Source organism: Thamnophis elegans, unplaced genomic scaffold (genome assembly GCF_009769535.1).
Source record: "Thamnophis elegans isolate rThaEle1 unplaced genomic scaffold, rThaEle1.pri scaffold_195_arrow_ctg1, whole genome shotgun sequence".
NCBI classification, from domain to species: domain Eukaryota; kingdom Metazoa; phylum Chordata; class Lepidosauria; order Squamata; family Colubridae; genus Thamnophis; species Thamnophis elegans.
Genome location: NW_022473664.1, coordinates 1 through 56151, shown reverse-complemented (window position 1 = coordinate 56151; position 56151 = coordinate 1). Strand labels below are relative to the sequence as shown.

The 56151-nt window shown below is 44.8% G+C and overlaps 1 protein-coding gene across 1 annotated transcript; it reads right to left on the bottom strand.

Moving 5' to 3' along the window:
* Nucleotides 1-8156: 8156 nt before the first annotated feature.
* LOC116523354 (pappalysin-1-like) lies at nt 8157-37384 on the bottom strand. Its single transcript, XM_032238452.1, has 7 exons — nt 37339-37384; nt 35976-37047; nt 21996-22141; nt 15524-15817; nt 13500-13692; nt 10262-10383; nt 8157-8668 (listed from the first exon to the last, which is right to left on the bottom strand). Exons 1-7 carry the CDS (start codon nt 37382-37384, stop codon nt 8157-8159), a joined length of 2385 nt encoding a protein of 794 aa, XP_032094343.1.
* Nucleotides 37385-56151: the final 18767 nt, after the last annotated feature.

The window sequence follows — 56151 nt, the reverse complement described above, 5'->3', positions numbered from 1 at the left end:
CGATACCATGATTATTCTTCATTGGCATCAGCGGACAGTTGATTTCCCACCCACCCAATTTTTGGTTAGGAAGGGAAGGCGGAAGGGAAGGGAAGGAGGAAGGGAAGGGTAGGAAAAGGGAAGGGAAGGAGGAAGAGAAGGGAAGGGAAGAGAAGGAAAAGGGAAGGAAAGGAGGAAGGGGAGGAGTAAGGGAAGGGAAGGAAGAAAAGAAGGGAAGGGAAAAGAAGGAAAAGGGAAGGAAAGAAAGGAGGAAGGGAAGGAGGAAGGAAAGGGAAGAGAAGGAAAAAAGAAGGAAGGAAAGGAGGAAGTAGAGGAAGTGAAGGGAAGGAGGAAGGGAGTGGAAGGGGAAAGAGAAGGAGGAAGGGAAGGAGGAAGGGAAGGAAGAGAAGGAAAAGGGAAGGGAAGGAGGAAGGGAAGGAGGAAAGGAAGGGAAGTGAAAGGGAAGGAAAGGAGGAAAGAAAGGAGGAAGGGAAGGAGGAAGCAAAGGGAAGGAGGAAGGGAAGGGAAGAGAAGGAAAAGGGAAGGGAAGAGAAGGAAAAGGGAAGGGAAGGAGGAAGGGAAGGAAAAAGGGAAGGAGGAAAGGAGGAAAGGCAGGGAAGAGAAGGAAAAGGGAAGAAAAGGAGGAAAGAAAGGAGGAAGGGAAGGAGGAAGCAAAGGGAAGGAGGAAGGGAAGGGAAGGAAAAGGGAAGGAAGAAGGGAAGGAGGAAAGGAAAGGAGGAAGGGAAGGAAAAAGGGAAGGAGGAAAGGCAGGAAAGGCAGGGAAGGAGGAAAGGAATGGGACAGGAAAACATCTAACAATTATATACATTATCAACTACCCTTTTTTAAAAGATAAGGACGGCTGAAGTTAGTAGCTATTCCGTTGTGGTGCTGGTGCTGCTACAGCCTTGTTTTTAAAGATGGACTCCTGAAGATGATCCTTCCACAGGAGAAAGGGAGGAAAGTGGCAGGGCAGAGGGAAGAAGCCCTGAGAACATTTTCAGTGATGCGCCACAAAATGGATAAAGAGCTCCATTCAACCAGATGGCGATTTCCAGCCAAAAGAAGGTCTCTGTGAATCATCAGGCTGGTGTCCTTTTTTTCCCTACAGATAAAGGAACAGAACGTCCTTCTACTTCCCCAAAAGGGACCAGACGCTAACAAATAATTCAAATAGAGTCGCTCAAGAGGCTGACCTCATCTGTCCTCTCCAATGAACCTTCCTATCAACTCTCCTTCTTCTTTCATTGCTCATGATGTCCCCAAGTTGTCCTCCTCTTAGGCGATTCATCTCCTCTCTTTCTCCCCACATCCCCAAATCCACTTATGGGTATTTTCCCAGACGGAATATCCAAGCGCTGGAGAAAATGCCTCCGGCTTGACCTCAAAGGCCGAAGACGCTGTGTGCACTCCAAAGCAAAGTTCTTGAAGACGCGCCTGGTCTACCGAAGAGAAGGACTAGGGGACTAGGACCGGAAGAGTTCGATCCTAAGTAGAGGCAGATGTAGGGGGTCTCCGGCTTGAGCAGGGGGTTGGACTAGATGACCTGCAAGGTTCCTTCCAACTCTGTTAAAGGAAGGAAGGGGAAGGGGAAAGAGGGAGGGAGAGAGGGAAGGAAGGAGGAAGGGACAAAGGAAGGAAGAAGGGGAGGAAGGGAGGGAAGGAAGGAGGAGGGGACAAAGGAAGGAAGAAGGGGAGGAAGGGAGGGAAGGAAGGAGGAGGGGACAAAGGAAGGAAGAAGGGGAGGAAGGGAGGGAAGGAAGGAGGAGGGGACAAAGGAAGGAAGAAGGGGAGGAAGGAAGGGAAAGAGGAAAGAGGGAGGGAGGGAGGGAAGGAAGGAAGGAGGAGGGGACAAAGGAAGGAAGAAGGGGAGGAAGGGAGGGAAGGAAGGAGGAGGGGACAAAGGAAGGAAGAAGGGGAGGAAGGAAGGGAAAGAGGAAAGAGGGAGGGAGGGAGGGAAGGAAGGAAGGAGGAGGGGACAAAGGAAGGAAGAAGGGGAGGAAGGAAGGGAAAGAGGGAGGGAAGGAAGGAAGGAAATTTTAAATATGCTTTGGACTAGATAGGTCCTTTCCAACTCTCTTGTCCCAAAAGTGACCTTTTTTTCAAAAAAAGTAACTGGACTCTCTTGGTTTCTCCCTTGAAAACATAACAGAATGACAAGAGTTGGAAGGGACCTTGGAGGTCTTCTAGTCCTCAATCAGGAGACCTTATACCATTTCAGATAAATGATTGTCCAATCTTTTCTTTAAAACGTCCAATGATGGAGCAGCCACAGCTCCTGAAGGCAACTTCTGTTCCATTGGTTAATTGTTCTCACTAATCAGGAAAGTTCTAGGTTGCTTCTCTCCTTGATTAGTTTCCACCCATTGTTTCTTGTCCTGCCGTCAGGTGCTTTGGAGAATAAGTTGACCCTCTCTTCTTTGGGGCAGCCCCACAAATATTGGAAGGCTGCTACCATGTCACCCATTAGTCCTTCTTTTCATTAAACTAGACATATCCAATTCCTGCAACCGTTCTTTGTATGTTTGAGCTTTTGTGGCCTGCCAGCGGCCAGTAGAGCTGGAAGCAGATTCAAACAGTGAGGAGATTGGGGAGGAAGTTGGGCCGGTCCTGGAGTCTGGGGAAGGCTCTGATGAGGGCTCTGTGTCGGAGGCAGAGAGGGGGCCAGGGCCGTCTGACAGTCATCAGCTGCCTCCAGAGTCAGACAGCAGTGAGGCAGAAGAACAGCTGGAGCCTGTTCCCAATGTGCGAATGCGCAGAGTTGCCAGACGAAGGGAACAGCTAAAGAACGGGTCGATTTGGGAGTAAGGCCACAGGTGGACGGTGAATGGCCCCTCCCAGAGGGAATAAAAGAGGAGCAAAAGGGGAGTGGAGTTTGCAGGAGACAGTTAGTTCGCTTCATTGGTTCGTGACTCTCCGAGGCTCCTTGCCAGGTTTTGCGGATATCGGCCTGTCAGCTCTCCAATCCAGATAAGGTCTGTGACTGTAAATCCTCCCTTGAAAGACTTTGCTGGAGGTGAAGGAGCGGAATTCCCAGTCGATTAATAAAAGGGGTTTTTGTCAGGACCAGGAGTTTGCTTCCTGCTCTTGGGAAGCCTCGGTCAGAACATGAGACTCCAGTCCCCTAATCATTTCTGCTGTCCTTCTCTGCACTCTTTTCACTTCTCATCCAAGAAGCTCCTTCAGTTGTGAAGAGAGAACCTCTACAGTTCTGTGAATGAGAAGCGGAGTTTTGCCAAACTAGCACTAGGGTTTGTCTATCTGTTTTGTCTATGTATCCAAAGCAGAGGAGCGGGGCAGCATTTGGCAAATGTAAAGAGGGAAAATGTGAAAAGGCAGAAGCTCCTTGCATCTGTCTGTTATTTCAGCTGGTCTACCGCTGTTTGGACAAGCTGGAGAGAGAAGAACAGGTACAGTGTCCAAGGGATTTGTGTGTTTGTTGACTTCACAGGCAGGTGCATCCAAAGGACCTTAGCCTATGTTGGGTCTGATGCAAGCTTGCCAACTACGGAGGGCATCGAGACACACAAGGTGGGTGTGTAGGGTGTTGCCCGTCGGAAGAAGAAAATCCCTGCTGAAGGTTGGCAGGTGGGACCCTAAAGGTCATCTCCAATCCTTCTTCTGCGGCGCCTCCTCCTGCTAAAATATGACCTGGAAGGATAGGTAAGAGGATGCACTGATGATGTTACCTAGTTGGGCAATGAAACGTCTGCAGGAAAACCATCAAGCTCAGAGAGCACCAAGGAACCCACAATTCTCTTCCTCCTCCTCCCCCTTCCTCCACTCCACCAATCCCCTTCCCTCCTAGCACTGATGATGTTCCCTAGTTGGGCAATGAAACGTTTGCAAGGAAACCACCGAGTTTAGAGAGCACCAAGGATCCCACCGTTCTCTTCCTCCTCTTCCTTTTCTTTCTCCTCTACTCCTCAAACCCCACTTCCTTCTAGCACCGCTGATGATGTTACTTAGTCAGGTGATGAAATGTCTGTGCTCAGAGAACACCGAGGACTCCTCTTGTCACCCTGAGCTACAAATATTCTGTTTTATGGGTAAGAAAAAAAAAACTCTGCAAATGTCTCCTTCAACGTTTAAATAAACCAAATAGAGAGCCGTCTTCTTCTTCTTCTTCTTCTTCTTCTTCTTTTTCTTCTTCTTCTTCTTCTTCTTCCTCCTCCTCCTCCTCCTCCTCCTCCTCCTCCTCCTTCTTCTCCTCCTCCTTCTCCTTCTCCTCCTCCTTCTCCTTCTAATAGAATTCAGAATAGAATGGAATAGAATAAGGAATAGAATAAAATAGAAGAGGATAAGGAATAGAATAGAATAACAGAGTTGGAAGGGACCTTGGAGGTCTTCTAGTCCAACCCCCTGCTCTGGCAGGAAATGCTACACAACTTCAGACAAATGGTTATCCAAGTTCTTAAAAACTTCCAGTGTTGGAGCACTCACAAGTTCTGGAGGCAAGTTGTCCCACTGGTTAATTGTTCTAATTATCGGGAAATTTCTCTCTTCTTCTTCTTCTTCTTCTTCTTCTTCTTCTTCTTCTTCTTCTTCTTCTTCTTCTTCTTCTTCTTCTTCTTCTTCTCCTCTTCCTCCTCCTCCTCCTCCTTCTTCCTCCTCCCTCTCCTCCTTCCTCCTGCTCCTCCTCCTCCTCCTCTTCTCCTCCTTCCTCCTCTCCTTCTTGCTCAAGAGATGGCTGGGAGTCACACATATGTGAAAAGTTAAGGTGCTCTCAAGTCTGTGGGGCCTCTTTAAGGCGGGAGCTTGGATCATCTGCATTTGCTTTAGATTCCCAGGAGGGCCAAGGAGGAAGCTGCTTGCATTTCAAGCAACAGTTAAAGGGAAGAAAAAACAAAGCAGGACCTATTTCCCTTGGCCCATTCCCTACCACCCTTTTTTTTTCCAAAGAGGGGCGGAGTGGGGAGAAGAACCCCCTTCTCTGTTATCATCCAATTTGCAACTGGCCTCACCAAGGAAGCCACAGGGAAGCAGTAGATCAAGCTTTGCTCCTGTCCGCTAAGGAAAAAGACCCAGGGATGGAGGAGACATATTTTGGATGCAGGGACCAAGCAGCTCTGGCCAAAACAAGCAAGAGAAGAGGGGTGAGAAGAGGAGGCGGGGAACCGAGCGCAAGTTTAGAAAGGAAATTATTTTTAACGTTGTTGAGTAATGCACACATCCAGCCTTGCTTCCTTCAATCAAACTGAGAAAATGCCATTTGTTTACGCCTGGGAGATTTTGCAGTATTTTAGCATTCCCTCCAGCGTCTAAATATGAAATGCGATGGCGAAATAACAGCCCACGAGAAAGTGAGTAACAATATATATTGTTTGACAGATACAGTACCAAACACACAGACACACAAACACACACACATATTTTGGACCTCAATCCTTTAACTTTGGCAGAACAAGGGAGGAGGAGGAGTAGATAGATAAATAGAGAATAAGAAAAAGAGAAGGAGAAGGAAAATGAGAAGCAGGAGGAGAATGAGGAGGAGGAGGAGGAGGAGGAGGAGGAGAAAAGGAGGAGATAGACAAGAAGGAAAAGAAGGAGAAGGAACATGTAGAAGGAGGAGATGATAGACGAGGAGGAGGAGGAGGAAGAGATATACAATGAGGCAAAGAGAAGGAGCAGGAGAAGGAGGTAGACAATGTGGAGGAGGAGGAGAAAAGAAGAAGAGAAAAGGAGGAGGAGGAAAATGTAGAAGGATGAGAAGATAGACAAGGTGGTAGAGGAGGAAGAGATAGACAATGAGGAAAGAAGAAGGAGACAGAGATGGAGAAGGAAAAGGAGAAGAAGGAGACAGACAATGAGGAGGAGGAGATAGACAATAAGGAAAAGAAGGAGAAGGAAAATGAGAAGAAGGAGGAGAAGATAGATAAGGAGGTGGGATAGACAATGAGGAGAAGAGAAGGAGAAAGAGGAGGAGAAGCTAGACAAGGAAGAGGAGAATGCAGGACTGTAGTCTAACTCTGCCCACTGCCAGCAATTCGATCCTCACCGGCTCACAATTGACTCAGCCTTCCATCCTTCCGAGGTGGGTAAAATGAGGAGCTGGATTGTTGGGAGCAAGAAGCTGACTCTGTAAACCGCTTAGAGAAGGCTGTAAAAGCATCTGTGAAGCGGTATATAAGTCAAAGGGCTATTGCTATTAAACTCCCAGTTCGCTGGTTCTTCTTGTCCCAATCAAATTGAATCACCATAGCATCAGAACATCCTGTTCTGACATTTTGGCCCACCCCAGTGAGGAGCAGCCATAAAAAGATGGCTAGGTTAAGCTATCTTTGTTTATTTCTTATGGAGATTGCTACCCCTGGTGTCCAAACGAAATCTCCAGAGTGACTCAATTCAGTGCATTTCTTGATGCAAGACCCAGCAGCAGGAACTGTGCCAAGGATAAGCTTGCAATTAAACATGCAAACAAGCCAACAATTGAGATAAACCTTATCGAAACAATTTCTGTTCTTTAATTGATAAATCTTCAAGCCACGGAGACAGCATGGTTTTTAAGCAAAGAAAAGGAGGAACCACCGAGAAATGTGGGTGAATTTCAATCTTGGGAGAAGGACAAACTATTTTTAATCTAAACGAGAAGTGTCTGGAGATTGAAACACTGGATGAGTTCCTATAAGCAGGTAAGATGATGGCTTGACTACACCCACACATCCTGGTTTGTTGGGTAAGTATTCATATTTGGTTTGTTTGCAGCTTAGCACCATATATAATGTGGATAAGATCAGTAACAAAGGTTCAGTAATGAAGATATCGAATAAACACTAGAGAAACCACAGTTCCAGTTGTGCCAAAGGTGCTTTTTCAAAAGGCAACTGGATTTTGTTTTTGCTTGAAATTTCCTTGAAGTTCTTTTGCTTCTCATCTGAGAACCTCCTTCAGAACTGAAATAGCTTCTTGGATGAGAAGGGAAACCTTTTTGAGAAAAAACAAAATCCAGTTGCCTTCTGAAGAACTGAAGGAGCTTCTTGGATGAGAAGTGAAACCTCTTCAAGGAAAAACAAAATCCAGTTGCCTTCTGAAGAACTGAAGGAGCTTCTTGGATGAGAAGCGAAACCTCTTCAAGGAAAAACCAAGTTCAGTGGCCTTTTGAAAAAGCACCTTTGAGACAACCATGACCTGGATGACTGAGAATCTCTGTGGACATGGTCCCAGATCATCTTCAAACTAATGTTTTGACCAGTTATTGGTTGAGTAGATAAACAGCTCCACCATCTTTTAAGCTGGTTAAGGGCTGGGGATGAAAAGGAGTGCTTTGCAAAGGGGCAACAGTGACAAGATGGCAAAGTAAGAACATGCTTGAAAGTAAGTTCCCATCTTACATATGTGTTAGTCGTTCCTGACTCTAGGGGGCGGTGCTCATCTCCGTTTCAAAGCCGAAGAGCCAGCGCTGTCCGGAGACATCTCCAGTGTCATGTGACCAGCATGACTAAACACCAAAGGTGCACAGAACGCTGTTTCCTTCCCACCAAAGGTGGTTCCTATTTTTCCGTGGCACGACAAAACCGCGCTCGTCAAAATAGCGGTGAGAAAACCGTGTCGCTAAAGTCGCGACGTCATCACCGCGTGTCATCACCGCCGCGACAACAGTGCGGCGACAGAAGGGCGCTTTAAAACAGCGTGGTGGCAGAAAGCCGATTTAAATTAAGGTAAGGGTTAGGATTAGGTTTAGGGGTTTGCTTTAAGTTTAGGGTTAGGGTTAGGGTTAGGGTTAGGGTTAGGGTTAGGGTTAGGTTTAGGTTTAGGTTTAGGTTTAGGTTTAGGGTTAGGTTTAGGGTTAGGTTTAGGGTGCTGAGTGCTTCGGAAGGCGCGGATTTGCCCTCCGTGATTATGTCATCGCGGTAGGGTTGCGTTTTTCCTTAGTGCTTAGGATGGCACGGATTTGCCCTCCGCACTTATGTCAGCGCGGATAAGGGCTTCGCAGTTTTGTGGTGGAACCCTATTTTTCTACTTGCATTTTTACATGCTTTCGAACCGCTAGATTGGCAGAAGCTGGGACAAGTCACGGGAGCTCCCTCTGTTACGCGGCGCTAGGGATTTGAACCACCGAACTGCCGACCTTTCGGATCGACAAGCTCAGTGTCTTAGTCCCTGAGCCACCCTAAGAACATCTTTACTGCGTTTCAATGAAAGTCCAGAACAAGCGATCAAAACTGGTTTACAGTTACTTACGTGTCCACGAACGTCCGACTGAGATCCGAGATGAGAAACGAAGGTCCTTTCTGAAACGGGGGCTCCCGGGAGACTTTGTAGTGGATGGGACGGCACTTTTGACACTGCGAGCTCTGCGGGACCGAAGTGATCATAGCAGCATCGATCTCCAGTTGTTCGTCCAAGGTATAAATCTGAATGCCCTGCACTTCGTCCTTCATCTTCTCCGTATCCAGTCGGATGGTCATGGGGACGTCACAGAAGAAGTTCTGAGGCCCAAGCGAAATGTTCTCCCCACCCGCCATCAGCAGCTTGACGTCGTTGATGGCTTCTTTGGAGTCCCACTCAGGGGAAACGTACGTCACCCAGATGGTCAGGGATTCGGGGATGACCGGATATTGGAACTGGAGCTGAAGGTAGCATCCTTGAGGTTCGGGGCAAGCCGGTGGGACAGTCTGCTTGATAACCGCTGAGTTGGGAGTCCACGTTCGGACATCAGGCTTACACGGCTGTTCTACATCTGGGTGTCCTTGAGTAAAGGAGAAGAAAAAGGAAGAATGGAATCAAACTTGCAGGAAACCTACCCAAACTTGGGACCCTAAAGATTCTCCAAGACCTTGCTCTAACAATCCATATAAATGAATGAAAGCTACCTTCATTTTCTAGGATTGAGGATCTCCAACTTTGGCAACTAAGACTTATGGACTTCAACAGATTGATTGGGGGGGGGGGTTGGACTAGATGTCCTACAAGGTCCCTTCCAACTCTGTTAATCTGTAAAGGATATTGCAACTAGGATGATGAGGGGACTGGAGACTAAAACATATGAGGAACGGTTGCAGGAACAGGGCCTGGCTAGTCTAGGGAAGAGAAGGACCCGGGGAGACAGGATAGCAGTCTTCCAATATTTGAGGGGCTGCCCCAGAGAGAAGGGGGTCAAGCTATTTTCCAAAGCACCTGAAGGCCAGACAAGGAACAATGGATGGAAACTGACCAAGGAGAGATTCAACCTGGAAATAAGGAGAAATTTTCTAGCAGTGAAAACAATCAACCCATGGAACAGAAGTTTGCCTTCAAAAGTTGTGGGAGCTTCATCCCTGGAGGCTTTCAAGAAGAGACTGGGCTGCCACCTATCAGAAATGATGTAGGGCTTCCTGCTTCGGTGGTGGGGGGGGTTGGACTAGATGACCTACAAGGTCCCTTCCAACTCTGTTAATCTGTAAAGGATATTGAGACTCTAGAAAGAGCGCAGAGAAGACCAACCAGGATGATTAGGAGACTGGAAACTAAAACATACGAGGAACGGTTGCAGGAACTGGGCATGGCTGGTCTAGTGAAGAGAAGGACCAGGGGAGACAGGAAGGTCGTATTTTTGGGGGGAAGACACTAGTAGCCCTGCAGTCTAGAAGAAGGGTTGGACTAGAAGACCTCCAAGGTCCCTTCCAACTCTATTCTCTATTCTTATTTTCAGGATTATTCTAGAAAGTGGGGAAAGTTTCGGTTTCAACCACTGAAATCACACATACGATAACCCAGCCTCCTTTTTTTCCCCAACCGCTTTCCCCAACAAGCTCCAAAAGCCAATTTGGGGAGGGGTGGGGGGGACAGAAGCACAGAGTTTCGTTTTGTTTTGAAAAGAAAAAACTGCATGAGGTCATAAAAAAATAGGCAACCCAGGTTGACAAAAGCAGATGAAAGCGAAACAGATGTCAAAGGAGGAGACAATGGAGAAGAAGAGCAACAGATAATTTTGGCTGCCGTTGCAAAGAGATTATGATTATTATTTTTTTGCACCACTTCGGAAGAAACTGAGTGAACAAAAATCCTATTTTTTTTTTTAAAAAGGCAGGTTTTGATTACTAACACGGCCCAGGAGGAGATAAAAAAAAGGGCTCCGCACTTAATTATAAATTGGTTGCTCATCCTTCACTGCTACTCCGCTGATTGCATTTTTCTCTCCGCCAGATTTGTCATCCTTCCTAGATATTAATTATGCTGTCGGAAGAGGCTTCCAAACCTTTATTTGCAGGAATGGTTGATGCAGGGGAGTGCATTTGCGTGCCCACCGTGCCACCCGTCCTCCATCCCCACCCTTTGCCCAGGTCGGTAACTTGAGGCTGACCTTCAGCTCCACGGGGGCTCCAGTGTCCTGATGGGTCGCATGGCATCGGCGAAGAGGCACTGGAAGCGTATTGCACCAGAATCCGTTCTTCCCCGCACAGCTCACATGATGATCCCACTTCTCTAGGTGGCCAGGAAGGGAAAGGAGGAAATGCTCCAACTTAGTAACAGTTGAACATTCATTCATTCATTCATTCTTTCTTTCTTTCTTTCTTTCATTCCTCCCTCTGAGTCCTTCCTTCATTCCTTTCTCCCCTCCCTTTCCTTCCTCTCTTCCTCCTTACCTACCTCAGATTCTTTCCTCCCTCCCTCTCTTTTCTTCCTTCCTTCCTCTTTCTCCCTCCCTCCCTTCTTTCCTTCCTCTTCCTTCCTTCTTTTCTTCTTTACTTCCTTCTTTCCTTTCTCTTTCTTCCTTCCTTTTCCTTCCTTCTTCTCTTCCTTCCTTTTTTCTTTCTTTCACTTCTTGTTTCCTTCCTCTTTTTCTCTCCCTCCCTCCCTTCTCCTCCTTCCCTTCCTTTTCCTCCCTTGAACGTGATTCAATGAATCACATTCTAAGCCCAGACTCATCAGGCCGACATCAGCTTCGGAGACAAAACATTGCCCTTGCTACTCGGGTTTCCACATCCCTCTCCCCTGAGAGAGATGGAAATCAGGATTGAAAAATGAAAGGCCCATCAATATCCTGCTCAAACATCTCCTTGAATCAGAAAATCTGTACTATGTGAATTATTACCTTGGAAGAAGAAAAGCAAAGGAGAAGGAGGAGAAGCAGGAAGATGAAGAAGAAGGAGAAGGAGGGAGGAGGTGGAGAAGAAGCAGGAAGAAGGAAGAAGAAGGAGAAAAAGATGAGGAGGGGGAGGAAGGGGAAGAGGAGGAAGAGAGGAGGAGGAGAAGGAGAGGAAGGAGGAGGAGGAGGAGGAGGAGGAAGAGGAGGAGGAGGAGGAGGAGGAGGAAGAAGAAGAAGAAGAGGAGGAGGAGGAGGAGGAGGAGGAGGAGAGACAACAGACATGAATATCACTGCTCTGTTGATGGAAAGTATGTTGGGGTGATGCACCCCAACTTGCTTTTTTTAAATCTCCAGGGGGACTGTTGATTGAAGGACTAGGGGAGACATGATAGCAGTGTTCCAATGTTTCAGTGATTCCATTGTTTGGGGCAGCCACCTTCTAGGGAGCTGCCCCAAAGAAGAAAGGGTCAAGCTATTCTCCAAAGCCCCTGAGGGCAGAACAAGAAGCCACAGATGGAAACTAATCAAGGAGGGAAGCAACCTGGAATTGGGGAGAAACTAACAGTGGGGACAATTAACCAGTGGAACGGCTTGCCTCCAAAAGTTGTGTGTGCTCATCTAAAGTTTCAACGCATATTAATTGCCAGCTGAGATTAACGCTAATTTGCAGGAATGAACAAAAGGGTCGGTGATAGGATAGGATAGGGTAGGGTAGGAATAGGAATAGGAATAGGAATAGGAATAGGAATAGGAATAGAGTAGAGTAGAGTAGAGTAGAGTAGAGTAGAGTAGAGTAGAGTAGAATAGAATAGAGTAGAAAAGAAAAAGAGATTGGAATGGAATAGAATAGAATAGGGAATGGGAATAGAATGGAATAGAATAGGGAATGGGAATGGGAATAGAATAGAATAGGGAATGGGAATAGAATAGAATGGAATGGAGTGGAATGGAATAGAATAGGGAATGGGAATAGACTAGAATAGAATAGGGAATGGGAATAGAATGGAATGGAGTGGAATAGAATAGGGAATGGGAATAGAATGGAATAGAATGGAATAGAATAGGGAATGGGAATGGGAATGGGAATAGAATAGAATGGAATGGAGTGGAATGGAATAGAATAGGGAATGGGAATAGAATAGAATAGAATAGGGAATGGGAATAGAATGGAATGGAGTGGAATAGAATAGAATAGGGAATGGGAATGGGAATGGGAATAGAATAGAATAGGGAATGGGAATAGAATGGAATGGAATGGAGTGGAGTGGAATAGAATAGGGAAGGGAAATAGAATAGAATAGGGAATAGAATAGAATAGAATAGAATAGAATAGAATTCTTTATTGGCCAAGTGTAATTGGACACACAAGGAATTTGTCTTTGGTGCAGATGCTCTCAGTGTGCATAGTTTACAGTTTCAATAATAAGACGTTTAAGCAATTCCCTCCCTTCAGTCTTCAGGGGGAAAAGATTTATTTATCCAAGACTAGGTGGGGGGGAACCTTAGAAAATGATGACATCATTGCAGGAGAATTTTCCCTTTGATATCTCCAGGTCATACCTGCTCCATGGGGGAAAAAAAACCCCAAACCCTCCCAATGGCAGGGTCTGCAAAAGAAAACTTGAGTGTTGATTTAAGGTTTTTTGTTATGAAATCTTAGCTCGGGCTGGCTGGCAATTGGATGTCATTTAAGTATCCATTTGCCGTGGCTTAATAAAAACAGACTGATGGAGGCTGAAGAGGGACCTCAGGACTGGCGTCTTTCATTACACAACAATTAGCCTTCGATCAGCAGGCCTCTTAATAGACAGATTGAATTTATGGCGTGTACAATCGCCCACCTTATGAAATATAAATTGAATGCACATTGCCTGGCCTCCATTGAGGCCCAAGGAAGGGGAAGTTGAGAATGAAACCTGCAATGTGGGTGAGGGATAGCAATAGCCCGTAGACTTATAAACCGCTTCATAGTGCTTCACAGCCCTCTCTAAGCGGTTTACAAAACCAGCCTCTTGCCCCCAACAATCTGGGTCCTCATTTGACCCACCTCGGAAGGATGGAAGGCTGAGTCAACCTTGAGTTGGTCAGGATCGAACTTCTGGCAGTGGGTAGAGTCAGCCTGTAAAAAGACCAAGAGCCAGCGCTGTCCAAAGACGTCTCCATGGTCATGTGGCCGGCATGACTCAACGCCAGAGGCGCATGGAACACTGTTACCTTCCCACCAAAAGCGGTTGCTATTTTTTCTACTTGCATTTTTTTATGTCCTTTTGAACTGCTAGGTTGGCAAGAAGCTGGGACGAGTCACGGGAGCTCACTCGGTTATGAGGCGCTAGGGATTCGAACTGCCAAACTGCCGACCTTTCCTGATCAACAAGCTGAGCATCTTAGCCACTGAGCCACCATGTCCCTCAATCAGAAGGGGAACAGCCATCCAACAACATTCAGAACTCAATCCTTCCGTATCATTGACAGCTTTCAGAGCTGATATTCACACGTCGTCCCACCCATTCACCTTTCAAAGAAGTGTTGGTCAATGGGTGGAAACCACTCCAGAGTAATGGAAGCTTCCGTCCGGTCCACAATCTGAGGCGTGATGGCAATGGGGGCTGGCTTCTTGATATGTTGCCAGCTTTGATAGACTAGATCAAGGTAGCAGTGCATACGGGCAACCTGGTTTGGGGTGAAGGAATTGGTGCAGTCATCATCTAGAGTAGCAAACGCCATCGAAAAACAGGAGAGAGTCAGAGAGAGAGAGAGAGAGAGTTAAGACTTAATACAACAGGATTTCCCCAGTTTTCTATCTGAATACTGCTAGCAGCTTTCTGAACTCAGCCAAAGTTGAAGTGCTACGTCTTAGGTAAAGCAAACCCTTGCACATCTGTGTGAGTCGTTTCCAGCTCTAGGGAGCAATGCTCATCTCCGCTTCAAAGCCAGAGAGCCAGCGCTGTCCGAAGACGTCTTCGTGTTCATGTGGCCAGCATGACTAAACGCCGAAGGTGCACAGAACACTGTTACCGTCCCACCAAAGGTGGTTCCTGTTTTTCTACTTGCATTTCTTACATGCTTTCGAACTGCTAGGTTGGCAGAAGCTGGGACGAGTCACAGGAGCTCACTCCGTTACGCGGCGCTCGGGATTCGAACTGTCGACCTTTCTGATCAACAAGCTCAGTGTCTTAGCCACTGAGCCACTGTAACTATGTCTTCGTTGGTCTATAAAGCTTGCTTCTTGCTGAGCTGTGTTTCGGAAGACCTGACCCAAATGTCCATGTTATGATCTTCCAATGCTACCTGCTTCCCAAGGATTATTTTCCTCTTCCCACTCTGGACCACAGGTGTTTATACCTTATATCTGAATGCAGCTTTGAGCAACCTGTGAACTCCAGATATTATGCAACATTGCCTAAAGCCAGCCTTGGCTACTTGAAGACACATTTCAATTCCCGGCATTCCCCAGCCAGCACGGGGGAATTCTGGGAGTTGAAGTCAACAGGCCTTCAAGTTGCCAAAGTTTTTTTTTTGAAAAGTTTTTTTATTGTTTCAATTAAACAGAAAACACACACACAAAAAAAGAATCATCCTTCATTACATCTTGTAGAAAATGTGTCAATTGGTTACAAATACATTTCGTCCGTTTCTTCCACAATCATTACATATACTTCATTCCTATTGAATTGTACATTTTAAATCAAAAATCTTTATGTGTTTTACTATCAATGTACCACAATTCTCATTGAACTACAATTATTTTATCTGAAATCATTTGTATTTAAAGACACAACCACCTACTGGCATTCATTCGCAATTTCAATGAACCTCCAATAACATTACACCTTTATAACATATTCTGAAACAAAACCAATTAATAAGATATCTAAGCATTCCTCCCCCTTCCCCCCTCCAACTCACTATTTAAAGCTTATATCCAAAAAAAAAACCAACAACTTTGGATTGTGCAGAAATGGACAAATTAACACTGAAATTAAAAGATAAAGAAGAATCGGAATATTATGAAATTTGGAACAATTGGTACAAATAGATCTATACTAGTCCCCCTTTATTTATTTATCAGCACAAATAAAACACAAACACACACACACACACACACACACACACACACACATATATATATATATATATATATATATATACACACACACACACATAGAACTGTGTATAAATATGCGTAAATATAGAAGCGAAATATTATATACATGTACAGGTATGATAACATAATAATGTTGATGTAATGACTGTAAGGTGTTGTAGAAGGGGAAAAATAATAAAAAAAATCTGCTTAAAAATCAAATAAAATAAAGCTTATATCCAATTCGCTTTTACCAATATAACACATGTATATATCATTAAACACCATCCATTAACATTTCCTTGTTATTATTGTAGTTAACCAAAAATTATTTACTATTTATATCACCTCTCCTCTCATCAGGCCCAAAAGAATGTTTGAAGTTGCCAAAGTGGAGATACGTCCGAAGGTCTAAAGCCCACAAGGATTCCAGCTGGTGAAATAGTTCTTACCTGCGTAGCTCATAAAGTTGTTGAACGGTGTATTCTGGAAGTTGCGGAAGCCGCACATGTTACTGTTAGCCGGGGGGTCAGCGCAGGTTTTGTGGGTTGGGGTAGGGTTGGTATCGTGGCAGAGATCGCCCGTCTCGAAGGAGGGCTCCGTTTCCATGCACGGGTCGCTGCAGGAGAAGATCTCCGACACCCCCTTAAAGACGTGGTAGAGCCCGAGGCTGTGTCCGACTTCATGGATCATGGTGTGGGTGTGACCCGCAACGCCATAGAAGGCAGGATTCAGGACGATGCCTCCTGCGTGGACGAAAAGGAGGAAGCAACATTCAGTGGTGGGATTCAAATAATTTAACAACCGGTTTTCTGTCCTAATGACCAGGTGGGTAGGTGGGGCTTAGTGGTCATGTGACTGTGTGGGTGTGGCCAACTCAACATCACTCAGGTCGATAGGCGCTTCGCCTTAGCTGTTACAATGTAATAAGGGTTAACTGGAGAGGCAGTTTAGGTAAGCAGGGCAATAAAGATGAGGCTAGAAACAACACCAGAATGTTTCCTTCCTGCCTTCCTTACAGGATTAGCCCTGTAAAGCGGAAAAAAACCAAAAGAAGATTTCTTTCAACAACCGGTTTTCTGAACCTCTTAGAAAGTTAAGAACCGGTTCTCCCGAATAGGTATGAGCTGGGTGAATCCCACCACTGGCAAGGTTGTTCCATGCTTCAGAAACATTGTGGAAGCCTATATGGATTAATAATTAATAATGGAAAACTATTCTTGGAACTCTGGATGATTGGTGACATTATGGTCAATTGAAAATATGGATGTATATTACAAATTAATGGGGATTCTTTGTTCTAACTTCCGCTTTTTCTCCTTGGAGATAGGTGATATTATAATACTTTAAAGACTTATTGTTATTGGATAGATAATTATGAATTCAAGGAAATAAGGATTGTCACAAATGAAAGAATATTAATGGTAATTTGAACACATAATGCTCAATGACAGCGAAATATTCAGTTATGTTTAATGCAAAACCTGTGATGTTATTCTTAATCTTAAGAATTGATGCACCAAAACTTGTAACCGAATGACATGCTTGATGAAATGGAGGAAAAAATTTTTTCCCCCTTGCTCTTGTTTTGTATGTGTTTTTTTTTAAGAAAAAGAATAAAAATATATAATAAAAATAAAGAAAAAAGAAACATTGCGGAAGAAAAGAACACACAAATATACAAGACTTGCGTGGTGGTCACAGGCCTACCAACAGCATTTGCAATAAACTTCCTTTGGATGGGGACAAAATGAATTGTGTGGATCCCAGTTTTTGAGGCTTGCTCCCTTGAGCCCTAAGCAATGCCATCGCTCAGATTAGTGGTGGGATTCAAAAATATTTCACTACCAGTTCCGTGGGGGGTAGTTTGGTGGGTATGGCACGGGAAAGATACTGCAAAATTCCCATTTCCACCCCACAGTCACCCAGTTACCTTTCATGCCTAAGGCAGGACTAGAACTCACCATCTCCTGGTGATTGGTCCAAAGTCCCCCAGCCGGCTTTTATGGCTAAGGCAGGACTAGAATTCACTGACTCCTGGTGATTGGCCCAAAGTTTCCCTGCCAGCTTTCATAGCTAAGGCAGGGCCAAAACTCCCCAACTCCTGGTGATTTGGCCCAAAGTCAACCAGTTACCATTCATGCCTAAGGCGGGACTAGAACTCACCATCTCCTGGTGATTGGCTGAAAGTCACCCAGCCAGCTTTTCATGGCTAAGGCAAAACTAGAACACACTGACTCCTGGTGATTGACTCAAAGTCACTCAACCAGTTTTCATGTCTAAGGCGGGACTGGAATTCAGCATCTCCTGGCGATTGGCCCAAATTCACTCAGTTGGCTTTTGTGCCTAATGTGGGACTAGAACTTAACCATCTTAGCCTGGCACCTTCACCCCCTAGACCAAACTGGACCCAATTCCTGGATACCATCTCTTGGGAATATAATACTCCCAAGCGATGGGATGAGAATCCGAACGGAATCCAAATGAGTTATGGGGTTGTTGTTTTTTTGCAACAGATTCACCCCGTATCGTAATTCGTCTTATCTTCCCCAGTTATATTTTCTTCTCCTCTTGTTCATAGCTTTGGAGTTTGGTTTTTTTTCTTTTGTTTATGTTTCTCGTTCTTTCTGACGGTTGGAGATATTGGGAGAGAAGAGGGGAAAAAAAACCCCGCATCTCCCTGAACGGAGGAGATAAACATCGCAGTACAGGCTGGCACAATTTTTATCAGGGCCAAGGAGCCGAGCAGGTTGTTAAGATTCTTCTGTCTGTTTGACGGAAAGGGGTGGGTAGTTTTGTGGGGAGTGGGAGAGAAGAGGAAAGGATCCGTATATTTTTCACCGCTGTCAAAGGTCTAAATCAATTACCCCTTTTTTCCCCATTTGAAAGTGAAAGAGGGAGATCGGGGGTTTTTTTGTGTGTGCACACGTCCCGATGATAATGTATTCCAAAGTTAAGATCTGGACAACAGAACATATTTCATTTTGCTTTCTTATTAAAGAGATATTGGATTTAGAGCACGGGTGGGGGAAAGGGGGCAGGGTTTTTTTCTCAGCGAGAAGGGGGCAAAGAAGGTGTCCAAACAGGAAATTAATTCTCTCTATTATTGGGCGGTTTTTTCCCCCTCCTTCCTTCCTTCCTTCCTTGGGAGCGGACTTCAAACTGATGGTACAATAATTAGAATTGGTGCCATCACAGATAAATTCAGTGAAGAGACTCTCCCTTTGAACAACAATTAATGGAGTGGCGTGGAATGGATGGGGAGGGAAAGGAGTGGAATGGAATGACATAGAGAACATGGAATGGAATGGAATATAATAGAATAACAATTGGAATAGAATGGAATGGAATAACAATTGGAATGGAATGGAATGGAATAGAATAGAATGGAATGGAATAGAGAACATGGAATGGAATAGAATAGAATGGAATGGAATAGAGAACATGGAATGGAATGGAATAGAATAGAATGGAATGGAATAGAATAGAATAACAATTGGAATGGAATGGAATAGAATAGAATGGAATGGAATATAAAACATTGAATGGAATGGAATATAATAGAATAACAATTGGAATGGAATGGAATAGAATAGAATGGAATAGAGAACATGGAATGGAATTGAATATAATAGAATAACAATTGGAATGGAATGGAATAGAAGAGAATAGAATGGAATAGAGAACATGGAAAGGAATGGAATAGAATAGAATAACAATTGGAATGGAATGGAATAGAATAGAATGGAATGGAATAGAGAACATGGAATGGAATATAATAGAATAATAATTGGAATGGAATGGAATGGAATAGAAGAGAAGAGAAGAAAAGAGAATGGAATGGAATAGAGAACATGGAATGGAATGGAATAGAATAACAATTGGAATGGAATGGAGTGGAGTGGAGGGAGCGGAGCAGAGCAGAGCAGAGCAGAGCAGAGCAGAGTAGAATACAGAGTAGAGTAGAGTAGGGTAGAGTAGAGTAGAATATAGAGTAGAGTAGAGTGGAGTGAAGTGGAATGGAATGCAATAGATTAGAATGGAATAGAATTCTTTATTGGACAAGTGTGATTGGACACACAAGGAGTTTGTCTCTGGCACAGAAGCTCTCAGTGTACACACAAATAACAAAGTGGCACATCAGAAGACACCAATTAATAGAAGGCAATAGGAAAGATGAGAAGGATAAAAGCAATACAGCCCTACTATATGGGCAAATATACTTAGACATATAATGACAGTGCTGTGTGAATTGGGGTTTAGCAAAGAGATGGCATGGGAGAAAAAATTGTGTCCAGTTATTTCGACACACAATGCCCTAGAGTGTCGTTAAAACCTTTTATGTCCAGGATGCGAGGGGTCTGTAGATATTTTCACAGCCCTCCTTCTGACTCGCACAATATACAGGTCTTCGGTGGAAGGCAGGCTGGTTGCAATTTTTTTTGTCTGCGGTCCTAACTATCTGTTGAAGTCTCTACCTGTCCTGTTTGGTTGCTGTACTATAACCAAACAGTTATAGAGTTAACAGATTAACAGAGTTGGAAGGGACCTTGTAGGTCATCTAGTCCAACCCCCATCCCAAGCAGGAGACCCTCCACCATTTCTGACCAATGGCAGTCCAGTCTCTTCTTGAAAGCTTCCAGGGATGAAGCTCCCACAACTTCTGAAGGCAACTTCTGTTCCATGGATTGATTGTTCTCACTGTCAGAAAATTTCTCATTTCCAGGTTGAATCTCTCCTTGGTTGGTTTCTTTCTTGATTTCTTTCTTTTTTCTTCCCCTTCCTCTCTCCCTCTCCTCCCTCCCTTCTTCTTTCTCTTTGTCTTACAAATGACAGACTCAATAATTCCTCTGTGGAACTGTATCAGCAACTCCTTGGTCAGCCTCAGCTTTAATTACACCTTAAAAGGGAGGATGAGCATCTGGCAATGTCACCAAGACATCTGATAAATCCAGCAGGAGGTGCTAGAAGAGAGCATAATGTTAATCGGTCCAAATAGCCAGCTATTGGGATTGAAATGTTCTGTACCTCTTTGGCTGTTACACGGTTAACTGGATAACAGAGTTGGTAGGGACCTTGGAGGTCTTCTAGTCCAACCCCGTGCTCAAGCAGGAGACCCTATAACATTCCAGACAAATGGCTATCCAGACTCTTCTTGAAAGCCTCCAGTGATGGAGCTGCCATGATTTCTGGAGGCAAGTTGTCCCACTGATTAATTGTCCTCACTGTCAGAAAATTTCTGATTGTATTCTAGGAGTTCTTAGTTCTCCTTTTGGTCCCTCCTGTGACTAAAGTTGAAATAGAAGGTAAATACAAGTGAGGTTGCTCTCTAAATATATTTCTCCCATCCAGTCACCCAGCTCAGCTATGTTATTAGTCAGGTCCTTTGGGATCCAGGGCAAGGCAAAACATTTTATATTTATCAGACTGAGTTGTGCATCACATGAACATTTCATCTTGGAGTTTAACCCATCCTGGGAGGTCTATGGAGATTCTGAGTCATCTAGGGCAATAGCAATAGCAATAGCAATAGCAGTAGACTTATATACCGCTTCATAGGGCTTTCAGCCCTCTCTAAGCGGTTTACAGAGAGTCAGCATATTGCCCCCAACAATCTGGGTCCTCATTTTACCCACCTCGGAAGGATGGAAGGCTGAGTCAACCCTGAGCCGGTGAGATTTGAACCGCTGAACTGCTGATCTAGCAGTAGCCTGCAGTGCTGCATTTAACCACTGCGCCACCTCGGCAGGGGTCAGCAAACTGCGGCTCTGGAGCCGCATGCGGCTCTTTCCTCCCTCTGCTGCGGCTCCGTCACCAGTCAGCGCTACAATTTTGAGAGGAGCTTCCGGTGGGGGGGGGGAGGAAGAGAGAAGCACAGTGCACCAGGAGAAGACTCTATGGCAAGGGGAGGGTTTTCCAGTTGTCTCCACAATTGATAGGGCTTCCGGTTAGGACAGGTAGAAGAAAAAGGACGCTGCGCTAGGAAGAAGCTCTATGGCTGAACTTCCAGTCAGCTCCAGAATTGAACAGGGAGGCTTCCGGTTAGGACCTTTGCGGCACCCGGTGGTTTCTTTTCTGCAGGAAACGGGTCCAAATGGCTCTTTGAGTGTTTGTGATTTTTCAAAAGGCAACTAGACTCTGTTTTTCCTTGACCACATTCTGCTTCTCATCCAAGAAGCTTCTTCCGTTCTGATGAGTTCCGGAGTTCTCCAGAACTGAAGAAGCTTCTTGGATGAGAAGCGAGACGTCTTCGGAGTGGAAAAAGCAAAGCCCGGTTGCCTTTTGAAAAAGCACCTTTGAGCCATCCTGGGAAGCAGCATGCCAATGTTGGCATAAAGGCTCTTTGCAAAATTCTTCATCCCATTTGTACCCAGATAAGTTGGGTGGATCTCTTCTTCGACTTTTCCAACAATGGCTTCCCACCTCTGCTTTGGGTTTTGAGTTCCTTTATGGTGTCTTCTCTTGAGACATGCACCATATTTTTTGGAGTATAAGATGCACCTTCCTCCCCCACCAAAAAAGAGGATGAAAATTTAGGTGTGTCTTATACACTAAATGTAGCCCGCCATCCTCCACCCTTTCACCTCTGCCTCCCAGCGGTTTACTTCCTTGCAGCAAAGGGGGAAAATGGGGCTTGCGGAGGCTGCAATAGGCTATAACAGTCCCTGCAGCCTGAAACAACTGATGTTCGGGAGGCTGCTCAAACTGAAAGTGAAACTTGATGTTTGCTCCACATGGCAAATTGCTGGGAGGCAGAGGCAGATTTTTTTTTTTCTTGTGCTGATCAGCACAAAGCCCCTCTCCAGCCAGGCATTGGCTTCATCGGTCGTAAAACAGCCCTTTTTTCGGTGCCGTCACCATTAGTTCAGAAGGTCACTTAAATGAACTGGACCATCTAACCACTGCACCACCGCTCTGCCTTACCCAAGTGCACCAAGGCTTCTTTGTCCCAAGGAAAGGTGGCCATGCCAGCCAGCTCTTCTTCCGAGGAATTGGCGAAGAAGATGTTGAGATGTGTTGAGCCGTTCAGGTTCAGCCTGTTTTTGAGTTCCTTGACATCTAAGTAGGCCCTGGAAGAAGAATAAGAAAGGCTGGTTAGCATGCTAATGTAGCTCGTTATCATGCCTGCGTCAGGTGTATCTAACAGACCTCAACTTCTCAGTGTGTTGTAGCCTGCCAACAGCCAGCAGAGCTGGCAGCAGAGCCGGAGAGTGAGGAGGTTGGGGAGGAACCTGGGCCAGTCCTGGAGTCTGGGGAAGGCTCTGATGGGGGCTCTGTGTCAGAGGCAGAGAGGGGTCCATGGCCGTCTGACAGTTATCAGCTGCCTTCAGTGAGGCAGAAGAACAGCTGGAGCCTGTTCCCAATGTGTGCATGCACAGAGTTGCCAGGCGAAGGGAACAGCTAAAGAACAGGGGTCGACTTGGGAGTAAGGCTACAGGGGGACGGTGAATGGCCCCTCCCAGAGGAAATAAAAGAGGAGTGAAAGGGGAGTGGGCTTTTGCAGGAAACCATTCATTAGTTCAAGTGGTGGGTTTCAAAAATTCTTTGAACCTACTCTGTGGGTGTGGCCTCCTTTGTGGGAGTGGCTTGCTGCCCATGTAACCGGATGGGAGTGGCTTGCCGCCCATGTGACCGGATATGAAGATGCCGACGACACTTGTCAGAACCACCTTAAATTACCTCACACACAGCACTGGCCTGCATAAGAATATGATGCAAACTTGTTTTTTAAAAGGCATCTTTGGTTTGCGTTAAAACAACTTCAACACACGCAATGTTCTGATTGCACCACAAGCGCAGGAGTCATCCTTACCTTTCACAGAGGCACTGAGTTTTATAAATATGAGCATGATAGTGTAGAATAATCATATCCAAGGACCAGTGGTGGGTTTCAAAAAATTTTGGAACCTCTTCTGTAGGTGTGGCCTGCTTTCCGGGTCCACTGGTGGAACCTCTTCTCACCGGTTCGGTAGATTTGACGAACCGGTTTTACCGAATAGGAGTGAACTGGTAGGAACCCACCTCTGATTAGTTGGTTTCAGGAGTGTGGGTCCACTCTTTCCTTGCACAGCACCACGTTTGGAAAATATTTACATGGCAGCTTTCCAAGATAGATAAGGTCTGTGGTCATAACCTCAGCTTTAAAAGACTGTTTGCTGAAGGTGAATGAGAGGAATTCACATTCGTTTAATAAAAGGGGTTTTGTCGGGACCAGGAATCTGCTTTGTGCTTTTTTAGGGAAGCCTAGGTCAGAACAGTGTGGTTGTTGGAACTCTTGTCTTGCCCCATTCAATCTATCTTTAGAGGATGAGTCAGAAATCCAGGTTTTTAAGACATCCATTTGTCCAGGAGGGTCAAATTTAAGGTCTCCTGACTTGGACAAAAGGTTTGACTAGAAGACCTCCAGGATCCCTTCCAGTACACCCCTAAGGCTGTATATTTCTTTCTATCTATCTATCTATCTATCTATCTATCTATCTATCTATCTATCTATCTATCTATCTATCCATCCTTCCATCTATCCTTCCATCCCTGTATCCCTCCATCTACCTATCTATCCCTCCATCTATCCTCTATCCATCCATCCACCTATCCACCTATCCATCCATCCATCCATCTATCCACCTCTCCAACTATCCCTCCATCTATCTATCTATCCCTCCATCTATCCCCCATCTGTTCAACGATCCATCTATCCATCCATCCATCCATCCATCTATCCATCCATCTATCTATCCCCCCATCTATTCAACCATCCATCTATCCATCCATCCCTCCATCTCTCCATCCCTCCATCTATCTATCTATCCCGCCATCCATCCAGGGTTGTATATTTCTATGCAGATTGCCTAATCTTTCCAGGGTTCGAATCAGCCGGCTGCAATACATACCACCCTTCAAATGCCTCACCCTGATAAATGGGGAACATCTACAGCCTGATGCAATGGCAGAACGTGTTACGGGAAGTGACTATATCAAGAAAAATGCTTCAGTGACATATGATCCTGGAACATTCCTGGAGCTGCTGATGTACTGGATCTGTCCCGCGACCACGACGGAGGAGAGATTTTTCCTAACAATCAGCCGCTTACTCACAGGTTAACAAAGAGCTGCCATGAGGAAGAAGCTCCGAGTTGCTCTTCTCGTTTTACCTTATTGCTAGCATAGGGGTGGGGGAAAACACCTGAATATCAACGCCGTTCCTGTAACCGGGATTCAGCACCAACATTTAAAAATAAAGGAATATTAAAACAAAGGATGCTTGCTCCTGGGGAGGAAAGCTACGGCAAATCTAGACAGCCGACTAAAAAGCAGAGACATCACCCTGCCAATCAAAAGTATTTAGTATTTTTAGTATTTTATTGGAATTTATAGGCCGCCCTTTTCCCTGAGGGGACTCAGGGCGGCTTACAATCAAAAAGGGGGGGGGGGTGCAAATACAAAAACAAAAACAGTAGGTGAATAAAATAAGACAATAAAAACACAACTTGCATTCAACATTCAACACTCGGGTGGGGCGAGTTAGGAACTTATCCCCAGGCCTGACGGGATAGCCAGTTCTTGAGGGCTGTGCGGAAGGTCTGTACAGTGGTGAGGGTGCGAATCTCGACGGGGAGGTCGTTCCACAGGGTCGGAGTGCGTCTAGTCAAGGCTGTGGTTTCCCCAGTTGCAATGGATGGCTGTGAAGGTTGGACCATAAGGAAGGCTGAGCGCCAAAGAATGGAGGCCTTTGAACTCTGGTGCTGGAGAAGACTCCTGCAAGTCCCTTGGACTGCAAGGCCATCCAACCAGTTAGTCCTAGAGGAGATCAACCCTGACTGCCCTTTAGAAGGGCAGATCCTGGAGAGGAGACTCAAAGACTTTGGAAGGACTCCCTGAAGAAGATGCTGGGAAAGATGGAGGGCAAAAGAAGAAGGGGACGGCAGAGAAGGAGGTGGCTGGATGGAGTCACCAAAACAGTCGGCATGAGCTTAAATGGAGTCAGGTGGCTGGGAGAGGACAAGAAGGCCTGGAGGAACATTGTCCATGGGATCATGATGGGTCAGACACAACTTTGCGACTAACAACAACAACAAAATAAAGGAAAAATAAAGGCGGCAGTTGCCATGTTCATTTCTCCCACCTCCTTGTTCAAAGAAACTTCCTAAGGGTGAGGACAATTAACCAGTGGGCCAGCTTGCCTTCACAACTTGTGGGTGCTCCAACACTGGAGCTTCTCAAGAGGAGAATGGACAGCCATCTATCTGAAATAGCCATAGCGCTTAGATGTATATAGCGCTTCACAGCGCTTTACCGCCCTCTCTAAGAGGTTGATGATCGAACTCCAGACTGTGAGCAGAGTTTGCCTGCAATACTGCAGTCTAACCACTGCACCATCACAGCTCCTAATGCAACATCTGATTAGCTACACCAATAGCAATAGCACTTAAGACTTATATACCGCTTCACAGTGTTTTACAGCCCTCTCTAAGCGGTTTACCGAGTCCCCCAACAGTCTGGGTCCTCATTTTACCCACCTCGGAAGGATGGGAGGCTCAGTCAACCATGAGCTGGTGAGGATCGAACTCCTGGTGGTGGGAAGAGTCAGTGTGCAATACTGCATTCTAACCATTGCATCACTACATAAGAAAGGAAGGATGGATGGATGGAAGGAAGGAAGGAAGGAAGGAGAAAAGGGAAGAAGAAAAAGAAAGAAGGAAGGAAGCAATAGCAGTAGCATTTAGACTTATATACCACTTCAAGGTGCTTTACAGCCATGTCTAAGTGGGTTAGCAGAGTCAGCCTCTTGCCCCCAAGTATCTGACTCATCTTACTCCCTTCTGTGGAATCAGACCTTCATTCTGTCTAAGCCAGTCTTGGTAACTCAACAAAGTTTCAAGCAAGAATTGTCCAATCTGAACTTGGATGCTTCGGTATGCAAAATAGATGCTCAGCCATTAAGTTACACTCCCTCACCTTATAGTCATAACACCTTAGAGGCTTATGCCACCAGGCACAAACTTTTGGGCTTGGACAACCCAGAACTCTGCCGCCTACAGTCTGACTTAAGCATAGTACACAGAATTGTCTGCTACAACGTCCCACCTGTCAACGGCTACTTCAACTTCAACCGCAATAACACACGGGCAAACAATAGATACAAACTCAAGGTCAACCGCTCCAAACTCGATTGCAGAAAATACGAGTTCAGCAACAGAGTGGTCAACGCTTAGAATGCTCTACCTGACTCCATTGTTACACCCTCAAACCTCAACTAAGCTTCAACCTCAAACTGTCTACCGTGGACCTCACCCCGTTCCTAAGAGGTCCGTAAAAGGGGGCTTGTATAAACGCACCAGCGTCCCTTCCGTCCGTGTCCTACTGTCCCCCATTTATTTGTACTCCTTCCCTTTGTTCATTTCCACGTTTATCTTACAGCTGCTATCTTGTACCTGTTTGACAAACTAAATAAAGTTTTAAAACAAAATAAAATAGCGAAGCATTCTCCACGGAGAAGAACCAGGTTATGTGGGCTGTTTAAGGTGGAACATTTCCAAGCCAATCTGCTCCACTGCTCTGCTCTCCTGGGTTCCTCGAATTCTTTTCTGGAATTCCATCCCCAGGAGGAAATGAGAAGCTACAAGAACTGGCAAGCCACCAAGAGGTTTTTCCAGTCCTCCTCCAAGGACTCTCCAAGGAAGGGGTGGGGGGAAACAAAGCAAGGGAGAATGAGGTTTCCACAATGCCGTGATTGCTCACACACACATTTTTCTCGCTGGTTACACCAGCCTTCCTCACCGCTCCCCCCCCCACCTGCTGATGAAGTCATCAAGTTGGAAATAGCTTTGGGCTTGGCGTCCCCAGCCCCTTCTTTGGCTGAATCATGAAAGCTACCTCCCTAGGCAGGGAACCAAGAAGACGAGGGTATTTTCCTCGCAGGCTGGGCTTACTTCATGGAACGGTAGCTGTCTCCTGGAGATTGCAGCTCAGCTACGAATGGTCCTATTCTTTCTTTTCATTGTTATTATTATTTTATTCATTAACCTTTTGAATGCAGTGCATTGTCAGGGTATATCATTTACAGGAGAGAAGCGAAGAAAATAATAATAATAATAATAATAATAATAATAATAATAATAATAATAATATTAAAACAGCAACAAACTGTGGGAACATCAGCCTGAAAAAGTCACAGAAAATCAGATGGTCAAGATCTTGTGGGATTTCTGTATACAAACAGACAAAATACTGGCGCATAATACACCAGACATCACACTGGTTGAGAAAAATAAGGTCACAATCATAGACATCGCAATACCAGGGGATAGCAGGGTCGCCGAGAAGGAACATGAAAAAATCGCAAGATACCAGGACTTAAAAATCGAAATTCAACGACTATGGCACAAACCAGCAGTGATAATTCCAGTGGTAATTGGCACACTGGGTGCTATTCCAAAAGCACTGGAATTTCATTTAAAACAGTTAAAAATTGACAAAATTGGTTGCCAACAGCAGTGAGGTGACACGAGGCTGGATCCAAGCGGTTGTTGTGGCATCTCTTCGGGAGGGGCACTTCCCCACCGAGCTTAAGGCAGCGGTGGTGAGACCCCTTCTGAAGAAACCGTCTTTGGATCCAGCTGTTCTTAATAACTACCGTCCAGTCTCCAACCTTCCCTATGTGGGGAAGGTTGTTGAGAAAGTGGTGGCCCTCCAGCTTCAGCGTACCTTGGAGGAAGCAAACTATCTTGACCCCTTCCAGTCCGGCTTCAGACCAGGTTACAGCACAGAAACCGCTTTGGTCGCATTGACCGATGATCTCTGGAGAGCTAGGGATGGAGGCTTTGCGTCCATCCTGGTTCTCCTTGACCTCTCAGCGGCTTTCGATACCATCGACCATGGTATCCTTCTGCGACGACTGCGGGAGGTGGGAGTGGGCGGCACTGTCTTGCAGTGGTTCTCCTCCTACCTCTCGGACAGGTCGCAGTCGGTGTTGGTGGGTGGGCAGAGATCGTCCCCAAGGCCCCTAACATATGGGGTGCCACAGGGGTCGGTCTTGTCCCCCCTCCTATTTAACATATACATGAAACCGCTGGGCGAGATCATCCGGAGGCACGGGATAAAGTATCACCAATATGCGGACGATACACAATTGTATCTGTCCGCCCCGTGCCAACTCAATGAAGCGGTGGACGTGATGAACCAGGGTCTGGAAGCTGTTAAAGACTGGATGAGAGCAAACAAACTGGTGCTCAACCCAGACAAGACCGAGTGGCTGTTGTGTTTTCCTCCCAATAATTTGACCACCGTACCATCAATCAGGCTGGGGGGACAAAACTTATACCCCTCAGATAGGGTCCGCAACTTGGGAGTCCTCCTGGATCCACAGCTGAGTTTTGATCACCATCTATCGGCTGTGACCAGGGGGGCATTTCCCCAGGTTCGCCTGGTGCGCCAGTTGCGGCCCTACCTGAATCGGGAGGCTCTCACGACAGTCACTCGAGCCCTTGTGATCTCTAAGCTGGAATACTGCAATGTGCTCTACATGGGGCTGCCCTTGAAGAGCACCCGGAGACTTCAGCTAGTACAGAACGCAGCCGCGTGAGTGATTGTGGGCGCATCTCGGTTCGCCCACATAACACCTATCCTCCGCGAGCTGCGCTGGCTGCCTGTAGATCTCCGGGTGCAATTCAAGGTCTTACTTACCACCCATAAAGCGCTCCATGGTAGTGGATCTGACTATCTGAGAGACCGCCTCCTGCCAATAATCTCCCTGCGTCCCATCAGATCGCATAGAGCGGGCCTCCTCCGTATTCCATCCGCCAGTCAGTGCCGACTGGCGACCACCCGGAGGAGAGCCTTCTCAGTTGCTGCTCCGACGCTATGGAACAATCTCCCCGTGGAGATTCGTACCCTGACCACAGTCCAGGCCTTCCGTACAGCCCTCAAGATCTGGCTAGCCCGTCAGGCCTGGGGATAAACTCTTCTGCCCCTCCCGAATGCTGAGTGAATGTTGTGTTTTAGTACTTTTTAGTTATTTCACGTTTTTTTTCTGTATTTTGTCTTTCACTCCCCTTCCCTTATTATTGTAAGCCGCCCTGAGTCCCCTCAGGGAAAAGGGCGGCCTATAAATGCTAAATAAATAAAAAATAAAATAAATAAATAAATCACCATCAGTCAAATGCAAAAAGCCGCACTGCTTGGATCTGCACGCATATTACGAAAATACGTTACGACATCCTAGGCCCCTGGGTGGGGCCCGACTAATAACCAATGCCAAATCCGGCGAAACAACTGGCCGCTGTGATACAATTGTATAATAATAATAATAATGAAACATGAAACTGTTCATCACATACTCAGCTGCTGTAAAAAAATCGCGCAGACTGATTATAAATTGTGGCACAATTCAGTAGCACAAATGATCCATTGGAATTTGTGCAAAAATTATAATATTAAAACAGCAACAAACTGGTGGAAACATCAGCCTAAAAAAATCACCGAAAATCAGATGGTCAAGATCTTGTGGGATTTTCGCATACAAACGGACAAAATACTGGCACATAATACACCAGACATCGCACTGGTTGAGAAAAACAAGGTTACGATCATAGACATTGCAATACCAGGTGATAGCAGGGTCGATGAGAAGGAACATGAAAAAATCGCAAAATACCAGGACTTAAAAATCGAAATTCAACGACTATGGCACAAACCAGCAGTGGTAATTCCAGTAGTAATTGGTACACTGGGTGATATTCCAAAAGCATTGGAATTACATTTAAAACAGTTAAAAATTGACAAAATCACCATCAGTCAAATGCAAAAACCGCACTGCTTGGATCCGCACGCATATTACGAAAATACGTTACGACGTCCTAGGCCCCTGAGTGGGGCCCGACTAATAACCAATGCCAAATCCAGCAAAACAACTGGCCGCTGTGATACAATTCTGTTATAATAATAATAGTAATATCCATATACATGTAGCAGTAACAACAGTAGTAATGTAACTTTGGAGATTCACTCCGGAAAATAAAAATGTTTTGATCAAATCGTGTCATTGCTTTCACAAGTCAAATGGAGACATCAAATTGGATTGGAAGATGTGGATCAATTTGCATGAGCTAATGGACTCCTGTGTAACAGAAGGATACAATCAAGACCAAGGGAGGTACTAACACCACTCTATACAGCCCTAGTAAAACCACACCTAGAGTACTGCATCCAGTTTTGGCCACCACACTATAAAAAAGAGGTTGAGACTCTAGAAAAAGTACAGAGAAGAGCAACCAAGATGATGAGGGGACTGTTGCCTAAAACATACAATGAACGGTTGTAGGAACTGGGCCTGGCTAGTCTAGGGAAGAGAAGGACCAGGGGAGACAGGAGAGCAATCTTCCAATATTTGAGGGGCTGCCTCAGAGAGGAGGGGGGCAAGCTATTTTCCTGAAGGCCAGACAAGGAATAATGGATGGAAACTGACCAAGGAGTGATTCAACCTAGAAATAAGGAGGAATTTTCTGACAGTGAGAACAATCAACCAAAGGAACAGAAGTTGCCTTTGGAAGTTGTGGGAGCTTCATCCCTGGAGGCTTTCAAGAAGAGACCGGACTGCCGTCTGTCAGAAATGGTGTAGGGTCTTCTGCTTGGGTGGTGGGGTTGGACTAGATGACCTACAAGGTCCCTTCCAACTCCGTTAATAAGGCAGAAAAACAGAGTCCACTTTCTTTTTTCCAGGGATGCCAAAGAGAGGGGAAATTGGCCGGATGATCTTGGCATCAGTTGAAGCTCAGACTGATTTCATGGAGAATTTTAATCATGAATACTTTATTGTCGCTGGTTTCCTTATTCTATTTGAAGGAACAGAAGGAGTTGACTCACAGATCAGGGCAGAACAAGCTGCTAACATGCACTGGCAGGGAAAAAGGGGGAGAAAAACTTTCTATCAGCCTCCAAGAATCAAACACCACCCTTCCCTTTCGTGAAGTTAACATTACTACATCTTTTGGTCTCGTCTCAAAGCAAGAGATTTCTTCCTGGCCTGGAAATAACTTCACAGGTCTCCCTTCTTTTTCATCAGGCTGTTCTATCTTTTGGCGAACGTCTTCTATTAATAGCCTTCCTTTGGGTGGCTATTAAAAAACACAGAAGTTTTGATCAAGAGCAAGGGAAAGTCTCTCCCTCTCTCTCCCTCCCTCTCTCTCTCTCTCCCTCTCTTGGTTTTTTTTTTTTTTTTACATTTTTATTTTAGTAAAAGTACTATAAGCGCCCGAAGGCAAGCTGTTGTGAGATCACACAGCTTGAAGGTTTTTCCTGTCTCGGAAGCCGGACGAAATGACGCCATCGAAAACAATTGCCAAAACAGGATGGGAAACTCTAAGCTAAATCTGGGAGGGTCACATTGGGGCGGGGGGGGGGGACTTCAGTCTATATGGGGCTTATGGGTCAGGATATGATTCTACCCGCTTGCAAAATCTCAATTTCACCCCTCCTGTTGAAAATATGTAAGAAGCCCAGATCTACTTCGATTGCTGGATCGATCGTCACAATTATGACAGGGGCTCGGTCACTGGAAGTTTTTAAGAAGAGAGTGGATAGACCAGGGCTTGGCAACCTGCGGCTTCGGAGCTGCATGTGGCTCTTTCATCCCACTGCTGCAGCTCCCTGTTGCCAGTTGGTGCCACAATTTTGAGAGGAGCTTCCGGTTAGGGGAGGAAGCACAGTGCAGCTGGAGGAGACTCTATGGCAAGGGACGGTTGGCTCTACAATTGATAGGGCTTTCGGTTAGGACAGGTAGAGGAAAAAGGATGCCGTGCTAGGAGGAGACTCTATGGTGGAGGGAGATTGGACTTCCAGTCAGCAGAGGAAAAAGGACGCACAAGGAGGAGACTCTATGGTGGGGGAACCAGACTTCGGGTCGGCTCCAGAATTGAATGGGGGGCTTCGCGTTAGGACCTTTGTGGGTTTTTGCATGTTTAAGGTTGATGGTCCCTGGGATAGACATTTGTCTGGAATAATATAGGATTTCCTGCCTGAGTAGGGGGTTGGATTAGAAGACCTCCAAGGTCCCTTCCAAGTCTGTTATTCTCTATTCTCTTCCCCCCCCCTGAAAATGGAGCAGTCTGGAAGGAGGCAAAATGCTCCTGATCTATGACAGCAGTCTTCCAATATTTGAGGGGCTGCCAAAGAAAAGAGAGAGTCAAGTTATTCTCCAAAGCACCTGAAGGCAGGAGAAGAAACAGCGGGTGGAAACTCATCAAGGAGAGAAGCAACTTAGAACTGAGGAGAAATTTCCTGACACAACAATTAAGCAGTGGAGCAGAAATTGTCTTCGGAAGTGCTTCATCACTGGAGGTTTTCAAGAAGAGATTGGATAACCGTTTGTCTGAAATGGTATAGGGTCCCTTGCTTGAGCAGGGGGTTGGACTAGAAGACCTTCAAGGTCCCTTCCAACTCTGTTATTCTGCTATCTCTTGGATTTCTGACCCTCACCATCTGGAGGAGGAGGGAATTGTCCCAGTGAAAGCTCATTTTTAATATAAGACCTTGGCTGAAGAGAACAGCCAGAGGATGATGGACAGCTTACCTCTCTTCCCCACCCCCCAAAAGGATGTTCAGGAACAGTATAATTCATAAAATGATACTCAGGTTTTTCTGCCTTAGCACAAAATATCTATAGAAGAGGTTTTTGGGACAAAAATGATTTTTTTTTTTGGAGGGTGTGGAATCTCTATCTAAAGATTCTGTTTTGGACCTCTGCTCACAAGAATCCCTTATGCCACCAGGCTTGAAATTTTGGGCTTCTGGAACTACACTGTCTAAGGCCTGACTTAAGCATAGCACACAAAATTGTCTGCTACAATATCTCACCTGTCAACGACTACTACAGCTTCAACCTCAATAATACAGGGGCAAACAATCGATGCAAACTCAAGGTCAACCGCTCCAAGCTCGATTGCAGAAAATACGACTTCGGCCACCGAGTGGTCAACGCCTGGAATGCTCTACCTGACTCCGTTGTTACATCCTGAAACCCCCCACAGCTTCAACCTCAAACTGTCTCCCGTGGATCTCACCCCATTCCTAAGAGGTCCGTAAAGGGGGCGTGCATAAGCGCACCAGCGTGCCTTCCGTCCCTGTCCTACGATCCCCATTTATTTGTACTCACTTCCTGTGTTAATGTCCATGTTTATACATAGCTGTTATCTCATACATGTTTGACAAATGAATGAATGAATGAATGAAAGAAAGAAAGAAAGAAAGAAAGAAAGAAAGGCAGGCAGGCAGGAAGGAAGGAAGGAAGGAAGGAAAGGCAGGAAAGGAAGGAAGGAAGAAACTAAGAAAGAAAGAAGGGAAGAAAGTTCTTAAAATGCAAGCAAACTCTGGAGCTAGAGCAAGGAAATTCTTCTCCACTGATCTCTCCCCCAGAAACCCAAGGAATAATTGGAGTTTTTCATCTCGCCATCTATCAAACCTCAAAAGGCTCACGATGGCCTTTGCCAACTCCTAATTTTTATGGCTTCGTTGCAGGCTGTGCCAAAGCTTTCTTGAATCGCCACCAAGTCACACAGGAGTCCGAATAATAGTTACGGCTGAGACAGATTCCTTATGGTTTAAAAACGATGTGCCATCCATCAAAACCAAGTTAATGGAGCAGCAAAGGCTTTTAAAAGCAGGCAACCGTTATGAATCCGTGTCCCTGGACACATCTCGTTCTTGATACGATTCTCAGATGGTCATTCCAGAAAAGTACAGATCCATCCGCTTTTTCATGTTCCTCCAGCTTTTATCGGCTCGGCTTGAGTTTATTGCCGGCATAAACTACTCACAAAAAGAACTGAGAATGCTTAACTCTCTAGGGTACACTTCTGTTCCAGTCTCCACAGGGATAATATTACTAAGACAGAATGAGGTAGGAGGAGCAGGTGAAATGAGAAACTAATGTGAGCCTTGGTGAAAAGCCAAGCTGTTTTCAGAACAATTTATCGGTGCGGTCACCAAGAATTGAAAATGACTTGGTGGCACATAATTCATCCAAATAAAACAAAAAACAAAAAAACAATCAGAGTCTCCCAAAACTTAGCTAACAAATAGCATCATCCCATTTTTATGGAGGGACCAGCATCAGAAGTGGTACTTAAGTATCATTAATAGCAATAGCACTTAGATTTATACGCTGCTTCATAGTACTTTTACATCTCTCTCTCTAAACGGTTTACAGAGTCAGCCTTTTGCCCCCCAACAATCTGGGTCCTCTTTTTACCCACCTCAGAAGGATGGAAGACAGAGTCAACCTTGAGGCTGATGAGATTTGAACTGCTGGCAGTGGGCAGAGTTTGCCTGCAATATTGCATTCTAAACATTGCACCACAACAGCAGATAGATAAGATAGATAGATAGATAGATAGATAGATAGATAGATAGATAGATAGATAGATAGATAGATAGATGGGTGGGTGGGTGGGTGGGTGGGTGGGTGGGTGGGTGGGTGGGTGGGTGGGTGGAGATAGATAGACAGACAGACAGACAGATCGATAGCAATAGTACTTAGATTTATATACTGCTTCATAGTGCTTTTACATCTCTCTCTAAATGGTTTACAGATTCAGCCTCTTGCCCCACAACAATCTGGGTCCTCATTTGACCCACCTTGGAAGGATGGAAGGCCGAGTCAACCTAGAGCCTGTCAGGATCGACCTGCTCGCTGTGGGCAGAATCAGTCTGAAACACTGCGTTCCAACCACTGGGCCACCACCACTCTGGTGGAACATTGTGGAAACCAGGACAATGGTAGCACAGTGGTTGGAATGCAGTATTTCAGGCTAATTCTGCTGACTGCTAGGGGTTCGATCCTGACCAGCTTAAGGTTGACTCAGCCTTACATCCTTCTGAGGTTGGTAAAATGAGGACCCACATTGTTGAGGGCAATAGGCTGACTCTTAGAGGAGCACTGTGAAGTGGTATATAAGTCTAAATACTATTGCTATTCTATTCTATTCTATTTATTCCTTTCCATTCCATTCCATTCTTCCTATTCCTATTCCTATTTGATTCGATTATTCTATTCTATTCCATTCCATTCCATTATTCCTATTCTATTCTATTCTATTCTTCTATTCTATTATTTTCTATTCCATTCCATTGTTCCTATTCCTATTCTATTCAATTCTTCTATTCTATTCTATTCTATTCTATTCCATTCCATTATTCCTATTCCTATTCCATTCCATTCTATTCTTCTATTCTATTCTATTCCATTGTTCCTATTCCTATTCCATTCCATTCTATTCTTCTATTCTATTCCATTATTCCTATTCCTATTCCTATTCCATTCCATTCTATTCTTCTATTCTATTCTATTCCATTGTTCCTATTCCTATTCTATTCAATTCTATTCTATTCCATTCCATGGTTCCTATTTCTATTCTATTCTTCTATTCTATTCTTCTATTCTATTCCATTCCATTGTTCCTATTCCTATTCTATTCTTCTATAATTCTATTATTCTATTCTATTCTATTCTATTCTATTCTATTCTATTCTATTCTATTCTATTCTATTCTATTATTCCATTCCACTCCACTCCATTCCAGTATTGCCCATTCCTTGGTTGTTAAGCAAATAACTGCAGCTGTTAAGCAAAACATATAGTCGTTAAGCAAATCTGGCTTCCCCCACTGATTTTGCTTGTTGAACATTGGTTGCAAATGTGGCCACACAACCCCGGGATTCAGTGCAACTTCCACAAATACATGTCAGTTGCCAGGTGTGACATGCTGCAACCATGGTGAGAATGAGAAATGGCCACCCGTCCCTTATTCGTGCTGCTGCACCTTCAAACGGTCACTCAACAGACGGCTGCAAACCAAGGACCACCCTGTAGCACATGTGCAGGTGGGATACGCGTGACTTGAAGATGCTTACCTGTTAGGCGAATCGGGATCAAAGCAGGTCTTCGTGACGTCCGTTATATCCGGATTGCAGCAATCCCCACCGTCGAAGTTGTACTTCTCTGAGTTGCAATCCATGTCACAAACGCCGTTCTGCTTCTTCTTGTGGAAGGAAAGTTGGCGCACGTGGCGGCAGTCTCCCCCGTCAAAGCCGGTCAGCGTATGATTGCACTCCAGATCGCAGCTCTCATCCCCAATCTTGCTGATTTCGCAGTTGGCCAGGATGAGGCGGTCGCGGAGGAAGGAATCGTTGATCTCCAGCACCTCTATTTCCCACGAGATGTTGTACGGGCTGAAGGCGTCGTTGAGCTGCCGGTGCTGGAACTCGATCTGTTTCTGGCTGATGGTCGGGTTGCGGTGACGGTCGTCGTAAATGTTCACCACGCGGTAACGGACCACCTTCCTGTGGCGGAAGGTGGGGATCTGGTTGTAGCTGGCGATGACCTCCATGTTGTCGCAAACTGTTTGGCCACAGAGAGGAGGCGCCAGGCTGGTATCCAACAGGTAGCCAGAGTGGAAGGTGAACTCGGTCAGAGGAAGACGTGGGCTGTCTTTCATGGGAGACCAGCGGCTTTTCACATTCACCAACGTCTCCTGAAACACTAGCTGAGGTAGAGGAACATCTACTTCATGAGCCACCAGAGTCATGTCCAGCAGTATCTCCTTCTGGGAACGGACTGTTCTCCAAAGGCTAAAATGTTCAATGTACCCTCGGTAATTTTGGTTCAGGGTGTTGCCGCCCAGCATTAGGATCTTACATTTCAAAGTCAAAGGGCTGAAGATACTCCCTACTTGTTCTCTGCTGGACGCCACCTGGGCCCCATTTACATACATCTTCATCAAACGTCCGTCGTAAGTGATGGCGAGGTGAACCCACTGATTCGGAAGGTAGCTATGGTGATCCGTGATGGTGGTGACTCTCCGGGCACGGTCAGTCTTCAGTGAGAAGAAGTAGCGAGGATCTCTGTTACCTTGGTCACTGACGTTGTTAATTCCCAAAACCCATCCTCGGTCCAGGGTGGTGTAAGAACATTTGTCGTATAATCCTGAGTGTCCCCAACACACACAGAAAAGAAAAAAGGAAAGAAAGGAGAAGAGAGTGAATACAAGGGAGCATCACATCATGATATGATTAATTTGGACCAGAAGTGGTCAATCCTAGATTCAACCAGAGGTGGGTATTCAGCCGGTTCGGACTGGTTCGGGCGAACTGGTAGCTCCAATGATCAGTTGGCCATGCTCACCCGCCCCCACCGTATCCTGTCCTTTATTTCCTGCTTTCTAGCTCATCTCAATCGTGCAACACAGCTGATTCTCCACCTTACTGTTCTACTTACCATTGCTGACTTGGAAAGTGAGCAACTGAGCTTGTAAACACTCCATTTTTCAGCACTTTGCCCATGCAATCCCCCAACCGGTTGTTAAACCGGCCCCACTGGATTCGGACCTTGTTTCTCGGCACTTAACTTGAGCCCATCCATCCCTGCAACACCCAGCAGAAAGTTGTCTCATGCCAGCGTCACGAGAACTCTCATTCATGCCCCTTGAAGTATACGCTTAACGTCAATCCATTCAACCAAATCCTCATTATCAAACGATTCATTCGCGAAATTCTCAGAACCTTCCCAAAACGTGTGGCAGTTCCTGGAATTCTTCCGCACAAATCCGCGCGAGAGAAGGGAGGAATATAAGCTGCTTATCTATGCGCAAGAGGGAGAAGATGTTTCATCTCACGTTACCGAACACTGTACGAAGAAAACTATGAGTAAGGTTTTGAGCATTTCCCAGAAAGGATCCCTGGGAACTGATTTGAGAATCTCTCATACTGATGCAGGGGCTTACAGCTAGTTATATTGCCAGTCGTCATCCAGACGGGTTTAGAAAATCTACTTGCCCAGTGCTCTTTGAGCCCGTACGCCAGGGATGTCAAACTCAATTTCATTGAGGGCTGCATCAGGGTTGTGTTTCATCTGGGGGGGGGGCATGGCCAGGGGGGCGTGGCCAGCTCGATGTCACTTATCGAAGCTCCATTTTCAGCTGCAACAGCCTCCTGCAACCCTCTCCCAGTAAAAATTGAGCCCGGAAGGCATGAACGTGGCCTTTCCAAGCTCTATTTTCACTTGCAGAGTGATGCAGGAGGCCGCCACAGCCTAAAACAGAGCCCAGGCAGGCCACACACATCCTCCGCAAGCTCCGTTTTCACTGGCAGAGGCACCACAGGTCAATCCGTTGCTGTTTCCAGGCCCGCGGGCCTTGAGTTTGACATCCCTGCCATACACCAATACACATCATTTCTACCCTAACACAAAAATCTTAACACATCCCTTATTATGTGGAGAGTGGAGTAAGATGGAAGGAGGTAGCTGAATACCAAGAGTGTGGGAAGTAGAAGAATACTGACAGAATGGGCCCCACTACATATAAACCTCCGAAATAGAAAACAAAGTCTACAACCTTGATTGTTTGTGTGTGTGTGTGTGTGTGTGTAAGAAGGTATTTTTTGTGGCCCGCCAGGTAACCTTAAGGTAAAGGTTTCCTTTACACATATGTGCTAGTCGTTCCCGACTCTAAAGGGCGGTGCTCATCTCTGTTTCAAAGCTGAAGAGCCAGTGCTGTCCGGAGACATCTCCATGGTCATGTGGCTGGCATGACTCAACACCAAAGGCACACGGGACGCTGTTCCCTTCCCACCAAAGGTGGTCCCTATTTTTCTACTTGCATTTTTTATGTGCTTTCGGACCGCTAGGTTGGCAGAAGCTGGGACAAGTAACGGGGGCTCTCTCCGTTACGCGGCACTAGGGATTCGAACTGCCGACCTTTCTGATTGAGAAGCTCAGTGTCTTAGCCACGGAGCCACCGCATCCATTTGTCCTATTTATAACCCCCCACCACTTTATATTTTTAGAGGCCGGTGCAAATATATTAAAAAAGTAGAAGTGCCAGCTTTCTAATAATAGAATTTTGTTTGTGGAGGAAACACTTAGCTGTGGTATTCCATACTTACAGTTGACTTTGCCACAGCCCAGTTAGCCTCATGCACCATTGGAATGCAGCCAAGATACATCTCATTACAATAAATATTTCACAGCAGCTTCCATTCCTTTTCTCTATCCCTTGTCTCTTTCTAAATGGGGCTGCAAATGCCACACACGACCATTGATGGAGTCAATAACTATTATAAAATACTGGACTTCCTGGGAGGAGCTTACTGGTGGAAGCAGCAAAAAATCAGCTGCCTCCGAATTCCTGGCTACGTACCTGATTAGAGGATCTTCCATCTGACGTCTTATCAGGTTTTCTTATCCTTCAGGCAAGAGGGAAAGAAGAAACTGTTTTGCTGGCAAATGCTCTTCGATTTTTGCAGCTTTTGTGCTTGCAAGGAAAGGGGGGCTAGCCCAAGGCAGAACGGCTGTCCGTGCTGGGAACTTCCAACTGCCTTGTGCAGGACAAAGTAGGTCTCTCCCACTCTGCTCTAAGTTTTGTTTGATTTAATCTTATCACGAGCTGAATCCGTTTACTGCGAGGACAATAATTGCTTATCAACATTTTAGCTTCTTCTCTTTTTCTCCTCCGAAAAATTATTTACTCAGAGGCTTTTAAAATGGCGCCGAGCAGGCTGGTTTCTCCGGTAATAACGAACACTTTTTGCTAATTCTCACAAGACTTCAAAAGAATTCAAAACAAAAGAGATAGCTTATCACATGTTTTGGTTTCACAATAGAAGAATTTTACTCCTTCATTAACTTTGCTTATTTGGAAGTTAAATGGTGATGAATCTGTTGAACGGTCTTGTTACAATGTTTACTCACTGAAACTTTTGCCAAGCCTTAAATTTCAAAATAAAAGCCTCTTTACTTAAAGCTGCATATTTAGGCAATAGAGTTTTATTAACTGCAGGCAGACAAATTTTGAAATGGCCTCAAAACCAAATATTAACTTGAAGACGTCACCCTTTACTTCCAGGGGCACATCCTCAGTGCCTGGTACAAAGCTGCAGCCTCCGCTTCCTACGCCCCCTGCTGGGGATGTGTTAACGAAAGAATTTTTTCTGAGTAATCTAAGCGAGGCTTTTAATGCACAGACAATTAAAATGGAAGATAAATTTAGAGATAATAGAGAGGAGAGAAAAGAGGAAATAAAAGAAATGAAAGAAGAAATTAAAAGTGAAATTAAAAGTGAAATAAAAGGACTTAAACAGGAGATGTATGAGAAATTTGAGGCTAAGGTTGATAAAATTAGAGACGACATGCTGAGTCTTGTAACTGTATTAACAGAACATATTTCTGGAGTGGAAGATACTCTAGAGGTTCTTAATGATGCCAATGCTAACTTGACATTGAAAACAGAGGTGGTGGAACAAAAAGTGGAAAATGCTGAAAAAGAAATTATTATGATACAGTACCGACAAATGGAGTTCGCATTAAGAGTAAGGGGGCTGCGTGAGGAGAAACAGGAGAACCTGAAACAGATCCTATCGGAAGCTTTTGACCGCCTGATGGGAAGACCAGGGACCAACCAAGGCTGGCAAATTGACAAAGCTTACCGCGTTAACTCCTGGCTGGCAAAGCAGAAGCAGCTTCCTCGAGACATCGTTATATATTTTACTACAAGAGAGTTCAGAAATATGGTACTGCAAGCGTCTTATAACACTAAGCTTCAAATTGGCGGTCAAGACCTGGCTGTTTTGAAAGAGATACCACCTCAAATGTTAAGAGCCAGAAGAGACTACGCTTTTTTGGTCGAAGAACTCAGAAATCGTCAGATACAGTATAGATGGGATGCACCATTTGGCATCATATTTACATTTGATAAGCAAAGGTACCGCCTCAACTCTGTATGGAAAGCCCGAGATTTTTATTATAATATATTGAAGGCCGGACACCCTGCACCATCTGGACCTAGAGAAAGACCACAAGAAGGACAGGATAGACAGCAAACTACACAACCACCAGACAAGATGGAGCATCTCTCTTCTCTAGAAGTGCAAGGTGCTATGGAACCAAGACCTAGCCGCATGACTACTAGACGTATGGAGAAACAAGCTAAGAGGCAACAGCATCAACAATCATCGGCCATCGATCAAGGAACTACAACAACAAATCTGGAAGCAGTGGGAGGAGCTAGACCTAAGGTTAAACAGGCCGTGCAGGAAGCTCTAAAAATGCTTCAACCAACCAAAGATGACAACTAAGATTTTAACATGGAATGTCAACGGACTGAACTCTCCACAGAAGAGGAAGAAAATATTTCATTATCTTAAACAGTTTAAGAACGATGTAATTTGTTTGCAAGAAACTCATATCAAGTCAACTGATCAAAAATATTTGATCAACTCAAAACTTGGTCAACATTTTGCAGCTTCTGCTATGGAAAAGAAGAATGGTATAGTTGTATACTTAAGAAAAGATATGAAAGCTGAATTAATAGAAGCAGATCCCTTCGGAAGATATATTGCTTTAGACTTAATCTTAGAAGGGAAAAAGACATTACTTTTGGGAATTTATGCTCCCAATCAACAGCAAGATAGATTCTATAGAAATCTTCATGCTAAATTAGTACAGTGGGACTATAGTTCCTGTATACTATTGGGTGACTGGAATGGAGTGATAGATACTAAGAGAGATAAGAAGATTTCCCGCCTAAATACCAAGATGCGAGCAAAGTTACCCAAATCTTTCTTTGACATTATGGATGATTTTGAATTGAGAGATATCTGGCGAGAAAGAAATGCAGAGGAATATGACTTCACTTTCTTCTCGGACAGGCATCAATCCCTTTCAAGGATCGATTTTATTCTAACCACTAATGATTTGCTTTCTAGGGTCAAGAAAACAAAGATTGCAGCTAGAGTCCTTTCGGACCATAACCCAGTTTGGATGGAGTTGGGAAGGGTAGTGCAGGCAAGAAGGTTTTGGAGACTGAATGAAAATTTATTTAGATATGAAAACTATATTAATGATTGTAAAAAATTACTATCTGAATATTTTGTTTTGAATATGAATAAGGGTACATCTATGGAATTTGTATGGGATGCAAGCAAAGCGTATATGAGAGGAGTTTTGATGAATATAAATAAAACACATAGAAATAAGCAAGGGCTAAAACGAACAGAACTGGAAGAGGAAATTAAGAGAAAAGAGCTGGAGTTAACAAGGAAACCAGACGATACAAAGGTTAAGGAAGCTATTAACATATTAAAATCTCAATTTGACATGTTGATCTCTGACCAGGTAGCTACTAATTTATTATATGCAAAACACAATACTTTTTGTAATGCAAACAAACCTGGCAGATGGTTAGCTTATCAGATTAGGAAAAAAAGGAAAACTCGAAATATATCTAAACTGATTTACAGAGGGAAGGAGGTGTTCCAACAGGAAGAGATTCAAAAGGCTTTCTGGGAATTTTTTACAGAACTGTATAAAGGGGATAAAATTAATGGTTTAGACATAGACAAATATTTAGACAAGGAGAAAATACCTTCAGTTAGAGAAGAACACAGGCAAAAATTGAATCAACCAATAACCTCGGGGGAAATCCTGCAGGTAATTAAGCAATTAAAGCCAGGGAAAGCACCAGGTACAGATGGCTTGACAGCGGTTTACTACAAAAACTTACAGTTAGAAATGGTAGAACCTCTTAGAGAATTATTTAATATGATTCAAACGGAAGGTAAAGTCCCTCCATCTTGGAAGACAGCGTTTATATCTTTGATACCCAAAGAAGATCAAGATACTACTCAACCCAAAAATTATAGACCCATTTCATTACTGAATGTAGATTATAAAATTTTTACTAAAATATTAGCAAATAGGTTAATGTTGGTCATTCAACAATTGATACATACGGACCAAACAGGTTTTATACAAGGGAGACAGATGAAAAGTAATGTCAGATTAATTATTAATGCATTAGAATATTTGGGAAAGAACAACCAGATCCCTGCTGCGTTTATATTTTTGGATGCTGAGAAGGCCTTTGATCGAGTTAACTGGCAATTTCTGCTGAAGATATTGCAAAAAATGCAGATAGGAGATAATTTTTTACAGTCAATTAAAGCAATATACCAACAGCAAACAGCACAAATCATAGTCAATGGAAGTTTAACAGACTCTTTTCAAATTGGAAAAGGTACAAGACAGGGTTGTCCTTTGTCCCCATTATTGTTTATTATAACTTTGGAAGTATTGTTGAATAAAATACGGGGCTTGGATGGTTTAAAAGGGATCAAGATTAGGCAGCAAGAATATAGAGTCCGCGCTTTTGCGGATGATTTGGTCATAATATTGGAACAACCGCAGGAATCCAGTATGGTTTTAATGAATACGATTAATCAATATGGTCAAGTGTCTGGCTTTAAAATAAACTTAGGAAAAACCAAAATATTAGCTATAAATATGAATATTAAACAAAAGGAAGAATTAGGAGTGATGCTAGGATGTGAGGTAGTTAAAAAAGTCAAATATCTTGGAGTTAACATTTTAACTTCAAATGGGAAATTATATAAGCATAATTATGAACCACTTTGGCATAGCATACAGACAGAGATGAAAAAATGGGAGAAATTGCACTTATCTTTGCTGGGCAGGATAGCGGCAGTGAAAATGAACATTTTACCAAAATTTTTATTTCTTTTCCAAATGTTACCTATACTTAAAAAAGATGCGAACCTTTTAGAATGGCAGAAGGGTATCAACAAATTTGTGTGGGCAGGAAAGAAGCCGAGGGTAAAGATGAAAATAATGCAAGATGTACGTGAGAGAGGAGGACTGAAACTACCTAATTTAAAACTATATTATGATGCAGTGGCATTATCTGTAATTAGTGATTGGATTCATTTAACCAATGATAGAATATTGAACATTGAGGGACACGATCTGGTATTTGGTTGGCATGCTTACCTGTTATTCAACAAAAAATTGGATAAGAACTTTAAAAGTCATATTTTGAGAAATGCTTTATTGCGGGTTTGGAAGAAATACCAATATAAATTAAATGACAAGATACCCATGTGGGCAATTCCTAGACATGCAATTGAAAATATGAATACAGCACAAAAAACAGGATAGATTTACTTACAGACAGCTTCTTACCTCGGAAAGGGGGGTATTACAATTAAAATCTTTAGAGGTATTAAAAGAGGAGAAGGTAGTTCAAACATGGTTCCAGTATGGGCAATTACAGGCTAGGTGGAAAATAGATCAAAAAATTGGCTTTATTCAAGTTGAGGATAATCTGTTTAAACAAATAAGAGATCAAAGCTTAATGCATATAAAGAGGATATATAATGTATTAATACAGATGGATTCGGAAACAGAATTAGTTAAAGATTGTATGATAAAATGGGCTCAAAATATTGAGGAACCAATAATGTTGGATACATGGGAAAGAATTTGGGTAAGAAATGTGAAATTTACACAAGCTCAAAATCTGAGAGAAAATTTTTACAAGATGTTTTATAGATGGCATTTAGATCCTAAAAAGTTGGCTTCTATGTATCCGAATGTACAGCCTAAATGTTGGAGGTGTGGTTCTCTCGATGCTACATATTATCATATATGGTGGACCTGCCAAAAGGTTAAGGCATTTTGGATAAAAATATGGTGGGTCATGCAAAATGTTTTTAAAAAAAGGATAAAGTTTATTCCTCAGTTATTTTTACTAGGTATATGTACTGATTTTACAGTGGTAGAGACCAATTTGATTCTGCACCTGATAACTGCAGCAAGACTGTTGGTGGCGCAATATTGGAAGAAGGAAGACTTGCCTACAATCCAAGAATGGACATTGAAAGTAACAAACTTAGCTGAAATGGCTAAAATATCGGCATATCTCAAAGATCATTCAAATGAGAGATATAAACGAGACTGGAAAAAATGGATTGACTATATACAAAATAAATACGGGACTAAGAAATTCCAGTTAGCCTATGCTTAAGATCAGAAATGATTTAAACTGTTAAAAGTTAGTTCAGTAAGAAGAAGCTAAGTTCAATCTAGAATGTCATTAATTTCTTTATTTCTTTTTTCTCAATAGATTTTAGACTGTGTTAGTTAAAAATCCATACCGTGTACGGGTTCTGGGAAGTCGGGGGGGGAAGGAGGAGGGGGGATGGGGGGGGTGGAGGGAGGGAGGGGTACACACAACAAAAAAAATTGTATTTCAATGTCTTAATGATTGACAAATGATGACATATTTGTGTTTGTTTTTTTTCAAAGAAAAATAAAAGTTCTCTTAAAAAATTGAAAAAAAAAAAAAAAAAAAAATATTATAAAATACCATTGGTGTTGTCTTCTTAAAGGACAACAGTCAAAATCTTCGTTTGCCCGAATGGCAATGGAATCCTTGTTCGGGATCAAATCAGATTGAAATGAAGGAGACAGTTAAACGAAAAATAAATTGGACAGAATGACAGAGTCGGAAGGGACCTTGGTGGTCTTCTAGCCCAACCCTTGCTCAAGCAGGAGATGCTATACCATTTCAGACAAATGGCTGTCCAATCTCTTCTTAAAATCTATAGTGGCCCACTAGTGGCCCAGCGGAGCTGGCAGCATAGTTGAACAGTGAGGAGGTTGGGGAACAACATGGGCCAGTCCTGGAGTCTGGGGAAGGCTCAGACGAGGGCTCTGCGTCAGAGGAAAAGATGGGGTGGAGGCCGTCTGGCAGTTCTTAGCTGCCTTTGAAGCTAGACAGCAGTGAGGCAGAGGAACAGCTGGAGCCTGTTCCCAGTGTGCGCATGTGCAGAGCTGCCAGAAGAAAAGAACAGCTAAGAAATCAGGGTCGACTTGGGAGTAAAGCCACAGGTGGAAGGTGATTGGCCCCTCCCATAGGTAATAAAAGAGGAGCGAAAGGGGAGGGGTTTTTTGCAAGAAACAATTCGTTCATTCATTTGTTCATGTCAGGAGTGTGAAGATCTGTCCATGAATCTCAGAGACTCTATGTCCAGCCTTTCCTTGCACAGCACCTCGTTTGGAAAATATTTACATGGCAGCTTTCCAAGCTAGATAAGGTCTGTGGTCACAAATACTCCTTTGAAAGACTGTTTGCCAAGCCTTGGCTGAATCTGAATGAGGGGAATTCACATTTGTTTAATAAAAGGGATTGGGAGTAAAGCCACACCTTGGAGGTGATTGGCCCCTCCCATAGGAAACAAAAGAGGAGCTAATAGGGAGGGGGCTTTTGCAGGAAACAATGTGTTCCTTCGGTCGTTTCAGGAGTGTGAATATCTGTCTGTGAATCTCAGAGACTCTGTGCCCAGCCTTTCCTTGCACAGCACCTCGTTTGGAAAATATTTACATGGCAGCTTTCCAAGCTAGATAAGGTCTGTGGTCACAAATACTCCTTTGAAAGACTGTTTGCCAGGCCTTGGCTGAATCTGCATGAGAGGAATTCACCTTCGTTTAATAAAAGGGGTTTTGTCGGGACCAGGACTCTGCCTTATGCTTTTGGGGGAAGCCTAGGTCAGAACGGTTGGAAACATGAGTGGCGTTTACAAAGACGGAGCGGGACAGGGCCCTGTTTTGATCAAACCTTCCAGGAAGAGAGGTCTGGGTGGAGATAGACCACCGGTCATGTTCTTCAGGGGAAAAAAACAAAAAACAAGGAGAGCTAATTTCCCCCTGAGTAACTTCTGGAAGTTGTCATGCCTTTCATGGCTGGGATAATCCAACCCAAGGTGACAGGTCTTAGTTATGAAAGGGGAATTTCGGTCAACAATCAAAGCTGCAGTCAAGAGGCCCATGGATGGGGAGGAAAAGGTTGGAGCTCCCGTCTTTCTCCTTTTTGCATGCTTTAATCACTTCGTATCAAATTTGCCGCAGAACGCTTGAAAGAGCAACAATTCCGCAAGAATCTATCCGGAGCTTTCTTCTGGGCAGCAGAAAATAATTAAGAGAGACAGATTTGGGTTAACTATTTCCATGGTGCATGCGACTGAATCAAGTTGGGGATGACTGACCCAATGCATTGCCAAAAATCAGTGGAGATTTCTTGGGCTGTTGGGTAGATTGAGAAAACAACCCGAAGAGCAGAGAAAACTTTCCTTCGCTGGGCTCGAAAACCTCCTACCTTTTCCTTCCAAGTGGAACTCAAACAATTCAAGAAGCTGTAGCTGTGAAGGGAAAGATGCCCAGCTTTTATTTCTGCCCTTCTGATTGGAAGTGGAGAACCTGTGGGTAGAGGGGAACCCATATTTCCCGGCGGCTTTGATGAATCCCTCCTTAATATTTCCAAAGTGGTTGTTAGAAAGCTTATAAAGCACCACTTATGGGGAATGGTTGCAGCTCAGGGATGAAATGAGGTGCTCTCTGAACTTACAGATGTTTCATTAACCAAACTAGGTAACATCATCAGTGCTAGAAGGGAGTTGGGTTTGGAGGAGGAGGAGGAGGAGGAGGACGACGACGACATGGAAGAGAAGGGAAAATCTAAGAAGATGGAAGAGGGAGGAGGAAAAGAAGAAAGCAGAAGGAAGAATGTAGAAGAAAAGGAGGAAGAGAAGGAGGAAGAGAAGGAGGAGGGGGTCAAGCTATTTTCCAAAGCACCTGAAGGCCAGACAAGAAACAACGGATGAAGAGATTCAATCTTAAAAATAAGGAGGAATTTTCTGACCGTGAGAACAATCAACCCATGGAACAGAAGTTGCCTTCAGAAATTGTGGGAGCTTCATCCCTGGAAGCTTTCAAAAAGAGACTGGACCGCCATCTGTCAGAAATGATGTAGTGGCTCCTGCTTCTGTGGGGTGCGTTGGACTAGATGACCTACAAGATCCCTTCCAGCTCCATTCTGATTGATTGATTCAACTTAGAAATAAGGAGAACATTTTCTGACAGTGAGAACAATCAACCCATGGAACAGAAGTTCCCTTCAGAAGTTGTGGGAGCTTCATCCCTGGAAGCTTTCAAGAAGAGACTGGACTGCCCTCGGTCAGAAATGATGTAGGGTCTCCTGCTTCAGTGGGGTATGTGTGTGGACTAGATGACCTACAAGGTCCCTTCCAACTCTGCTAATCTGTTACTAGATTTGCCTTTCTGGCGGTCTAGCAGAAATAAACTTTCATTCATCTCTCATCCTATTCCATCTTAGCCCACCCTCACGACATCCCCGGCTGCTCTTGGCACAAAGAGGTAAGATGACAGCCAAGATGATGGACGGTCCAGACTATTCAGAGACACGGAGAAAATGAGGAAAACTCTCAGCTCTGTCATGCGTTTCCCCATCTTGTTCTCGCATTGGCAACCTCGTGGCCTCCAAATATTTTAGCCCACAACTCCCACAGTTCCTTGCCAAGAGCCTGTCCTGGCTGGGACGGATGACAAGCCTAGAATGGGCCAGTTTAACTTATTCCTGATTTAGTTGTTGTGAAGAATTATTATTGGCCCTTTCAATCTTAGGAGCTGTTGAAATGTTTATAAACATTTCACAAGCCCAATTGCGGGATCTATGGGCCTATGAGAACCGCTGATCGTTCTTTGTAAATTGTTGGAGAGTTGACTGTCTGATTTAAAAAAAAAAACACGTTTATCAAAACGGGTTAAAAAGGATCCTCCCACTTGCAAGAAAACACGACTGTGCTACTGTTGAACAAAGTTGGAAGGGACCTTGGAGGACTTCTAGTCCATTTCAGACAAATGGTTATCCTATCTCTTTTGACAAATCTCCAGGGTTGGAGCACCCACAACTTCTGGAGGCAAGTTATTCCACTGATTAATTGTCATAACTGTCATTAAATGTCTCTTGAGCTCCAGGTCAGTTCTGTTCTGACCCAGGCTTCCCAAGAGCAGGAAGCAAACTCCTTAATTGACTGTGAATTCCTTTAATTCACATCCAGCAAAGTCTTTCAAGGGAGGATTTATGGTCACAGACCTTATCTGGCTTGGAGAGCTGCCAGGCTGATATCTGCAGAACCTGGTATGGAGTCTCAGAGTGTCATGTACCAATTAAGCGAACTAATGGTCTCCTGCAAACTCCACTCCCCTTTCGCTTCTCTTTTATATCCTCTGGGAGGGGCCATTCATCATCCACCTGTGGCCTTACTCCCAAGTCGACTCCTGTTCTTTAGCCATTCCCTTCATCCGGCAACTCTGCACATGCACATACTGGGAACAGACTCCAGCTGTTCTTCTGCCTCACTGATTTCTGACTCTGAAGGCAGCTGATAACTGGCATACGGCTCTGGCCCCCTCTCTGCCTGTTTACCCCCCTCTTCTCCATGTCAGCCTCTCAAATATTAGAAGACATGATAGCAGTCTTCCAATATCATCTGAATGCCATTGTTACCTGAATTTTAGAGTTCAGTGTGTTGATTCCACAATCAAAGATAATTTAGAAAAGCACATTTTGGCCAGCCATATTAAAGAGAGAGAGTGGGGGGAGGGATATTTACATCCAGAAGATCTATATACATTGAATAAAGAAATAAACCAATCTTGCAGGGGGGAAAGTCACCAAGGAAAAGATGATATTTGGAGCAATGGCCAATTGATTCAAGTAACTGGGAAAATGCAATTTTGAAAAGTCTATGGCTGAAAACTCACATAAGAAAATCAGGAAGGGAAGGGAAGGGAAGGAGGGAGGGAGGGATGGAAGAAAGAAGGAAGGAAGGAAGGAAGGAAGGAAAGAAGGAAGGACGCTAGAAAGGAAGGAAGGAGGAAAAGGTGGGAGGAGAAGATGGGAGGGATGGGAGAAGGAAAGAAGGAAGGAAGGAAAGAAGAAAAGAAGGAAGGAAGGAAGGAAGGAAAGAAGAAAGAAAGAAAGAAAGAAAGAAAGAAAGAAAGAAAAAGAAAGAAAATAAGAAAGAAAGAAAGAAAGAAAGAAAGAAAGAAAGAAAGAAAAGGGCCTATATTCACGGGTTAGGGGTAGAAGCATTTTTTAAAAGAAAGATCCTGCACAAAATTCATTTTCCACATGGGTGGCAGTCAGAAAGAGACCAGATTCCCACCAGAGAGATGCTTCTGTGGATAGGATATATTCCTATAAGCAGAAGGATAAGCTTAAAATCTTGCAGGACTCCTGCTTTTCGGCCAGCAAGAAGATATACGAGGGGCTCCAAATCCCCCAAAACCTGCCTCTTCCCCTTTTTCAACTTGGAGGAGGAGGAGAGGAGGATCTGTTTATGAGCCAGGGGAGTGAGACCACCTCTCCGCCCTGCAATTGAAAACAGGCGAGGAGCAAGCCCAATTCGATTCCCTTTTCATGCCGAAGCAGAGGGGGCTTCCTGCGGTGGGAAACCAAATTTCACCTGCCAAGCCAGGAACACGAGGGAAACATGTACACTCAACCTGATTTTTTAAACCAGGCTGGTGGGAATATAAGAACGCAAGCCAGCGAGGTCCTCCGGAGAAGGACTCCCCACTGACAGTGGCTGGGAGTGTGCAACACGCCCAATTGAAATAATCGTCCACAACATCGCAAAGGTCTCGCCCCCCCACCCCAGCTGACAAAGGATCTATCCCCGGCGCAGGCAGGCTGGCTCGGTTTCCCCCAGCAACAGTTGTAAATCTCACACTGTTTTCTTTCAGCTCCCTCTCTTCGGCTGAAACACAGTTCCCCTTTCGGCCCGCCCTTCCTTCAAACTCCAGGATAATGGAAAGCAGAGCCTGGGGCTCAGAAGATACTATAGGATGCTGCACAGAATCCCCACATTTGGGGCAGAGGTAGGTTCCTACCAGTTCGGTCTGGTTCGGATGAGTAGGTAGTAACTTGGCCTGCCACACCTCTGAATCGGTTCTATCGGTGGTGGCACCATCTTGATTTATGGTTTGGGGGGGGGGCAGAGCCGTATGCCAGTTATCAGCTGCCTTCAGAGTCAGACATCAGTGGGGCAGAGGAACAGCTGGAGCCTGTTCCCAGTATGCACATGTGCAATGTGGCCAGAGGAAGGGAACAGCTAAAGAACAGGGGTCGACTTGGGAGTAAAGCCACAGGTGGATGGTGAATGGCTCCTCCCAGAGGAAACAAAAGAGGAGCGAAAGGGGAGTGGAGTTTGCAGGAGGCCATTAGTTCACTTCATTGGTTTGTGACTCTCTGTGACTCCTTGCCAACTTTTGCAGAGATCAGCCTGGCAGCTCTCCAAGCCAGAGAAGGTCTGTGACCGTAAATCCTCCCTCGAAAGACTTTGCTGGATGTGAAGGAGCAGAATTCACAGTCAATTAATAAAAGGGATTTTTGTCAGGACAAGGAGTTTGCTTCATGCTTTCGGAAAGCCTCAGTCAGAATAACCCCGTGCTCAAGCAGGAGACCCTATATCATCATCATCATCATCATCATCATCATCATCATCATCATCATCATCTTGTTTTAACGACCCCATAATCCCTTGTGGGGTGGAGTCTGGGCAACTGAATGGAGCTGAATTTTTACTGGCCAGATGCCTTTCCTGTTGCCAGTGTGGAGTTTTGTTCGGCAGAGAGAGAGAAAACACCTGCCTCTACCTAGGATCGAACTCACAGCCTCTCGATTGTGAGGCGAGAGCTCCACCTCTAGGCCACTCTTGGGGACCCCCTGCTATGAACTGTTTCAAAGGCACAATGAAAGATTGCTTATACAGCCCAGAGCATACCATAGGAAAAGTGAGGGAGGGGAGAATCGCAGCACCCCCCTCAAATAAATACAAGAACAAGCCGCTCCATCTATGACCATTTCTGCTGTATTTATCCTGTCTACGTTTCGAAAGCCATTCCGGCCAGAATGGCACTGAAACAATAACTTTGTTTAATTATAGTTGCAGTTTAGGACCTTACTAAAAATATGTTTATGGCTCTCAGCAATGGAATGTGGAGGCCTATCAGTTGCATTTATTATGAATGAATGGCCTATTGATTGGGTTATGCAATTTGGTTCCTTTTTTTTTTTTACAGCTAATGAATATTAGATATTCAAGATGATTAAGGGCTTGGAGGTTAAAACATATGAAGAACGATTGCAAGAACTGGGCATGGCTGGTCTAGTGAAGAGAAGGACCAAGGGAGACAGGATAGTGGTCAGACAAGGAATAATGGATAGGGAAATTGACCAAGGAGAGATTCAACCTAGAAATAAGGAAGAACTTTCTGACAGTGAGAACAGTCGAAGAATGGAACAGAAGTTGCCTTTGGAAGTTGTGGGAGCTTCGTAACAGGGCAAGCAAGATGATTAAGGAACTGGAGGGGTAAAACATATGAAGGATGGTTGCAGGAACTGGGCATGGCTACTCTAATGAAGAGAAGGACCAGGGGAGACATGATAGCAGCCTTCTAATATTTGAGGGGCTGCCCCAGAGAGGAAAGGGTCAAGCTATTCTCCAAAGCACCCAAAGGCCAGACAAGGAACAATGGATGGAAACCAATCAAGGAGTGATTCAAACTAGAAATAAGGAGAAATTTCCTGACAGTGAGAACAATCAACCCATGGAACAGAAGTTGCCTTCGGAAGTTGTGCGTGCTTCATCATTGGAGGCTTTGAGGAAAAGCTGCTTGTCAGAAATTGTATAGGGTCTCCTGCTTGAGCAGGGGGTTGGACTAGATGACCTACAAGGTCCCTTACTGCTATTCTGTTATATACCTGCGACAGGTGGCGTATATAAACTTTGGAAGAAAGCCTCAGCAAGGAGCAGACATTGCATTCCTGACAGCTTCAGAAAAGGGCCAAATCTGGTCCTGTTTTCACGGACATTCATCTTACATCTCTGAAGGCTTGAGGACCGAGATATATGATCCTGCCACTTGTGACACACACTCTCCCTTTCTTTCTCTCTGTGTGTTTCTCTTTCTCTCTCCATCTCCCTCTGTCTCTCTCTTTCTCTTTCTGTCTCTCTCTTTCTCTCTTTGTCTGCCTCATTCTGCCTCTTTCTTTCTTTCTTTCTCTCTCTCCCTCTCTCCCTCCTTCTCTCTCTCTCTCTCTCTGTAGGAGGGGTGTGTGATCTCAGAATGCCTTGCCTCCTCTCTGCAAACAACTCGGTCTCAAGGCACAAAGGAAGGATGGAAAAAATCAAAAGTTATCAGATGCCTTCTCTTTGCTTTGTCAAGCTACGGGCAAACAGATGACAACTTTGCCTGGCGAGATATCACGGGGGGGAGAGCGAAAAAAAAAACACGGCATCAAGGACAGAAAGATAGAAAAAGAAGGGACCCAGAAGAGGACGATAAGGTAAGAGAACAGCAAACAGGGAAGCAAAGTAAACGATTCAGGTGTTTGCATCAGAAAACAGGATAACAGCTCTAAGGTCGAACTGGCGAAAGCTTATCATTTTACTGGGTTTTAGATTAAGACTAGCTTGCCTATCATCCTAGCATGTTGCAATCTCTCTCTCTCTCTTGGTTCCCCCAAAGTTTGTTTCTTTGGCCTCAGAAACAAACAAAACAACAACAATTTGGCTTCTGTTATTGTGTTCTTTCAAATTTCGAAGGGAGCGCTTTGAAGCTTCACTTATCACCGCAAGGTCACAAAGATTTGGCCATTCTTGCCCGCTGCGTCACTCTCGCAGATTCTCCGGCCGTGTCCCATCCTTCTGCTACGAAGTCAAGGAACAAGAAGCTCTCTTTTGTCGTTTTGGGGATTGCCTGCCCAGGGGAGGGAGGGAGGGATGGAGAGAGGCAGGAAACAAAAATGTTGCAGATCACTAGCAAAGGGGTTTTTCCTTGCTCCAGCTCTCCGTCCTCCTTCAGCGTCCTCGCAGGGAGATGTTTGCATAATGAAAGGAGGAGATGTTTGCTAACATTTCCTTCTGCTTTGGAAACAGGAGCATTATCTGTTATCGCTCTGTCTAAGGGAGGCAGCTCGAGATGCGGAGTGTTCCAAACTCCACGGCTTTTCCTTCTGAGTAGGAACCATAGTTGTGCCGAGGTTTTATGTCAAGCAGCCTGCCCTGCTCCTTACCGTTTGTTCTTGACCTCTGATTGAGCCTTGTTCTCCTCCCCGGAGAATAAAACCTTGAGAAATCACAATGTCCCTAATAGCAGAAAGCAGAGAGGAACTAAAGAGGCTCTTGAGGCGGGTGCAAAAGTTGGCTTGAAACGCAACATTGAGAAAACTAAGATCATGGCATCCGGCCGTCTCAATTCCTGGCAGATAGATGGAGAAGAAAGGGAGGGAGTGATGGGTTTTATTTTCCTGGGCTCCAAGATCACCGCAGATGGGGATGGCAGCCAAGGAATTAAAAGGGGCTTGCTCCTAGGGAGGAAAGTGATGGCAAATCTAGACAGCTGACTAAAAAGCAGAGACATCACCCTGCCAATCAAAAGTGTGCCTAGTCAAGGCTGTGGTTTTCCCAGTTGCAAAGGATGGCTGTGACGGTTGGACCATAAGGAAGGCTGAGCGCCAAAGAAAGGAGGCCTTTGAACTCTGGTGCTGGAGAAGACTCCTGCAAGTCCCTTGGACGGCAAGGCCATCCAACCGGTCAGTCCTAGAGGAGGTCAACCCTGGCTGCTCTTTAGAAGGCCAGATCCTGAAGAGGAAACTCAAAGACTTTGGCCACCTGATGAGAAGGAAGGACTCCCTGGAGAAGAGCTGAATTCTGGGAACGATGGAGGGCAAAAGAAGAAGAAGGGGATGACAGAGAAGGAGGTGGCTGGATGGAGTCATCGAAGCAGTCGGTGTGAGCTTAAATGGACTCCGGAGGATGGTGGAGGACAGGAAGGCCTGGAGGAACATTGTCCATGGGATCGTGATGGATTGGACACGATTTTGCACCTAACAACAAGAAAAGATTAACACTAGTCACGTCTAGCTTGTTATGTGAATCCCATCGCTGGCCCTTGAGCTGTGGTGGCACAGTGGCTAAAATGCAGTATTGCAGCCTAACTCACTGCTCACTGCCCGCAGTTCGATCCTGACCAGCTCAAGGTTGGCTCAGCCTTCCGTCCTTCCGAGGTGGATAAAATGGGGACCCCGATCGTTGGGGGCAATATGTTTGACTCTGTCAACTGCTTAGAGAGGGCTGTAAAAGCACTGTGAAGTGGTACAGTATATAAGCCTAAGGGTTATTGCTATTTAGCTTATGTAGTTGCAAATGTTGTAGGCAGCCAGGCACTGAACCTGAAACTTGGGGAGGGAACAAAGTTTGACCTCAGCTGCTGCAACAACTTGCCTAATTCACCCAGGCTTCTCCCGCCCCCCTTATTCACCCGCTGCTCAGCTTTGCTAGAGACCAGCAGCTGATATTCCCCCCTCCATTCCCCAAGTCATGAAGTTGCAAAATGACTGTGCTCGGAGGGGAGGGAGGCCGTGTGAAAATTGGCAGCCCGTCTGCACCAAAGGCCACCTACCCTCGGAGGGAAGGTTGACCCGGAGAGCAACCAAAGAGGCCCTCGTTTAATAGTGCTGTAAAATTAACTGTTTGGAAAAAAAGCAGATGTGCACTCCACCCACCCACGCACCAAGGGCTGCTGCAGCTGACGAGTGATGTCAGGGCATTTCCATCTCAGAGAGAGCTCGTAAAGGTTTCGAGCGGGTTTTTTTTCCTTCTTCTTCTTTGATCCGCCGTCACCTGGAACCGAGGCAAACCTTTCCCGTCCTCTGTTTCGTTTCATTCGGCTTTCCTCGGAAAGATGCTTCCAAGAACAGGCCCAAAGACTTGGAGGCTGGAACCTGGGAAGCTCCGAAGGAGGAGGTTCGAGGCACTTTGTGGAAACTTGATGGCCCAAAATTCACTCCATGAGCTGAAGCAAGAAAAGTATGGAGGAGTTTACCACTAACTAATGCAAAGAGGCTTTTTTGTCCCAATGTGGTGGAACATAGTAGTAACTGTGAGAGGGATCTTGGAGTCCTAGTGGACAACCATTTAAATAGGAGCCAGCCGTGGGCAGCAGCTGCCAAAAAAGCCAACACAGTTCTAGGCTGCATCAACAGAGGAATAGAATCAAGATCACGTGAAGGGTTAATACCACTTTATAATGCCTTGGTAAGGCCACACTTGGAATACTGCATCCAGTTTTGTTTGCCACGATGTAATAAAGATGTGGAGACTCTAGAAAGAGTGCAGAGAAGAGCAACAAAGATGATTAGGGGACTGGAGGCTAAAGCATATGAAGAACAGTTGCAGGAACTGGGTATGTCTAGTTTAATGTAAAGAAGGACCAGGGGAGACATGATAGCAGTCTTCCAATATCTCAGGGGCTGCCCCAAAGAAGAGGAAGTCAAGCTATTCGCCAAAGCACCTGAGGGCAGGACAAGAA

What these genes read in the sequence shown, in the direction of transcription:
- LOC116523354 (XM_032238452.1), bottom strand. Translation starts at nt 37,384, where the DNA reads ATGGAGTGTTTACAAGCTCAGTTGCTCACTTTCCAAGTCAGCAATG. An exon ending in GACCAACACTTCTTTGAAAG is followed by an intron (nt 10,384 to 13,499) that starts GTGAATGGGTGG and finishes CTGGCCACCTAG; the next exon opens with AGAAGTGGGATCATCATGTG. An exon ending in GAGCCCCCGTGGAGCTGAAG is followed by an intron (nt 8,669 to 10,261) that starts GTCAGCCTCAAG and finishes CCTTTACTCAAG; the next exon opens with GACACCCAGATGTAGAACAG.